We start from the raw sequence: 72089 nt of genomic DNA on the forward strand, positions 1-72089 counted from the left end.
AAATTACTTTTTAATCACTTGGCTGTGCGCACTGGACTAAATTGCACAAGTTTTTATTTGATGTAATTATGAAATAGCACCTTCAACCAATTTAGTGAATAAAAAGTTCTGGGAGAGACGTTTGTCTTCATTTAAATATTTATTAATATTACTTGTCCTGCTTGTGGAAGAAAAACATTCAGCTGCATTAATGTTTTTGTATTGAATGTGAGATAAAACTCCTGAAGACCAATTTTCCAGATTACTTATTTTATATTTAGTGCCATTAATTCCACACGTGTGAAAAACATATAATTATACCCACACTATTAGTACTGAATAAAATTCTGTATTATTCAAGTGCACTAATAGATGAATTGGCGCTAGACTCATGTACACAAATGAGGCTTTTGAACTTTAGTGTGATTTCAGTTACCTCGCTTTAGCATCGAAAGTGCTTAGCAAACCGCTTCGAGTCTGCACTTGCTAAATATTTCTCCACCTCTATCCTTATTCAATAGGGCACAATATGTCCCCGAATACACACGGCTCCTGAAAGGTGTGCGTCCTTCTCAGTAAAAACAGGGCAGTGAAAGAGCGGTTCCCAGACAGTGTTCCAGGAAACCCCAGCACTCAGAGGGAAAAGAACTGCACGTTCGAATGGGTTTGGGTGGTGCTACGTCTGACGCCCCCTCTGGAACCCTCGTGGGGCCCATCAGTATGTGAAAAGCAGCCGGGAATCCCACAGGCTGCTGTTCTGGGCAGCGTTTCTCAGGCTTTGGTGACCACGGCGCCCCTTTTTGCCTCGATGCCTACTAATATCTGTCAACAGCCTTTCGGAGATGTTCACCTAGCCCCTTAATATTAGCTGGACATTAGCTGCCCCCTTGGAGCTCAGAGACGCTGAGCTAGTCTTATCCTTTCTGGACTGATTTCTCAGGTGAACAAGAGCATGATTTTTTTTTTTTAACTGTTTAAGGAGAGAAAGAGGAATCGGTCCAGCCTGCTTCATGGAATAGTTTCTTGTTTGGTTTCTTTTTCTTCACGCAAATGAAGAAAGAACTATTTCTTGGTCACTCCCAAGGTGCCAGTGACCACATGGACTCATGTGTCAGCTGGGCCATCCCAGCCCCTCACCCCTTTAGGTCCACTGGTTTGAGCCCCCCACCCTGCGGCACCTGCAACCCGCACAGGTCCTCCCTGTCCTTGCCCTTGTGTCCCCATGCACGGCATCTGCTTTATTCTGATGCAAAACTCAACCTTTCCTCTGCTTTTCATTGAGAAGAAGGCCTACCCACCACTGGCAGCCCGCAAGGTGGTGACCTGAACACAGGTCGGGGCGTGGCATGGAACGCGTCCCACGGGACAAATCCTTCGTAAGTGTGACGAGCACTTACAAGCAGTACCCCCAAGCACGGTGACGGCAGGAGGGACCACAGGACACAGACTGGGGTGAAGTTTGGGGGAGGGTGGCCCAGTCCTGCCCATGTGGCAGCCAGACGGGCATTGCCCAGACCAGGGTGTTCTTTCAATCTGACTCTCAGTGGAAATGTAAGATTCTGTTCTTTCTTTAGGAAGGGGGTTCAGGGAACACGTCCAGAGGGAGGAAAAGGCTCAGGCCCACCAGAAACGGCTTGACCAGCTGCCTGGTAGCTTCCTCGTTTGTGAGGTCACCAGGTTGGTGAGAGAATCAGGTGGGTTCAAACCCATAAAATGCCTCACTCCACCCTTGTTGGAGGTAAGGCCTCAGCAAACGCCACTGCTAGTGACGTCATCCTCGCTCTTCATCGCTGCCGCTGGGATATGGTTTCATTTGGCCAGAATGTCAAGTTTCTGAAAGGGGAAGGTAAGGAAAACATCAAAAAAAGCAAATGTAGCTCAGAAAGAAGATACCGTGATAAATACTGAGGAATCGTAAATAAAGGGGGAGTCTCCTGCGATGGAAGTGTGACTTTTGTATCTCCTTGTTCCTGGTAGGCACTCAGCATCTCTGGAGTGAATGAATGGGCTTCGGTTGGCTGTGGGCAGTCAGGAAGCCGCGTCAGGGCACAGACCTTTGCATCAGGTGTCATTTACACACAGAGGAGGACACCTGCGGAGGAGAAGAGGCGAGGGAAAGTTGGGCAGGTGTTTCTTGCTGGACAGAGGGGACAGGAAGCCGTGTTACTCAGAGAAAGCTCTGCTTCTGGTTTGCATCAGCAGGGTAGAGGATCCTCTCCCACTGAGACTGAAAACGAAGCCCTCACGCCCTGAATTGTCCTCCAGAGAGAAACCCCACTGACATTCGTGCAGACATCCGTGAGTCAGCAAAATAACATCTTTTCCGGCTCAGAGGCTCTGACGGTACATCCCGTGCTTGCCCACTGGCCCCTTCTCCTCCGTCCTCTATCCACCCCCGGCCCTGCAGATGCGGCCTCGTGCTCAGCAGACCTCTCCTGGAGAAAATCCCCCCGAACCCTCTTCGGATGGAGCTTCTGTGCCAGCAACAGGATCAGCTGCCCCGCTCCATTCCCCCTCCCAGCTCCCAAACCTCCACACTGTCTGAGCTGCGTGGTTTGCCCGGAGCCATTTAATGGTGTCCTGGGATTAAAACAAAAAAACAAAAACAGGACTCATCTCAAACTAAGAACTGGAAACTTCAGGACACCGGAGGTCAAGATGTGGCCTTAAAGTCTGCACTTTGCGCTGACCCAGTCAAAAGCCTGAGCAATTAAACTGGCCTTTCCAGGTGTCACCGGTTACCAGTGGCATTGGTAACATACTGGCGTAGGGTTGGCTTCCGCTGAACAATAATGGAAAATAAAACATACTAGTATTCCTCCATCTTCCGTTTGCAGATAAATTTACATGCATAAAAGCTCAACTGAGATATAAAAGTTTATGAAGATCATTCAAAAGCTTTTCATGCATTCACTTACGACATAGCGATACATACGGGTCTTGCTGTGGGTCTCCGCAGTCCTGACAGTCACCTAAGCAGGTGGCTGGTGGCAGTCGGGAAGCTTAGGCTCTACTGTGGTGACAAATGACCCCTAAATCTCGGTGCCTTACTTAACAAAGGCTACTTTCTCACTCACGCTTGGGAGTGCCAGACTTACCCAATAGAAATATAAGGTGCCCAGTTAAATTTGAATTTCAGGAAAATAGCAAATGATTTTTGCTATCACCAAATATTTGTTCCAAACCTTGTAACTCCCTGAAATGATCTTGCTTGTCTTTGTGTCGCTCTGGGTAAAGGATGGGGGCCTGAGGGAGGACTCGGCTCATGGAGCAACCACGTCTGAGGATTCCCAATACCAAACATTACTTTCATTGCGCTGGCTTTTCTCTTGAAACAGCTCTATGGATAAAGGACTTGTCGCTCCTTAGTAACGCAGATCTCGACCTCCAGGACCACGGTAGTGAGTCAGGAGGCCCCAGATATCGAGTCCCCTGTTCTTCCTTTGGTGGCTTTATTCTAATCCATAACTACTACCCCCAGGGCCCCACAGTACACTGTCTGGCATTTTAGACAAAACACGTTACCTCAGTGCCTACTTCCACTGTCACATTCTCTTCTCGGACTCTGACCCTCCAGGTTCCCTCCTCAAGGCCCCCACAATCACACTGGGCCCCTTGGGTAGCCCCAGGTCACTGCCTCATCTCAAGGTCCTTAGCTTAATCACATCTGCAAAGAAACTTTTGTCATGTGAAGTAACATATTCACAGGTTAGGGGAACTGGAACAGAGACATGTAGGGGGTGGCATTTTTCTGTCGACCACAAAGAGCAAAATGAAAAAGGAAATAGCACTTCTATGGACTGAATGTTTAAACCACCCCTCTGCCCATTCATATATGTTGAAACCCTACCAGTTAGGTGAAGGTGTCAGGAAGCGGGCCTTTGGGATGAGATTAGCATTAGCTGAGGCCACGAGACCGGAGCCCCCATAATGAGGTTACTGCCTTTGTACAAGTCATCAGAGAGCTTGCTTCTCTGCTCTGCCTTCCACCCTGTGAGGACCCAATGAAGAGTTCGCAGTATGAAACCCGAAAGTTCTCGCCAGAACGCAGCCAGACTGGCACCCTGCTCTTGGATGTCCAGCCTTCAGAACTGTGAGAAGTAAATTTCCATTGTCGATAAGCCGCCCCCTCCGTGGTGCTTTGTGAGAGCAGCTAGAGTAGAAGAGACACCATCCGTGTGACTGAGGGCCCTCTTCCTCCTTCCTGCTGTCCACCAAATGACAGGACATCGCATTGCCTTGAGTGAGCTTCTGTACGCTTCCAGCACATTGCAGTGCTATAGTTCTTGACCCCTTGTCCTCAGGCACAGTCATGTGACTAGGTATGGCCAATGAGTTGTAAGCAAAATTATAGGCATCACCTCCTGGCTGGAGCACTGAGCTGCTAGTGCCAGACCTTCCAGCAGGCTCTTCTTCCTCTTACTTGGTACCCCAGTGAGCAGAGCTCCATATAAACCATGGTGAATATGCAGTGGGAATCGGCCTGCTCAGTAAAATACAGGACACCCAGTTAAATCTGAATTTTATATGAACACGCCTTTCTGAATATCGCCTGTAGCATACTCCTCCTAAAAAATCATTTGCTATTTTTCTGAAATTCAAATTTAACTGGGCACCTTGTATTTCTATTGGGTAAGTCTGGCACTCCCAAGCGTGAGTGAGAAAGCAGCCTTTGTTAAGTAAGGCACCGAGATTTAGGGGTCATTTGTCAACACAGTAGAGCCTAAGCTTCCCGACTGCCACCAGCCACCTGCTTAGGTGATCATCAGGACTGCAGAGACCCACAGCAAGCCCCGTCACCCACGTGTCCTCGCCGGCTGGCAAGGCCAAGAGGTCATCTTAGTCCTCAGCACCCATAGCAGCCTTGCTTAGCAACAGAATAGGCAGGTCTGGGTGCCAACCAAGCACTCAGCTACCTCTCTGTCCACCTGCAAAGGCCAAACAGGGATGCCCTTTCCTCACTTTGCAGAAAAAGGGGAGTTTCTCGGTGTTCGGTCTTCTCCCATGATTTTCACTTAAACCTTTGGTGTCCACTACTGCTTGGCAAGGCCAGGATCACTCAGCAGGTGGAAACATGATTTAGCACAACATGATACATTTTTTCAGTTGACACTCAACACATCTGCATCTCAGGATGTGTGCAGAGAAACCGCGGCGTGACGTCGGAAATAAGAAAGCCCTTTTCAGCCACTGTGAGATGAACCCTGCTGTTGACCTTGATGACGGCCACACTGCTGAGATGCTCTCTAACGCCGCTAGAATTGCATCTGACAGTCAACTGATATAAGTGGATTTGCAGTGATTGTGGTAAAAACAAAGGCAGCAGAGGCTTGGATTTACAAGTGAACCTTAAAGATGAGTCCCTAGCTTGTCCGGATATTCATCTACCTGGAACCTAGACAGACTGGCGGGAGGCTGGCAGATTGAGAAAGAGCAGATGAGGTGTTTTAAAAATAACCCGATCTAGGACCTGACATGTAACATCAATCCCGTAATTGTTAATCCCCTCCATTTCTCTGAAAATGTTCATCAGATTCCGGCACAAAGACAGTGCAGTGAGTCGTGGACCTTCAGAAGGACGTCGACTCACCAGTTTAAACATGACCTTCACCTCTTCCCTGGAGGACACATCCATCCACACAGAGCGAGTGCTATTCTTGCCAAAGTCACTTGCCCTGAAGGAGCTCACAGTCCATTGGAAGAGATGCAGCAAAAGACCAAAGACCAAAGACCACAGGAGAGCTGACAGCAGGACCATAACCGCCCCCACCCCCCGCAGAACACTGAGTGGTGGGCTGTGTGTGGCAAGTACAAGCCGCAGAAACCTAATGAACAAATAGCACGATTAGGCTGGTGCAGGCAGCAGTGACTTTGCAAGGAAGGAGGGGCTTTATTTGGCTCCTGGATGAGGCAGGGCTTGGGCGAGGAGAGAGAAGACACTGCCCCAGTGTGGAATCCGCAAAAGGCCAGGCAGGGAGGGTGCACCCCAGCAGTGGGACTGTGCCGTTGGTCCAGGAAGCCAAGGATCATAGCATCTCAGAGTTGGGAGGAGTCACGCCACTCACGTTTAACTAACTTATTTACAAAAAGAGCAGTGGTTATTAAATGGGGAGAACCCACTGTGTGCCAGGAACCCTACTAGGAGCCTTGCAGTTTCTCATCCAATGCCTTGCAAGGTAAGGAAGGCTCTCCAGACAGGGCCTTGTGGTCCCTGCCATAGTGGTCACGTGCACCGTATCCCTCATGGTGGGGGCCCTGCACCCAAAAGCAGGGGTCTCTCTGCACAAGCTCAGCAGCTCATTCTTTACAGGGTCACCGCTTTTGCTCCAGCTCACTCCAGTCCCACTTGAGAACGGACCGAGAGAGCAAGTGGATTCTGGATTCAGACATATCTGAGTCCGAATGTCAGGTCTCTGGCTGAGCAATGTCTGGAGGGGGGAAATGTCTGTATTTCTACCTCTAAGCCCCAGAGGCCCCATTCCTGCAACTGACTTCCTGCCACCTAAGCAAAGGGTGCTATGAGGTGACACACAGGAGCAGTCCCATGGAAGTTAGTGACTAATATCTAACTCCTAAAAAGCCCTCCCCCAGCAAATGCAGTCCCCCCCCCACCAGGGACAGTTCTTTGAGACATAAAATGCCGACAGCCTGCCAACGAGCTCCAGAACACTATCAGGAAATCCTATAACATATTATTGGTGTCCCTGAAATGATTCTTGGTGACCCCACCTTTCCTTTCCACGTGTCACCAACCATCTGCTAAATCATCCCTTCTTGAATTTTGCCAGGCACTTCAGTCAGGTTGACTTGTCTGAGTCCTTCTCTCTGAAAGTCCAGTGCCTGCCTCCAGTCGTCTGAGGGAGACATTATGGTTCCCATTCGGGCAAAGTCTCTGGGTTCCCCACGACATTTCCAATGTCATCAGGGTAAGTCCTGCCTGCAGTTTCCATCGGGGAGTTCTTGGGATGTAAAAGATCTGGACCAGAGCATTTTAATCCACTTTAAGTCAGGGCTGGGTCTCAAGGCAAACCCTTGGGGAGGTCCAGAATGGCTGGCCAGTGCCTTCCTCCCCACCGTGTGGTCCACCCACCTTAGCATCCCCCGGACCTTATCAGAAACACAAAGCATTTCTGGCTCCTCTGCTTTCTCTTCTCCTCCCACCTGCTCCCCACCCCAGACCCACTGACTCAGAATCTGTATTTTAACATGATTCCTGAGAGGGTTTCAAACACATCATAGATGGGGAAGCACTGAACCACAGCAGTGGTTTGGAGAGTCAGCTGCACCTTAGAATTAACGGGGCAATTTCCAAAAACGTCCCTGGCCTGGCCCCTCTCCCTAGACTATCTGATTTAGACAACCTGGAATGGTGCCCGAGAGCGGGGACTTCTTAAAAGTGCACGCAATGATTCTAATGCATAACCAAGCTGCAGGCTCGCTGGACCAGCTCTCCTCCATTCCGTCGGGCGGGCCTTGCACCCCAGACCCACACTGGGCCCGCAGCTGGGGGTCACAGAGCCGCAGCTGCGCAGAGAGGAGAGCCCCAGGAACCGGGGACCTGGAGCAGCTTGATAAATATACCCCCCGTACCCACGCGGAAGTTTATACAGTCTTATTAAAGTACAGTCACATGCTGTGTTTATAACGGCAGAGTTGCCAAAAAATGGGCGTCAGTAAAACAAATCGTATTGTCACAATGGTTATTATTATTGTAACAAAACTTTAACATTTCTTACCCCTCTGCCAATGCAATCACAATGCATAATGCATTTGAGATTACTTCCAGCTGTCTCCTACTCTGTGAATGGGGACATTTCTGTGCACACAGCACTCAGACACTGTGTACATTTGCATGATAAGCAGCCGTCTCCCCATTCATGAGCAGAGACTCCTCACTGGGGACGGCCCTTCAGCGGCCACCCGACGCGTTCACACTGGGACGGGGCCCCTCCCTCTTCCTGAGCCTGACGGCCCTCCGTCTGGGTGGCAGATAGAGCCCACGCTAAGGCAGGAGAAAGGGTCTTCGACCTGGAGACTGCTGCTCCAGTTCCGGTCTGCCACCCAGGGACCGGTAAGCACAGCAAACCGTGTGTCCTTACCTGGAAATGGCGGTGGGGGTGCCTTTCCTGGCTACTGTCACGCCGTTGTTGGGCTCCCACAAAATGGTGCTTAACAACGAGTTCTGTGACAGCAGAGACCATGACGACACAGGGAACGGTCACTGAGTGCTGAGTTGGTGGCAATGTGAGCAGTGTTACCACCACAAGGGGAGAATCTGTCTTCAAAAACCTTCCAGTTTCCTGGGAAGGGTGTGTTTTTGTTTGTCCATTGTTTGTTTTGTAAAGAGAATGAAAGTTGAATGAATGACAGATGAGCGGGTGGGGCGTGGGGGGTGATGAGTAGAGCCGTGGGCGGATGCAGTGAAACCCGGATATGCAGCCCACCTGCCGTGCGCAGCACCTGACCTCTCCTAGCTCCAGATCAGTCATCTGGATGCCTTCTGGGTCAAGTGCTACCACTGTGGTGTAGCCTTCAAAGACTTCGTGATGTGTCCAGAGATGTCCTTTCCCCGTCCTTGGTTCTGTTTCCCATGCTTTCCCACCACTGCAAGGCCTGGGCTTTCTCGTCTCCATCCCTTGGCCCTCGCTGTTCTTGACTCTGCATACCAACAAGGTGCCCGGTCCCACTCATGTGACTTCTGTGTGGAAGTCCTTCCCTAATGCAGCTGGTCCGAGGAAGGTCTCTCCTCTCCCATCACAATGATAACCTTGTTTCCTTCTATCCTAAAGACTGTATACTGTTCGACACACCTGCATTAGTTCTCCTAGTGAAAGGAAGGGGAAGGAGCTAGAAGTTGTTAATGATCAGCCTAGGTACCCCCACTCAGTTCTAACAACCGCCCTGCAAGGAACTTAGCACTGTCGTTCTACCAAAGCAGTAACACGGGCTGTGAGAGATTGGCAGACCCGTCTCAGATCCACCAGCGGTGAAACTGGCACTTGAACCCAGGTCTTTGACTCTGGATGTCTCCATTCTCTCCACTACAGCCATGGGAAGCTGCCTAAACTCCTGCTGGACGCTGTTCCTACCACAGCGGATTCATCTGTAAAATGAGGGGGTTAGAGCAGTGGGGCCCCAAACCCAGAGAAGAGCAACTGGTTGATAAACGTTGCTTATTGTATCAGCGTCACTGGTCTTTACCTGGGACTCCTCCCTGCACAGCACCCTCAAAGGACCCCGATCACTGTCGTTTCTGAAATTAAAGTCGAAGCCCTGTGATCTGATTCCATGGGGACCACTAGCAGGTCAGTGGGCTAGAGAAGTTCATTAAGGAAGAAGATCACATATGCCTGAAAACCGTCCCTTCAACTGTAGACACCTGATGCACTTGAATTTACCAAACACCTGCTCTAGGGCCCCTGACTTTCCTGCTAGCACGGGGTACCCACCAGACTTGGTGTCCACAGGCCATACCCACCCACGATGTAGCGCCTGAGACTTCCAGTTCGGGTTTCTTTCGCATGCAGCCAGACCGGGAACACGCACCTGGGAATCAGTGAGCAACATCCTTCCAAACTGTCATTTCCCCGGAAACCTTTAGCAGCATCTGACATCCCTTTCTGCAGTGACTTCCCTTTATAGCACCTTTTGAACGCTTTTATCTTAAGTTTCGTAGCTACAACAAGTCTCTTTTTGCATGATTTCATTGGCTTCCATGAAATAGGTAGCATTTCATTAAATGAACTCATTATAATCACAGGGACACCGGAGGCAAGGAAGACTGGGGACAAGCCAAGTGGCTCTCAGTAAGTAGCAGATGACCTGGTAGGACACACCTGGGCAGGTGTGGCGACAGCAGCCCCGGCAGGCCCCGCACAGCCGCTGGGGAGAGTGATGAGCTGAGAAGCTGCAGTTAATTCCAAAGACAGCATCTCCTGTCATTCCCTGGGATGCAGTGGGAAGCAGGAACCACAGATTTCTTGAATCCCCCCAAGCAAACTGCCAGTATAAAGAGCCAGGAGTAGAAGGAAGCTTGGCCTGGGTTTGTATCTCCACCTCATCCCTCATTAGCTGTGTGACCTTGAACATGCCACCCCCTCCCCCTTGATTAAAATGGCGATGTCATCAATCTCGCTGGGAATGGAGTGAGATGTTGCGGAGAAGACGCTGAGCACACAGTAGGTGCTCCAGAAACGGGAGCTGAGGCTACAAGTTCATCCTGGTGGTTTCTGGTATCTGGCCTCTCATTCAGTGGGTTGGAAGAGGTGGCTTAGCCCCCCTCCTCCCCGCCTCCAGCACAAAGAAGCCATTTCGAAATTAGCATTTACGAACCCCTCAGACGCTCACAAAGCTGAGACGCACCACTTACCCTGTTTGCACTTGCAGAGCTTCTTCCTTTGAATTGGAAACGAAACGCACCCAGACACGTAGACTGTGGACTATCAGAGCCGCTACCACACTCAAATGCAGGGTCAAAGCCCACAGCACCCTCCGGGCTTCAGGCAACACTCCTATTTTAACTGCAAATCTGTGGGCCTTTTTTGTGAATTGCATTTGGTTTTCAAGGGAAGGGGGCGCCTAAGTCACAGGGTCATTTACAGAAGCCACATCACAGACATGCGCCCTAATGCATATAACCGGACAATATGGTAACAGAGCCTGATTGGCAGCCAAACACTCTGAAATCTTAAGTAAGCCCTAAATCACAATCATTCTAACATTGGTAGTTGACAGACCTCCTTCGCCTAAGTCACCGTGAAACGCCTTCTCTTTGTTTTCCGCGTTGGCAGAAACAGGGAATGACTTGCGAGTAATCTTTTAAAAGACGTTCTATTGGAGCAAGTTGTAATAAAATATGCATAATACACACTTAATAAAATGCAACACCTCTGCTATAAATTGCTTCATTGAGGTACAGAAATATATTATAACCCATAAAGCGCAGGCGAGAAATGGAATGAAGCAGAAGTTGCCTTTATTGTCAGTTATTTCTGAAATGGTCTGAAATTGAAGATAATGATTATACGTGGAAAAAAAGTTTATCAAATGCAGTACGCACGGTGTGGGTGGCAACTTCTGACTCACGGGTGGATTGGTGCCCTGGAGGGGGGCCTAGACATTGTAATTCACAAGAATTATAATTAACGAGGAAAAATTACTCATTTATTTACATTCCCAGTGGAACAATAGATAGATTATTTGCTAAAAGTCCCTTAATGACCCCAAAGTCTATTATGACTGTAGAGTGCCATGGCCCCATGTTCAGAGGATAAAAACTAAAAAAAAAAAAGAAAACTTTTCCCCCCACAACACAGTTCCTTTAGAACTCCTGCTAGACATTTCTTTTATGGTTTTTTAAAAGTTATATTGGTTTTTTAAAATATCAAAATATTTTATGCAAAATATTTCATTTTTAAAAAATTCCCTCTCGCTCTCGGGAGAATGCATGTGCAATTGTTAAAGATATACTGCAGATTGCAATAAATTCTGAAATTAACACTGCATATATTTTCATATGATGTTTACATATGGGTAGGGTTTTTTTTAGACTCCCTATCTTTTTTAGATTTATGAGATTCTCTACAATGAGATTTTGTGTGAGTATATTTAAATTTCATATGTGTATATATTTATACACACACCAGAGCAAGATTACATACTCGCTTTAATTTCTCCCAATCTTAAAAACTCATAAAATATTTAAGCTGTTTCAGGACCAGAATAGAAATGCCTCAAACCGTTGTTTAAAATTACAGCCAGCCTTCACCTACCCATGCTAATGAATGGGGCCGTGTAACGGAGAGGAATAGCAATCACAGGACTCAGTGCACGGGGCCCAATGGCCAACCTCGTTCTCAGCCGCTCCTGCCCTCCTCCAGCCTCGCCCACAGATCTCCAAAAACAATTCTGTGGGCTCTTTCCTCCTTGCCTGTCACCCCACTGATGAAACTGCCAGTCGGGAATACAATGATCAGAGTGTGAGTGGAATGAATAATCGAGCAACTGTGGCAAACAGCTAGGGGTCAGTTGATGTAACGGTTCCCATGGCTTCATACATCCATTCAGCAAAAGTTTATTGGGAACTTAGTGTGAGCAAGGCAGCGGGTGGCGGTTGAGGCTCTGAGGACAAACGTGTGGGACATCTTTTCTGCTTTCATGCTGTCTGCAGAACAGGAGGGGAAGGTGGGCTCTCAGCGAACCGCACAGCGAATTGCAGCCGTGAAAAGCAGCACAAGAAGAACCGCAATACAGAGTGAAAGTACACGCCTGGGGCTCCTCGCTGGGTCTGCCATGGGGAATGGTCAGGGGCCATCATCCCACAGGAAGAGACCCTCATGCTGAGCAGAACCAGCAGAGGGAGTCCAGGCGATGAGGCGGCACAAGCAAAGGTCCCGGGGAAAGGAGAGGCTAGCGGGAAAGAGAGGTAGCCTGTGTGTGGCCGGACAAAGACAGCAAGGGGACAGCTAGGAAATGAGGTAGGCAGGATGCACAGGGACGCTGGAAAGGTGAGTTACATTTTGGATTGGATCCTGGTTGCCATTGAAGGCTGAAGTGGGTCTTGACCTTGGGACAGGACCACACCTTCCTGTGTCAGCGCTTGCTCTGCCGACTGTGTGGAGAGCCAGCCTGAGCAGCCAGGAGCTCACAAGGTTGAATTCACAAGATTATGTCGACGTTCCCTCTGAAATTCACACATTGGAGCCCTGCCCCTTAGTGACTGTGTTTGGGGCCTAGGTCCCTCCAAGTGACAATTCCGTTAAAATCGGGCCATTAGGGTGGGGGCTAGTTCAATCTGACAGTGTCCTTACAAGAAGAAGAGATGAGGACACGCAGAGAGAGCCAGGGATGCAAGCCCAGAGGGACGACCCCGAGAAGAGGGTGGCCGTGTGCAGGTCAAGGGGAGAGGCCTCAGCAGAAACCGAACTTGCCGGCACCTTGACCGTGGACTCCCCGCCACCAGAACCATGAGAAAGCACACTTCTGCGGTCTGAGCCCTTCATTCTGAGGGATTTGGTTAGGACAGTCCAAGCAAACTGGCGCAGCGTCCAAACAGAACATCGTGCCGGTGAGATTTGGCATCGGGGGTGAATAGCTGGACCAATGAAACGTGCTCAGCGCGATGCCATGCCACTCCAAGGTGAACTGGGACTTCTTCAGTGTCCAGTGACAAAGGTAGAGATGTGTCCCGGTGCGTGAGTTAGAGGAAAACTCCCCTAGCCTCGCTGCGGGTAACGCACAAATGCGAGGAGCCACAGGGCATGCCCGCCAGGGAAGGCTCCGGCGCCGGACGGAGCACCAGCGGAGGGCAGGAAATTGCTCTTTCCATCACAGGTTGGCTTCTCGGACTCCAGAACTCCCTGTGAAGGACCGACACTGTGTGCACTCGCGTTTCTGGGACTCAGCCACGTTATTTCGGTAGCTTGTCTCTTCGCATCACCGAGTGGCACCCCCCTACCTGCCACGGTCTGTCCGCTCATTTTTCCTGGTGAGTTGTCCTGAGTAAAGCTCCTGTGAGTGAGTCCTTTTGTCCTGGCCTTCCTGGGGACATGTGTTTTTATGTTTCTTGAGTAAATAGTTAAGGGTTTCGGGGGTCGGGTCACCCCGATGACGGAAGGGCAGTTTACTAGGAAACCATCAGACTTCTTTCCCCACAAGGATGGAGCCATTTTCACTCTCGCCCCAAAGAGGAGCATTTCCACTGCTCCTCAGCCTCAGTGACCCCTGGTCATCGTCAGTCTTCTTAACGGGGGCTCTCATCGGTGGGTGGGAGTCTTCTCGTGGTGGCTTTAATTGCATTTCCCTCGTGACCAGTAATGCCAAGCACCTTTGCACACCCTTTCTGGTCACTCAGATAGCCTCCTCTGGAGAGCTTTGGTCAAATCTTTGCCCAAACTGTTGTCACTTTTCATTTCCTGCGTGCCCTGGAAATTCAGAGATGATACACAGTCATGGGTTAAACAGAGATCCAGACACACACCTGGACTTTGGCTCAAGAAACCCCGTGAACTCAACAGAGATGGAGCAAGAAACTAGTGTGTCTGATGATTTTCAAACCAGTGACTTGTCATTCTGGGGGCGGACACAGCACACCTTTTTTTAGAAGCTTCTTCTGGAAATTTTTTAACTTACTTGAAAGTCTAAAGAAAAGTAACACAAACCCCCATGTAGCCATCGTCCTGACTGAGCAAGTGCCAACATTTTGCTGAACTTGTGTATCTCTGCTTTTTCACTTTTGCCGGAATATTTTAAACCAACCCCAGACATTGTCTAGCCTCACCCGCTCATGGCGTACCACCCTGACATACAGAACATCAGTTCTTCATCGGGTTATAACTGTGGGGACAGAAGCTCTCAGTGGAAGAAGATGCAGATCCAAGTTTGACCAGATTGAAGTATAAAACCATATGATCTGAAACAAAGTTTCACCCTTAATTTGAACCACAAAATCCATATCTTAGTAACGCTGTCCCATAAAGCCAATTGTTGCTCTTGGCCTCTCCAAAAGGGAAAGAAAATAACATATACATTATCTTTTAGAATACACCTAAAAACTAAGTTGAAAACTGAGACTCGCTCACTTTGTTTTAAGAATGATTATATATATCTCCTTATACCTTATACAGAATTAATAGTTATTTTTCAGTTTTATGAGTTTACATCTTAGAAAGGAACATAGGGTTCAATGTTTCTGTGTGCATTACATTAAAATTACATCTCTTAAGATATCCGAAAGTAGAAAGGATGATCGAATACAACATCTCCTTTCTTTTTTCTGTAGCTGAGTTTCTCCACTTCGGCACTACCCTCAGTTGCTCCTGTGAGTCCTTTTTGTGGAGACCGTTCTGTACATTGTAGTGTGTTTACCAGCAGCCCGGAGGCTCTGCCTACTGCATGCCAGTAACAATTTCCCAGTGGTGACAACCCAATATCCCCAGATACTGCCAGATGTCCCTTGGGTGGGAGGGGACACCTATCGGCCTTGTTCTATAGGAATGACCTCCTGGGCATCAGCAGATAGTCAGTTGAGCATCTGTCTCTCAAAGCCATGGTTCCCTTGCCTGATAAATAGACACGATTATACAGAAGAGGGTAAGAGTGTGTGAACCTAGCACGGGAGGTGTTAGGTACTGGCAGGTCGTGAATTGGCTATGATGGGGTACATCTCTGCTTTAGGCATGGGCTGGTGGAGAGATAGATGAGAAAACAGTGAGAGACCTGGGCCCTCCAGTTGCTTATGGTGAAGAGAAGAAGAAATAACTGGGGTTGAGTCTGAACCTCACCCTCATCTTAGGCCAGGAACTGCAGGGGCTCAAACGCATAAGATGAGGCCCCTGTCCTCCAAGAACCACAGAAGGCCAGTAACCAGGTCTACTAGGATACTTCACCCAGGGCCTGGCGCATAGTAGGTGTTCATCATATGGGATGGTGACAATGAGGATGAAGAAGAGCTAAGAGAAGTGGCAGAGATGATACGTGGCTTTAAAAAGACAATCCAGTGCCACGTGGCAGGAGGTAGGACAGTTGAATGGACAGTGTGGATGGATGTCAAGGCCAAACAAGGTTTGTGTTTACAGCCAGCCCACTCCTGCCACCGATGGCAAGTGTCTGAGCAACTTGCTAAGCCACTCTGAGCCTCAGCGCCATCATCTGTCAAACAGATAATCACCCCTCCTTATAGAATTATTGTGTATAAGGGTCTAGCCTAGTGCTTAGAACATAGACAGTCCAAAATGTTTTCTGTTGGTATTTACTATCATTATTATCATTTCAAACTAACTGCATCTGTGCTGAAGGAACTCATACTACAATGGGCAGTGATTAGCAACTGGACAGTACGAACTGGATAATTTTATGGCGATTTTGAAAAAGGAGATAGAGAGAGAGAACATAAAGAGAGGCAGGCCAGCTCCTTCATCCACCCTGGAAGAGAGATGACGTCTCATGTGAATCACCAGGGTGGGCGTGAGCGTCAACACCACATGGGACAGCAGGTGGGGCGTGCCCCGGAAACCAGGGCCAGCTGTTTAGACCCCATAGAGACTTCTGGATTTTTGAACAATAGGGATTCAAAGTGGTCAACATAAAGCTTGACTTTGGTGCAGATTTTAAACCCAAGTTTTGTGCAAAACCAAGAAGGCGCTGTAATCACATGAAACACAGCCTCACCGTGGGCGCCTCTGTCTCTCACATGGTCTGTCTGTTCCACTCGGTGCCTTTATGGGGTCCCCCACAAGCCTAGCTTTGCATTTTTATGCATCCATCTCAGTTTAGCCTCTTGGAACCTGCGGTTATGAGTACATTACCACGGAAACCCCTCTTCTAAAGTAGGAGCCACCTCTATAGGCTATAAATACAATGCAATTAGCCTATCAAGTGCCTTATTACAAGACATGAGAGGAACACCTACATGGACTCCAAGATCAGCGGATGGGATTTCTGTAGAGAGAAGGTCTTTTTAAAAAAGGTTTACTTCGTATGGAATGCAGGGGTGCAAAGGAACAAACCCACAAATAACCAAACCCATTTTAATCAGTGCATGTGGGCATGACTTTTATCCTCCGATTCCCTGGTCTCTGACTCCTTGCTTCACCACGTAGCCATCCTAAGTCCAGTGGTGGGTGCCCAAATGCGAGCAGAGAGGTCTTCGGTCATGAGACATTTGCAGAAACAAATCACTAGAGGAACTGTAAATGCCGCAGCCTTTGGGGAGAGTAATCTGGTGATATTTATTACTTTTTAAAATTTTATCACTTTTTAAAAAGATTTTATGTATTCATTTTTAGAGAGAGGGGAAGAGAAGGAGAGAAATATCAGTGTTTGGTTGCCTGTCACGTGCCCCATACTGGGGACCTGGCCCACAACCCAGGCATGTACCCTGACTGGGAATCGAACCATGGTTGTTTGGTTCGCAGGCCCGTGCTCAACCCACTGAGCTACACCAGCCAGGGCTGGTGATATTTATTACTTCTTAAAATGCATGTGCTTGATGATGCAGAAGATCTACCTTTGAAAACCCATCTTACGAAAATGAAAGAAGGAAACTGCAGGGGTAGATGCGTGTAAGTGAACGTTAATGCAGAACCAATGTTGTGGCAAACCCAGAAAGCCCAGTGCCTGCCAGAACTGCCACCAACAGTGACATGGGTGGACGGCCCGGGTGAGAACCCCAGTGTGGAACACGGCGCTGCAGTTTTCAATGGAATCACCGCTGTGTGGACTACAGTCACGTCTACTGACTCAAAGAACGATTATGAAAATAGCCAGGTGTGGAGGATTTTGTACACGTGGTTGCACCATCTTTGCAAAAGAAGAATCAAAAGAAAAGAAAGAAGAGGAAGCACAAGAAGAAAGGGAAGCAGGGAAGGAAGGTGAGCTGACCACGCCCCGTTCTCCCGAGACCCCCCTTCAGCCTCGCTCACCTTCCTACATTTCCATTAGTCAATGTCCCCTCAAGGTGACACCTCTCCCTGTATTGTCAGCTGAGGGAACAGACTGCAGTGAACTGACTGCACAAATGATGGAGGAATCCAAGAAACTAAACAGAGGAGGCCAAGTAACCAGAGGTGAGCCCGTGGCGGGGGGGGGGGGGGCAACCCTCCTTGAACCCCCAGGACCACAGAGACATGGGGAGGGGATGGAATTAAGTGGAGCAGCAAAGGCCCCGTGGGGAGCCAGAGCCGTGGAGGAAGGAAGGAGAGAATGCGCATTCCCTGGGTTTTCTGTGCACCTAATGATTCGCACTGACCTCAGCAGTAATAATGATAACAGACTTAGTCCCATTCCTTATTAGAGGGGTAGTTTCAATTTTGTTATTAATAGTTTCTATTTACTAAGCACCTACTCTGTGCCAAAGGCTACATCAACTTTTTATAAACACATCTCATTTAATCGTCACAACAAGGCTGGAACTGTTGTTTATTTTATAGACAGTGAAACCGAGACTCAAAGAGACAAAATACTTTGTCCGTTACCACACGCTGAATAAGTAGAAGTTCAGAGTGTGAAGGCCATTTTTACTCGCAGCTAAACTCTCCAGCATTTCAACTTGCCTGACTATAATAAATCTGGACTGGACCGAAGTGGTCCTGACACTTGCTGTGGTCATTTTAATAAATGTCACAAATTCTTAGACACTCCTTCCATTAATGGGAATCTACCACTGGAGTCTGGATGGTTTTGTGGCTGTTTCAACCAGTGGGGACCATGTGACTTCAGAGGCCCAGCCATAAAAAGGTCATTTGGCTCCTTCCCTGTTCCCTGGAACACTCACTTTTCAAGCCCCAGGTTGCTCTGTAGGAAGTGTGACTCCCCTGAGGCCACCATGCTGTGAGGAAGCCCAAATGTCCCTTGGGTGGGACAGGGCACCTCTCCACCCTGAAAGGCCAAGTGTCGGCAGCTCAGGCCAGCAATTGCAGCCCAGACACCAGACACGTACGCGGAAAACAGCCCAGCAATCTTACCTCCCTGCCTGCCATTCCCTTCTTCCCAGCTGAGGCCCCACACTGTGGAGAAGAGAAGACAGAGTCTTCTCCAGAGTCTAGAATTGCAGACTCTCGAGCAAAAGGAATGACAACCAGATTACCTGGTGGCTCCAGGCAAGGACCGCAATGCAGAGACTTTCAATAACTTTTCTATTGAGGAAATGAGTAAGAAAGACACGTTTTACTCCTTCCCATCCATAATGCATGCATGTGAAAACACCTGATAAATCTCACAGCACTTCTAAAATGTAAGATCAGCTCAAAGGAACTACCTGAGAGAAAGCATTTGCCTTGTGATTCATAACATTTTCAAGGGAGAAAGAGCTGGAATGGAGCCATTGAACCTTTGGGAGCTCAGCCAGTGGTGAGATAAGAAGGTGTCTCGGAAACTCACTTCTGCTGTCTAATCCGGACTCCTGAGTTGAGGTGAGCACCTGGAGCAGGATGACCTTTAAAGAGCACAGGAGACGTGGAGTTTCCCGGCCAAGTCTATGCCCCATTGTAGATGGTAATTTGGCATCTGGCAAAGAGAGGGCTCCTTGTACAGCAAATGTACAAATACATTTCACTGGGTAATTAGAATCGTAGCTGAAAGTTAATAAGCTCGCTTCCCGCTTTGCAAGCCCACACTCTGTGTATGACCCCAGCATAGGTCAGCGTGGCCAGGCCTAAGCTTGTCCACGAGCAGACAGAAGCCCAGGATAAGATCCGTGGGGGTCTCCATTAACCAGTCAGTGGCTTAGTGACCACTGCTGTTTTATTCTGGTTTGTTGTGCTGATAAAAAGAACTTACCATCTATGGAGGTCCACTGTGTGCCAGGGCCCTCAATGTTGTGTAATAAAGTGGGTGTGGTCATGCCATTTTGGAGGAAACTGAGACCCACAGGACATTTTCTGATAAGCAGCAGGGCCAGCACCTAAGTGCACCTGCCCCTGTGGTCCCTTCACCTGCAGCACTGTCCCTCTGCTCCCTCTGTCTTGGAGGACGGCTGGCCGTGTGCTTCTGTGGCAGGGACTGGCTGAGTCCGGGAAGGAAGCAGTGTCATTCTGGTACCAGCTCTGATCATAGGAATGCTGTTTGGGGACAACACAGGCACTCAGCCTGCCCCTCCTGTAGTTTCTCCCTCTGGACCTGGCTTCTAGAACGGGGTGGCTGTGCAGAAATAAGACCAGAGGAAGCCAGATTGCAATCGGATGGAGAGTAAATGAAAGAATGGGATGTGGACCGCTGTTCCTAGAGCCGTGGCCTTGAAGAGAAAAGGAGAACTCGGGCTGTAGCTGCAGGGACGTGGAGTCCAGGGCGGTTCTGTGGTTATTAACTAGAGAGAAGAGACCAGCTCTGACACAGGCCAGGGCAGCTCACTGACTGACCCCAGGCGCCAGTGCCGGGGAGACACGGTCATCTCCCTGCGACAGTAACATGGTCACAGAAAACCTCCAGTTAAGTCCAGCCCCAGTGCATCCTGATACTTGGGCAACCTCAGATCCATGTGCGTTCTTACATTAAAAATGTCCAGTTTGGAGGTTTAGGAGTATGAGGAGCACAGCTCCTTTTAACCTGTGAATGACTTCCTTTTTATTTCCTCAGAAAGTTGTTCTTAGGATCACATTACCTATCGGTGGTTTTTTTTAAAGCCTTTAGATTTATTTAGGCTAAAAACAAGAGGCTTGTTTTCATTATAAATAGGCTTTTTAGTTTTCATTTACATCACGTCCAGGTAGTACAGCTGGACAGAATGAGCTCGCCACACCAGGCTACCTTGTCCTGAAATTACACTGTGACAACTTATAAGGTAGATGGGCCCATTCCACCCACAGCGCAGAACCTGGGTAAATGGCGAACAGGATATGTTGTCACACCCACTGCTCGCTGCTGACAAAAGCTCCAGAAGGCTCCAGAACTCTTCCTAGTGCATTGGACCCCCATCTGCAGCTGGCTATAGCAGCAGGAAGAGCACAGGACGGGAGACCTGGGTTGCAGACCTGCCTTTGGCACCCAGAGCATTTCCTGGAGCTATCGTCTCATCCTCTGATCTTCCCGCTACGAGCTGTAAATTTGGGGGAAATCTAACAGCATTGCCCTCCTCGTCGACCGGCCTTGAAGATCAAACGAGAGAACGCAGTCAAAGCAGTCAGCCCCGTGGCAGGGTCAGAGGCAGCCCTCAGAAACAATGGCCGTGGCATCAGGTCACCTTTATCCAACGCCTGCTCTCCCTTAGGCACAAGTGTTTTATAAGGATCCTGTCACTTCATCTCACCGGATGAGTAAGTCAGCAAAGTGCCTGAGAGCTGCACTTCGACTTTCTGGTCCACCTGGCCACAGGGGGGAAGCAGACTTGGCAGAAGGCTCAGCCGCATGGTCACTGAGTCACAAAACTCTCCACATAGAACCTGGGGACCGGAGAAGGGTACAGGCACCTTCGTTAATGGAATTTTGCCTTCTCAACCCTTTTCTGTAATGTCAGAGAATTCGCTGTAGTGTTCCTCTCAACCCTCCACTTGCATAGTCTCAATGCTCTCCCAAAATGGGCATAGTCATTGCTAATTAGATTACCTGACAGGTTTTGTTTTTGTGAAAACTCAATGAAATAACAGCTACGAATACATGTTATAAACAAATGAAGAAGGTAAGGGTGAAAATCTGTTAAAATAAACAGGAGTTAGGGGTCAGTTAATGCACCTTTGTTACTTTTTTAATGTATTTTCTGTGTTTTATGCAATTACCATCAAGAGTATGTATCACTGTTATAATGAAAAGAGAAGATTCACTTAAAAGCACTTGCTAACCATGAAATTCTACAAACATGTAAAGCCCAATGATTACACAGGAAAAATGTGGTATTGGACTTGTAGCCTCAGAGATTCTAACCTGTGCATTTTATTTGGGAGCACCATGTATCATCCATCAGGTTGTAGAATGCAAAAGGCCGAGCAGGCAGGTGGGGACTGGAATCCAGCAGGTGCTCTGCTGGGCCCCAGCCTGTGGCCAAGTCTACCTGAAGGAGCACTTTCCCTAATTTGCATAGTCTCCCTAGATATTCCAGCTGCCCATTTTCATGCTCTCCTTGCCCTATTCTCTGTTCAGGGACACAGTGCCCAGCACTAAAGGATGGGTTAAGTGTACTGCCCCAAGGTCAAGAAAATAATATGAAAGGCATTGCCAGGAGAGACTCATGACCCCAGACGGATTCTTCCATGTCAGAAGCATTGTCACCAGATGGGGAAGCAGGTAACAGGATCCCAAGTGAATGTACAAATGAAGGCAGACCAGTGGCAGTGGGGACAGCAGTGACATTCCTGGGGAGCTACAGGTCAGCTGGCAAACCAGGGGACAGGCAGTGCAGGGGCTACAAAACAGGAAGCATGAGGCAGCCAAGCCGGGCATTTGGCTGTGGATTGAATAACATAGACTTGAGTTTTGGCGATTAGGGGGCTCTCCAAGACATGGGAAGAAGAGGAGGAGAGGGGTGCGCATACCTTTCCAATGGGAGAAAATTGAACGGGAAGAGGTTGACCAGCTGTCCAGCATCTCCCCTGCAGGCAGATAGAGCAAAAAAGTGTTTGACTACAGTTTAGGGGGTTAGAATACTGTTAAAAAACAATATCATAAATTATAACAGTAATAGAAACTGTAAGAAAGAGCAAAAGGATGGCATGGAATTGCCCCTATTTGACCAATTTCTTACTCTGTTTAGCGTCTGTGAGAGTTTAGCTGAAGGGGTGATGCTGCAGGGAAATTGCCACCCTGCTCCAGGTCTCATCTGAGAGCAGAGACGGTAATCAGACGAATGTCTCGCACCTGCGACTCTGAGCGGAGGACCGAGGTGGGGACTGACTATTTTCTCTGTCCCCTCCTCACCCATCCAAAGCCTCTGTCCCTGAAGTAGCTGTGCCCTATGTTTCACACTCACAGTGAGAAGACACACAGATTGTTCTGCACAGAGCTCCAGCTCAAGGGCAGGCAGGGTGGAGGGGATCACAGCAAAAGGTTCAGCGCAAGAACATGCCCCCTGACCTTCCACTTCTCAAACGGATCACAGAGAAACACGCCGGCGGCACCTCCTCTCTGGGAACGTCTTCAGTAACTGGCACGGAAGCAACACCAGATGTGTCCCCACACAGGAAGTGCCGGGGCACAGCATGGCTGTCACAACGGAAGAAACAGACTCAAAAATGAAAGGAACCAGGGCGAGCGTGAGGACCCAGCTACCAGGCATGACATGGCCCGGTCCTTTGGACAAATCCACTCCAGCCACTTTGTCCCTGTCTTGGCTCACCAAGAACAAGACTCAAAGTCTAGAGAGAGAGACAGAGAGAGAAGGGGAGTGGAGCTGAAAGCTGACCCCCTCGGCCTGGGTCACATACACACACAAAGAGAGAAGGGTCAGCGACAGCCGGGCAAGACCTCCCGCAGTGGGTGGGGGCAGCTCTCCCAAAGCAAAGGAGGGCTCTATTCCCAGAAGAAGCAGAGAGCAAGCCACGGCCCCAACCCGGACTGAGACATGCTTTGAGAGCACAGGTCCCAAGTGTGGCTTTGGAACCCGTGTCACCAAGGCCATTTCCCCAAAGTGACATTACCACGGAGGAGCAGTCCAATGTGTTTACTTCATGGTGCAACGAAGAATTCTACTCATCAGTCCTTCTACAAACAGTTCATGAAGCACCAACCCATCCCCAGCACAAAAACCTGAGCTCAGAGAAGGTGCTGGAAACATGTGCTCCCAAGACCCTCCGGTGAAGTAATGAAAATCAGGGAATCCCCCCAGGACGAGGAGGGAGAGGGCTCAGATGGAAGCTGGGCCCCAGTTTCTAAAACGCGCCTGTCAAAGTTTTCCAGGGCGCTCATTACCCTCAGGGCAAGAAATTAAACCCTGATTTCATCTCTCAGTTTTTGTGACTCTGTGCATGTCTACCTTAATGCTGCAAAATCTATATTTGGACGTTTTAAAAAAAACTAGGTTGGATGGGGGAAATAGGCAAGATATAAAATAGTTACTAATTTTAACACGTTTTTTATAATGAAGGCACTGCTTTGAAAATCTTCTGTTTTCACATATGTGGATGATTTAACTTGACTTATTAACTTCAGTAGAACTAAAAGATGTTTTTACTTCTGACAACTTCTGTGTTCTGAGCGTTCCACAGCTCGGCCGGCAGCTGTTACTGCGTGACCACGGAATGGGCCACCTTGAACCAATTTATTCCCGACATTCCAGGAGGTGTGCAAAGGGGCTTTGCAGCCACTGATCCCCAGAACTTCTCATGGGGGCCAGGTCGCCTGTCGGCCCCCCAGCAGCAGAATAAGATTCTTGAATACACAGCCTCTGGCACCAAATATGAAAGAAAGAGGGGAAAAAAAGCCCCTGGAAGCTCTATTTTGTGTCAAAATTTTCTGAAAGGATCAGTCGAGGCCTTGAAACCAACCTCACGAGGCCTGGCATCGTCTAAGGGGCTGCAACCAAGGGATGGTTGTGTTTCGTGGTGAGGGGGAGGAAGAAAAAAGGAATAAATTCCTAAAAATGACCTTGTTCACCATCATTTGGGCTTCTGTTCCCGAAAGCTCCTTGGGAAAGTGATCACAGAAAATGGTGCCTCTGCCCCTCTCACTGGAAGTCTACTGAAATCCCCCAACCCCGACTGTAAGGGTTCACAGCAGCGGTGAGAGTGGTGGGGGTTTGACTGGCACCCCTTTCCGCGGGAGCCGAGTCCTGGGAGCCCACGTGAGCCTGCAGGAACACCGACCCTGAGGAAGCCCACGCAGCCCCAAAGTCCAAGAATGTGCTGGACGGCTGCCCGCCCTGCCCCTCAGCTCGATGCCCCAGATCAGCACAAAGCACCCCTTTGAAATTTTCCTGCTTGCTGGGAGGCGAAGCCAGCCAGACCCGGGGGTGAGTGCAGCAGGCCTCTGCTCAGGGGTCTTCCTGCCCAAGACCCTCCACAGAGCCCTAGAATTTGGAGAGGGGAGACACACCCTGCTGGTGACTCGCTGACAGCCCAGGGTCCTCAACGCCAGGTGATGGCTCTACCTGATCGGAGGAGGCACCTTAGGGACTCAAGGGCAAGAACTCTCTCTCTCCAGCACCAGCGACTTGTCAGACCCAGTTGCTCAGAGTCTGGTAAAAGAACGAACAGATTAGTGAATGAATTCAAGAGTGAGGAAGTGCACAGATGAATGAGTGAGGGACGAGGCAGCCCATGCTCTCTCTCCGAAGGGTCGCTGTCTCTCGTGAGAAGATGGATTTCTCTGGTGCATATGTCAGCTACTTGCTCCCGGCCCCTGAGCCTGCAGCCCACGGCACACACGCTGCTCCCCCGTGATGCCTGCCCGCCCTCCGCACCCTCAGAAATCAAAGCGCTCTCCCGTTGTCAGGGGAGAATTTAGGATCTAAAGATCAAACACGAGAATCCAAAGATGTCTTTGAAATTGCACACACTTGTCTACGTCCCTAGTTACTGCGGCCATCTCCCGCCCCACCTCCCCAGATAAATATCCACCAAACCCAGGAAAAGGGAAGGGCTGTGTGCATCTGCCACCTCTGCAGCAGGGAAGACAGCGCAGGCGGGGATGCTACACAGGGAAGGAGAGGTGTTAGCTACGGACCAACCTGTGGTCAGTGAGTGAAGACTGGATGGAGAGCTCTGTCTTCAGCAAGTAATGAAAGGCAAAAAATAAAAGGCTGTTTATTTTTTGCCTCTTAAAAAATTTCCCATTTCAAATGGAAGCGGTTTCTCCTTAAACTGAGTTTCTGACACCCATTCATGACGCTGAGCCAGGTGCACTCCCCCAAATCTACAGTAGGGGGCCCCACAGCAGTTCACCTGCTCTACACTGGGTGGGTGTCCCTGCTCACCTCTCCGGGTACACATGTAAAAGAGCTTCTCGTCCCCAGTGGCACCCTTTTCTGTGGGTGAGGTGACATGACATCTGTCAGGAAGCACCGTTTTAAAGCAATACCACCCACTAGAGTAGTTACTTCAATTTAAATTAAATAAAGGTGAAAGACCTTTGAAGCCCACCTCCTCGGTTACCACGGCCACACCGTACATGCTCAGAAGCCACGTGGGTCTGGTGGCTACCACATTGGAGAGGTGGCTACAGAACATCTCCATCACCAGAGAACATTCTGTTGGACAGCTCCCTAGAGTACGAGAGTGGAAATGGGGGTGCCAGCCCGGGAGTAGCCAGAATGTTCAACCTCGCCAGGAGTACCAGGCTGCTGGCTCCGGTTTTCACCCCCGGCAGCCGGAGCCAGGTTCCTGCTGCACCACGAGAGGCATTTGCTATTCTATTCATCTCTATCTGGGCACAGCCATGTTATCCTCTGAGTTCTTGTGCTTTTTTATCTTTTGCTTTATGTTTTGTGTGTTGTTTAGGAAAACCCCCCAAGATCATGAAGACACTCTCCTATGAGGGTGGGGTTTTTTTCCCACTTCTATCCTAAATGCTGTTGGAACTGAAATTTTGTGTGTGGTATAAAGTAAAGGCCCAGATTTTCCCATATGGATCTCCAGTTATTCAAATTTCCAAATCCGGTCACTTCTCACTTGTTTCCCAAAGCTCCACTATATACATGCGAGTAAACTCCGAGCTCTCTATTCTAGTCCACCAGTGCAATTGTCTGTCTCTGTGTTAACATCTTGCTCATTTTTTATAACTCCAAGTTGTTTTGCCTGGAAGATCAAGCTTCCTCATTTTATTTTCTTTTTCCAGAATGTGTTGATGACTCCTTCCTCTTTCCTCTTCACCTTCCTGTGGGAATTAGTTTACTGTCTTAACGAAATGCCCCTCCCCCGGCATTCAAATTGGAGATCTCTCCATCACGGAATCTACTTCACTGAATCTCTGCACCAGTTTGGAGAATCACATCACTACAGTGCTCGGTCTTCTTCTCCAAAAATATATCTGTATTTAGGTGATTTCCATTCCTGTCAGTGAAGTTTTATCATTTCTTCAGGAAGGGGCTTATTCATATTTTATCAAATTGATTCCTGGAAACGTCGTAAATTCTTTGCCACACATAGATTTGTGCCTATATTTCCTCAGAGGTTTTGTTGATTTAAGGAAATGCAACCAACTTTTGTATATTGGGTTTGACTCTATCAATCTTACTAATTTCCAATTACTCCTCATGATTTATTTGTGGATTCTTTGGGGCTTTCTGTATCGACAGCCACGCCATCTTTAAGTAATGGGAATTTTACTTCTTTGTTTTCCATCTTCATGCCTCGTTTCTTTTCCTTCACATCGCTAACACCTTTGGCACGAGGTTGCCTATGCTGGTTACTGCAGGTGTCCTGCTGGTTTCCTTATTCTAGACTTTAAGAGATTGCTTTCAACATTTAACCATTACGTATGATTTTTGCTGTCGGATATTGTAGGCATTCTTTATCAGATTAAGAAAGTTATCTTTGGTTCAAATTGTTTAAAATATTTTCTATCTCATATGAAGAGAAGTACAATTGTATTTAACATGTTATCTATACCTATTAAGATCATCCTATGGGTTTTCTCTTTTATTTGGTTTGTGTGGTGGATTCTGGTGATCGATTTTTCCATTGAAAGGCCAATCTTGCATTTCTGGGTCAAGCCCGAGTACTTCGTGATGTGTTACACATTCTGTGTTTGTGAGCAAGGCTGAGCTGTACTGTAATGTTTCCTTCCTTGTGGTTCCTGACCTGGTTTTGGCGTCAAAGTGAGGAGTTTCAAAAAATGAGTCAGGGATCATTCCTTCCTTTTTTATTCCCTATCAAAGTTTGTATAAGATGAAATTATTGGTTCCTGGAATATCTGATAGCACTCCCCTCTCAAATCATCTGGTTCTCCTGCTTTCTTTGTGAAAAGATTTTTAACCACTGATTCAATTTCCTTAATGGTTATAGAACTATTTCCTCTCAAGTCAGTTATATTACATTCTTCCCAGTATTTTATTCATTTAATTGAGGACTTCAAATTTATTGGCATGCATGTTTTATTCATAACAGCCTCATCAATTTAATCTCTGCATCATTTTCTTATTCCTAAAACCATTTCTTTGTATGTTCTTTCTCCATTTTTCTTAATTAACTTTTAAAAAGTTTTGTCTATTTTATCAATCTCAGAGAACCAACTATTGGCTTTGTTTGTTCTCTCTTACTGTATCTTTATTTTGTATCCCATTAATTTTTTTCTGACTCGTAGTCTTCCTGCCAGATTCTTTGGTGTAATCTGCTCTTCTATTTCTCTGTCCTTAAATTGTCTCCTCATTCATCTTCAGTCTTTTTCTTTTCTAATCTAACTGGATGTCCCTCTTTTTCCTGCTTCAGGTCCTTCCACACCTTGATATACAAATTTGTTGTCAAACAGTTGTACATAGCGTATCATTTTCTTTTTATTCGGTTTTTGTCCCAGGAATTGTTTAGAGGTGTTATTTTAAATTTTCAGATATATGGCTTTCTCGGGTCATAGTTTTCATCTTGATTTCTCAAGTCATTGCGGTCTGCGCCACCCCCAAGCTGCCCTCCGGGATTGCTGGAGGATACTTGAGGCCAGACCAGCGGCTCCCAGTCTGGACTGTAGATTAGACTCATCGAGGGAGACCGAAAAGCCCTGGGACCCGGACATCCTCCACCCAGTGACACAGACCACCAGATAGGGACTGCTTTTCAAACGCCCCAGGTGACTCCGCCACGCCGCTGCACTTGAGAACCCGCGATGCGCAAGTGGCAGACGTGGAACTAGCCCACGTGCTTCAAAGCCGAGAGCTGGTCCACACAGGCACAAAGCGGTGACCGCCTGTAAATGCGTCCCTTCGATCCCACGGGCGACTTGTTTGCATGTTATATTTTCCTCTTCATCAGTAATTAACCATGGGGGCAGAGTATCTGAGGACTGGTCCATTTCTTCTTGTAGTGCTACAGTGTTTTCCTTTACATGTTCTATTTTATATCTAAAACTGTACCTAAAGTTATTAGATCCTTCTTGAAGCATTTCTTTGTAAGAAAGGACCATCTTCTAACTCTACAAAGTCTCTTTTGTGTGATGTTAATATAGCACATCTGCTTGGTTTGGAAACAAGTTCACGTTTTTTAAAATTTTTAATCTTCTGGGCCCTAAGGTCTGTTTTAAACATCTAAGCCTCACCAAACCTGTACTAAATCTGAATGTCAGCTTAGTATCTCTTTCTATCTGCTCACTAAACTGATACTAACCTGCCTTTTAAAAACATCCTAGAAGTCAGACCTTCCCTAATTTGAGCCAAATGGCTCCAAAAAGTAAAGATTATGAAGAGATTCGGTATAAGACTTTCAAAACACGAGGCCTCAATAAGCCACGTACCCCACCTGCAAATAACCCCCACATGATGAAACGCTACAAGCTTGACTGGCCACCTCAAATTTGTAAAATCTTTAAGGTCCTTACCCAGCTGCAAAGCCACTCAACAATTCAAACAGACAGATTTAGTAAATATTACAAAAATTAATGCTCCTATAATCCTCACGGCTGAAGAATCAAAGCACAATATTGACCCTTTTCCAAGGGCAGCCTGTCTGCATCAGTCAGGGTCACCAAACTTCCCGGGGTCCCGGTCCTTGCTGGCCCACCTCCCGAAGCCCGGGGTAGGAGGGGGCTTTGTGGGGTGTGCGTGAGCTTCTGTCAGCAGCTGGGAAAGTCACTGCTGGAATTACCCTCAAGGATACAATTAACGCAGGAGCAGGCACGGCTGCGTTTGAGAAGTCAGAGTTCAGACAATTCCAAACTTGAAAGTGCTTTCACGTGCTGTCACTCAAAGGCTTTATTTTTTTTTACCATTAATAAATTGTTTTTGAGGCACCTGTTGCCAACACCTAATTTCCATTGAGCAGTTCTGCAGAGAACGTGGCCAGTGCCGGCGTATAGTTCCTGCTTGATGTTGCGTATAATTTTTAGGATATTCTGAATGGCATGTGCTAATTATTTAGTACAATAGCTAATTTTATGGAGCTGAAAGACTGTACCAGAAGGGCTGTAATTACTTATAACAGGAATGTCTCGTTTTTTTGTTAAAACCCAAGTGTGGGAGGCAAGAAAGAAAATGAAGGATAATTTTACACGACTCTCAGAAAAGTGAAAGAGTTAATATTTTCAGGACTTTGTTACTAGTAACACTGGAAGACTAACCATATGTCCTAGACTTCTAAGGAAAACATTGTAGCTTAGCGGAATTTTCAGCAGTTTCTAAAATACGTGTTTAGATTTTATTTCCCAAAGCAGATGAAAATCCTTTCTAAACAGTGGCTTGTACCATGGTTTCCAGGATAGCATAGGTCTTCTTAAACAGGACAGAAAAGCTTCCCAGATTTTCCTGAGCTGGAGGACCTTCTTGGAGATGCCTGGATGTAACGATGATGCACCCCGCCGCTCTGAAGGTTGCCTGCCTCTGTGGTGTGCGCAACACAGAGAAGCCACACCAGCAGCATTGCATCCGATCCTGGTCGGAAGAGTAGAGCGGAAAGCTGAGGTTCAAACCCCTTCAGCAATCACACCAAGAGATTTAAACTGTGTGCACCATCTGACCCAGGAGTTCTGCCTGCCTCCAGGACTCTCCAACCAACAAGCAATCATAGAGGTGGCGGCCGAGTCACACATCACAACAGGTTGCCCTCGGCGTTTGTGTAACCACACAAAAATGGGAAGACATCTAAATACAGAGAGATCATTTATTAAACGATGCCACGCCCAACCCAAGGATCTCGTACTATCATTAAAATTGTATTTTATAACAAACGTGTACTGAGGAGGGGAAATGCCCAGGACCTACCACTAAATGCATAAAGCAGAACAGAGCGCCACATACACACATGTGAAAATCATACTATTGGTCATAAAACAACTCCATAGAAGGAACACATCAGGATATTAGTAGTTATCTCTGTGTGGTGACTTCACAGACAGTTCTAATATTCTCTATGTACTTTATTGTGTTTTCTATTCTATAGTGAACTTTTCCGGTTTATAGCAAGAAAAATAGATATGACTTTAAAGTTGAAGCATTACAGTCATCTTGTCGTCAAAGGCAGAGCTGAGCTGGGTGCCCAGGGCCTCCGCAGCCCCCATTTTCCCAGAATCACAAGGGTCCCACCAGCACCCTAGTGCAACACCCTCTCTGTTTCTCTTCATCCTCTTGCTCTTATCCCCTTCCTCACCTCCCAGCAGTTTCCCCTAATTTCAGCCTTTTCTTTTTGCACCTTCCACTCTGTTCCTCGTTCACTCTCTTCTCTCTACTCAGGTCTGTTCACGGGCCTCTCCCCCCTCCCTCCTCCAGCTGGACACTGCGGTCCAGGCCGGGCAGAGCTCTCTCGAGAAGGAGTCCCGGCGGCCGCGGGGGCAGACAGCATCACTGCACACGGGGGGGTCTGTGGACTCCTCCTCCCCGAACCAGTCATTAGTGATCTGATCATGCACATTGACAGCAGCGAAGGTCCACATGACTAGGTCTGACAGCAGGGCCACTTGTGACTGTGAAGGACTTCAGATGCCGTGAGTGAGCATGCGTGTAGAGTAGCCACAGGGCCCCAGATCAGCAACCGTTGCCAGACAGGCAACACTGAGAGGAGCAGATGGGTGGACACCAAGTGCTCCCAGTACCTGGAAACCAGAGTGACAGGGAGGAGGCTGGGCCCAGAGTGCTGGAGTCAGGCTCCGTCACCTCTTCGCTGTGGGTCCCCGAGTGAGCCACAAGCTTCCCAGACCTCGGTTACTTTAAACAAGGACTGGTACCTCCCTGTCTGCCCGATGGTGTATTCGGGTAACATTATTGAGCACCTGCTCGTTACCAGGTGCAGGGCATACAGACAGTCAGATCATGGACGGGAAAGCTGTGCACAAACCGCGAAGGACTAAACAGAGGTTTCGGCGCCGACTGAACAGCCTTGTAGACAGTGAACACTCGGTGAGGTCTCACCGAAGGACCAAGAGTGGCCAGAGTCACTAGCTGTCTGCCGTGAGGTGACACTGCCATGCTCGACCATGATGACAACGATGACAATCCCACTCGCATCACGCCACCGTTTTCCAGACACCTGCACCTGCTCCTCCCCCTTCATTTCCCAACAGCCTGACAGGCGGTCCCCCGGAGGCTGCCCCCGAGGTGGCATGGACCCAGGGGCCTCTCCACTTGGGACACAACGTGACGCAAAAGTGAGTGTTTGCGTCTGTTTCCTGCCACTGTTCAAAAAAGTCCTCGTACCGTGATGCTTCTCATTTGATTTGACGTTGTCCAGTCCTGGACTCACGCTCAGTTCACTGAAGGAGGAGCAAGGGGAACGACGGGCCCTGGGTTTTAGGCCTGAGCCACCTGTCCGTGCGTTTACAGAGAGGACACAGAGCTCCCACAGCCGCAGGCCAGGCTAGCACGGAGAGCCTTTCGCACCTTCTCCAAATGCAGGACGCGGGCCTACCATCACTCACGCGGTCTCCAGTGGGGGCCACGACGTGCCTAGGTCAGGGAAAGGTGCTGGTGCAGCAGGACAGGAAGCTGGGTTTTTAAAAATATTACAAACCACTGTCCTAAGGGAAGCTTCTCACTCCATTCCCCAAAGCCCCTCTCCTTCCTCCCTTGACGTCAGGGGACCTCGGCCCGTGGGGAAAGCCGCATCTGGGGGCACGGCCATCTCCATCCCACACCAGTGTCGTTCCCACAAATCACAGTCCATTTGCTTGCAAAAATTACTCTGAAAACTCTAATTTCCTCCCTCGTTTATTCCTCCCCACGTTCTGCAGTGGCATTACTTGTTGCTAATAAAATTGGTTCAACCATTTAGCTAACTGTTTTATTATCAGCTGCTATTTATTGTGAGCAAGCCTTCAGTTATTATGTTATTTAAAGAGCATTTGGTAACGTGCTCCTGAGAAACAGCGCTGCGGAATGGTATATTAGTGTATTAATTATATGACTTCTGAACCCCAAGACAAACGCGACGATAATACGAAATATGTCATCCCGCTCTGCCAAAGGCAGGGGACTGTGATGTTTCCTTGTCCGACGTGCCAATAATATAAATAACTTTGTTTTGTTAGGCAGGCGTCTAAACTGGCACATTCACTTCCAAATAGCCTTAATATTTATTGTAATGCCAAAGTAATGTCAACATTATTTACAGATTATGAAAAATAATTTAAGGCTTGAGCAAACTTGCTGTTGGACTATGACAAGTGTCCCGATCACAGAAATATTTAATGTGGTGCGTTCGGCGTGCACACTCCCGTTTCCGATAACGAGCAAATAGAATTAAGTTTTAACCGCTTCACGTCTTGTCAAAATATTTTTTCGGTAGGACTGGAAGCTTCCGATGTACTGAGCAACACTATTGATTATGTTGTGCAGTTGGTAGAACCTCACCCTTTGTATCCAAAGTTTTACGGTAAATTGTGAGCTTTCCGGAAGAGCAAATAAATCATTATACTAAATATAGGTTGTCAGGTTAGCTCGGTACTTAGCACAACCTTAAAGATTAGGCATCTTATCTGTGCTTTTTGTAGAACTATTACTGTATTTAGCATCACATTAAAACACAGCCTTTTTGATTGGCTCAGGAGGAAACAAAGACGGTGAAGCCGAGAGACAGGACGCATTACAGTGTTTTTACACAATTCTGTATCTTAACAATGAGCTCTGTTTACTTGTTTTGGTCTTTCAGGTACTAGGACAAGTGTGGAAAACATGTTCCCTAAACCATACCTGAGATAGCCTGTCAGAGAGAACCAGCTTCTTCCCAAGGTGGTTTGGAAAACAAACATGCCTGCCCGATGGCTAAACCACCAGGCGACGTCAAAGAGGGGGCAGGCGACTTCGTTGCCAGTTGGGCGAGTTTCACTCACTCGGTCCCTGGAGCCGGCCCATCTCCATCCCCCCTTTGACTTTCTCATCATCACAGGAAAGTGTTGCATGTTTGTTTGTATTGCTTCTCCCAACCTCCAGAGTCACATTCCTTAGCACACAGTTTTCATTCGGTTCAATTCTTCTTTAAGACACTCCAACCTGTTCAGTTTTAAAGATGTCTTAATAAGTCTAATCCTGATTGGGCCCTTTCCAAAGCTCCTGTTGGCAGAGTCAGATTTCAATTAACATTCCACTCCCGAGCTGCCAGGGCCCTTGCTCAGACTTTTTTTTTTTTTAATGTGTTATATTGGAGGCCACCTCTCTTCAGCTTTATTTTGCCTCAGAAATTATGCAGCTCCCAAAATGCTGCAAGGCCCCAGGCACACAAGAGAGTTCTGGCAATCCCTCATCTTTGAAAATTTCAAGACTCATAATTCTGTTAACCAGCCTTTTGTGCCCACGATGGTAAGCTGCCAGAGGACGAGAGGTATACGTTCTCTGGGTCCCCCAGCTCAGGAAGGAGACCTTTCCTTCCTGCGTGACAGAGAGGTTAAACCAAGGACATGGTGGCCCGGGTCTGGCTTAGATTTATCAGGCAGCTAGTGACCAGGTGTTAGAGGCTTTCAAACAGGCTAACGCGCCCGGTCCCTGCAGTCACCCCGGGAGGTAGGCAGTGTTGGTGCCCATTCCCTAGGTGGAAGTGCCTGGAATTCAGGACGCTTCATTGGCTTGCCCAGAACTACAGAGCCAGTCTTTAGCAGGTGCGATTAGATGAGCTTCCACGTGACCGTATCGCCGGGACAAAGTCAGCAAACGTAATTTAACATTTTTTAAAGGTAAAATGGAAATAGAGGGCGCTATGTTTATTCACCACCCACCGAAACACGAGACATTGAACCCAGGCATGTGTTTTAAATAGCTTCGGCTGTTTGAGGTAATGCCAAACTTCACTTCCATGAGCCTCTCTCTCTCTGTATTTTGGAGTCAGATGGCCTGAGTTCAGACCCTGGCACCGTGACCTTGGACAAGGCACTGAACTTCTCTAGACCACAGTTAACTCATCGCTAACCTGGAGATTGTGATAATGCTTATCGCATGGGCTTGCTGTGAGGATCCCGTGAGCTAACCCTTACATGTAGAGCTCTCCATGCACGCCTGGCGCAGAGGGACATCACGGCCCCTTGTTAGCTGCTGGCCCCTGTCCCTCAGCCTGGGCACTAAGACAATGCAGGCCACGTCCTTCTTTGCTTGGAGGGCTTTCCCATGCATGGCAAGACATTCTGCCACACCCCTGGCCTTTACCCACTAGCGGCCAGTAGCGCCCCCTTCAGGTGGGACAACCAAAATTTCTCCAGGGATTGACAAATATCCCCCTGGGGACACAGTGAACACCGCTATGACCTAAAGTCCCAAAGCTGCCTTGTCCGACACGGAAGCCACAGTCACATTAGGGCCACGGAGCACATGAAAGGCAGCTCGTGCCACACGGTGAAACCACAGTGTGGATACATTGCACTAAGCAAAGTGCATTACTAAAATAATGTGACCTATTTCTTTTAACTCATTTTTTAATGTGGCTACAGGAAATCTAAAAATTACACGTGCAGCTCACATCAAGCTCTGCCAGATGGCTTTGCCTCACCTCCGGGACGGTCTCTCCAAATGGCTACCTCGGGCGTGGGCCCCATCTCTGCACGGCCGTCCGGCAGCTCCAGGTGTCCGACAGCTCGCTGTCAAAGCGATCAGGCTCCCCCCAGCACTCACCGTCACCCCTGCACACCACCTCAGCCGCAGGAGCGCCGGCACCCTCCGGGGGGACGCACGCTGGACGCCTGACCGCACTCTCAACCCCTCCCTCCTGCTTGCCCTCTCCCCTGCCCGGGGGCCTCCCTGCCACTTCCCAGTCTGTGCGTGTTTCCAAACGTGGCCAAGGCACAGTCAGAGCGCTGTTTACAGGGAGGAACTGGACACCACCTAAACGCCAGTAACAGGGGACCCGTTCATGGGTCCCCTACACCACGAGGCTATCAGAGTTACAGGTCAGAATCTTTAATAGCATGAAACATGTTTATGGTACACGCAGGGAAGAAATAGATTAGGACGCAGTGCACAGAGCACGGTCTTATTTTCAAAACAAAAGTGTGTGTTATATATATGTGTGTACATATACATACATATGTACATGAAAAAGACTAGACATGTTAATAGCAGTTTCTGATGGCTGGTGAGAACACATGAGTTTCAGTGTGATTTTATAGTTTGCTTTTGCTCCCAAGTTTTCTACAATGAACACGTGTCACTTCTATAAGAAGAAAAGAAGTATATGTTGCTGTCTTTATGGTTTTAAGGTGTAATCCCTGTGCAGCTCATGGGGGGTTTTGTCGAGAGCACCACATCTGGGAGACTGCTTTGCAACTACAGATGCTGCCCGCTGTCACTCAGATATCAGCACCTGATGTCAGTTGTCACCCAGAGGGCACTGGGTGATGCCTGGAGACATTTTGCTTGTCCCGCCCAGAGGGTAAAGCCTCCGGGTGTGGCTATTAAACACCCTGCAGTTCTCAGGAGAGCCTCCCCCACCTCAAGCAAGGGACGATCCAGTCCCAGCTGTCCATCGTTGAGACCACAGTTGTCGGATGTCCCTGTTGAGAGACAGTGGTTTACAGCCAACATTCGCTCAAGAGGCCGTGCACGTGTGTGGTCAAACCAAAAACACTTCCTCTTGTGCTGCAAGTTCAGATCAAACTCTCCCAGCACCCCTGGGTGCATCTGCCTGACACCAAACACCCCAGTTACACAGCCGCCCCAACACGAACTCACACAGGGTAACACAATGTACCGGAAACAGCACGGTCAGCCGCGAGCGAGACGGCGAAGGGGAAGGAAGCAGAAATCACCTCTCCGGCTCCGAGGCAACGTCCGGGGCCGGGAGGCTGCGCCGTCTGCTGAGCCTGCCCTTCTGGACCTGTTCCGCCGCGTGTCTGCAGTTTTGAACACGGTTTGTCTGGCGCCCTTCACAAGCACTACATTAACTCGAGTTCATTTGAAATTCATCACTTCCAAGGAGATACAAGACACTGGGGGTTTCGCTTCCAGGATTTGAAATGTCAGGCATCCAAAATGGGCTGTGGAGACAGAGCATCTGGAAGGCCATGCTTTCGAAATTTATCGACAAACAGGAGCAGCTCCCCAAGCTGGGCTTTTTCGGAAAAACAACAAGCATCCTTCTCACTCACATGGCCAGAACCTCGGTGCCCCCACCCCTTCAGCAAATAGAAGGGTTCGTGTTACAAAACAAGCACTTGCTCTGGGACTCACCTCTCCAAACTGCAAGACAGGCAGCCTGGGGGGGACGTGCGCTCGTGCGCTCGGAGAGGGGGGTCCTGCCTCCGCACTCCAGGAAAAAGTCCCTGTCGGGCTCCAGCCACACCAGCCCCCTCACCGTTCCTCAAACACACCAGGCACACTGCTGACTCAGCGTCTGGGCTTCAGCTATTCCTTCTAGAATGCTCCTTGGCCCATAGCCCTCTGTGCTTTTCTCCCTTGTCAATGAGGCGTGCCCTTACTCTGACCTTGAACACTGCAGTTTGTCCCTCCCTGACCCCCGGTCCCTCAGCATTATCTACCCACTTACTTTGCTCTGAGCTTTCTTTTCTGAGCACACTACAAAATTCCATATTTCTTATGGTTGTCCAGTATTGTCTTTTCCTCCATGAAGAAGGTGAGTTCTAGGAAAGCAGGGCTTATTTTATTCCCTGACGAATCCCGAGTGTCTATCATGGTGCCAGTGAACTGGCCCAACACCTTCTCTGTGCTCAATGGGATACTCACAGCTGGAGGGAGGGGACAGCGCAAGTGCCTGCCACCACGTTTAAGGAGACAACAAGGCGAATGGATGATCCAAGGTGCCCAGCGCACTTAGGTGAGCTGGAGCTGCTTTCTGTTGCCTGTTCCCAAAACGCATCTAATCACGGAGACTGGGCTATGCTGCAGGGCTGGGGGAGGGGAGAACACTGGTGTGGGCTGCAGCCCCGGGAAGCACCCACAGCCACCGGTCAAAAGCCTGAATGCCTGTGTCCACTTCACCACCAGCCATAGATGGGCTCTTCCGACCTGTCGCTCTGAACCTGCTCAGGACTTCTCTGCCTCTGGAGACATCTGGCGCCCAGAATGAGAGTTCCAGGCAGAGTCCGGCATCACCTCCAGGGCAGCCCCACGGAGTACCCTCACTGACCCGGCCCTGCTGGCAGCCGCAGGTCTTGCTCACCAGCACTGAGAAGATCGTGCAGGAATGACTGGAAGGATTTACTCAACAGAGCCAACAGGTGAGACTGGTTCATTCCAGGAAAATACAGCAGAGGCACAGGAATGAGCTTGGAACCAGGGCGAGGCTCAGGCAAGCCACGTGGCTGGCCCTGCCCCAGCAGGAGAACCGAGACCACAGGCTTGGAGCCCAGTGCCCCGAGGCGGCCACCATGGTCTCAGGCAAGGGGCTGCAGGTTTCTGAGCACCAGCCCCCCCCCTCGTAACAGGGAGTTATGATGGCGGCAGCGCTGTGCCTTGACCGGGTTTAAATGAGATACTAGCTGCGGAGCAGGAGCTCCAAGGAAGCCTCCTCGGGACTGACTGCTACTGTTACTGCCACGGCAGGGTCCACAGTGGGAAGCGGAAGAGATAAAAGCTAAGTTTTAGGGAAAATACTCAGACAGGCAGAAAGAGGAATTGACGAGGAGATGCCAGATGGGAAGCTGTTGCAGCAAGTGAGGTGCGAGCTAATGGCGGTGGCCATGGACCAGCAAAGCAGTGACGCCAGAGGGACTGAGGGCATGACACATTAGACGTTGAAGACAAGGGGAAGGGGCAGAGTTCCACAGTCACACGACCGTGTCATGTCATCATCACTACAGTCTGCGCCCTTCACAAGAGGAGCCACGTCAAAGCAGGGAGCTCCCTTGTTTGTGCTCAGATGCCTCAACACCTCGAATAGGGCCCAGGAATCAGCGGGTGCTCGGTACACGCAGCTGAGTGGACTCATGAATGATGTGTGTGTGTACACATGCATGCATGCATGTGTGGACATGTGCATGTTTGTATGTATGTGTGCATAACATGCGTTACACACATCCATATATTATACATAGTTAACACTTGTATATAAAATGTCTATTTAACTTTCAAAATGATTTGACGTTGTTACTAAGAAAAACATACACATGGAACAGGACAAGAGTAATTAAGTGAGAGTGTATAAAGATTCTGCTGGTAGGAGAAAGTTCTGTGCTGGGAAATTCCCTTCTTTGGCGACAGCACGCATTTCTGAGCTTCCTACTGGCCAAGCCGATAAAGGAAATCCACCGAGTTACTAATTATCATGGCCCTGCCCCTCCCACCCAATAAACAAACCTGCGAGCTCATCTGGAAGCACAAACACTACCCTGAAAACGACTAGGGACTAGGGACATTCTGACACACCCTTCACAGGGCACCTGTCGGGCAAAATGCTGGGCGGTGTCATCAACAACAGTTTGAAAAACACACAAAGTATTTTGTAAATTGACTCGGTAATATCAAAACTTTCTATAAAACTCAAGAGTGTGACATGAAATGAAAGCTCAGCATGGACTTCTCCCCGATCATAATACTTTGGAGAATCATGAACCAGATGCGTTGTTTCCCTGCCACGGGCAGCTAGGACGGTGTCCGTGTGTCCGGACATTGAGTTCAACCAGCACTGACCTTCTTTTGCTGCGTGGATTCTCTCATTGGCTCATCTTGCCAGCTGCTGAGCCGCTGGTCCTTGGTGAGATGGTGCTGGGCCCTTGGGGAACCTGCCTGGCCTCAGTTCGCTCACCGTCTAGACCAGGGTGGGCAGAATGCGTGGGAGTGGGGGTCACAGGAGAGGGGCAGCCAAAGCCTTGTGAGTGCTCAGGAGAGCAGCCCAACGGCCTCCCCCAAGGAGCCACCTGACTTCCCGAGGGTGCAATCAAATATAAAGGTCATTGCCACCGGCAAACCCACCTCTTGGAGGATGAAACACCGCTTCGTGAAGTATAATGAAAAGAAATGACAAGACAGACCTGCCCCCTCCCCCGGAAAGCCAGCAGCCCAGAGAGCATAAGTAATGACAAGGAGTGTCTTTCAGCCGCCAATGACGAGTATGGGAGCTGTGCCCCCAACCAAGGCGGCGCACAATGGCAGGCTCCTGGATGAATAGGGACCGTGCCTGTCTAACTTGGCGCGACGTGCCTCCGACTGCCAAGTACCTGTGACAGTACCTGTGGGTGCTTAATAAGTGCCTTTGACAGATGATGAATACCGTCATTATTACACCTGCCAGTATAGTTTTTAGTGAATGAACCTTCCTTATCAATCTTTATATAACCTCGATTTCAACGGTATTAATTCAACCGTCTCCCGTACCGAGCGCTTTTTTAAATACCTGTCCTCAAATCTTGTCAGAAAACAATGCCTTTGATTTTTTGCAATGTCACATGCCAGTACCAAAGAACACTTACACTCACATGCCATCTTCTCCAGTGAGCGTGGCAGAACGTGACTCCTAGAGAAAATCAAAGAATTCTCTTCCAGGTTCTGGTCTACAGCAACACTTTAATTTTCACGTGATAATCGAAGACTGCTTTCAAAATGTGATTTGATATTAGCAATATATGATTTTTGAAAACAAAGACCCATTGTTTCTGAAGTGGCTGCTTAAAAGGTAAACACTTGGATTTGCCGCTGAACTGCAATCATTTCCATTTTTTTTAAACAATTGCTGCTTAAATCAGGGTGGGCACAAAACTGAGAAACACACAGATGTCTTTTCACAAAAACAAAACAGCAACTTGCCCAGTATTACTGGTCGTTTTTACCTGGCATTGCCTCTCTTTAGCGTCAAAGTCACGCTCAGGATCCTTCTCCATCCCGCCCAAATAGTCTCTTTCCTCTGAAACTGTAAAGCCTATTATTTTAACACTCACTTGACAAGAGAGAAAAACTTCTCCCTCTCCCTCCATCCCTCCCTCCCTCCGCTTCCCTTCCTCCTTCCCTTCTTTTCCAAACAAGGAGGCTACCCTCTGAGTGAACAGGCAGCGGCTGACCGGTCAGCCATGTGACCAGCAATAAGACAGCCAGAGTAGACAGATCAACAGCCACCAAGTGAAATCCCACATGGCGGGGTGTTGGGGGGCATCGGGGCACCACTGAGCAGGGTGCAAGGGAACGTGGAGCAGGTGGTCCTTAGTTTGTGGGGGGGAGTGGGAATACAGCTCCCACTACACGTCAAGGAAGCAGGAGTAGATGCAAACGCCACTCCCACTGCCCTTTGCAAGCCCAGGAGACAGGCAAGGCCTCAGTAACAGCATCATGCACTAGCTCGCCTCCTGCAAGCTGAAGTTGTTTGAGGAATGTCTCTCAGTTAACCCCGTCAATTCAAGGGTCAGGGCAATATTCTTACCCCATGACACGTGTGAGATCACGCAGCATAGGGAGTGTCAAAGGGGGAACCCTGGAAGTCTGGCTGCCAAGACCGTATTTATAAGCGCACACACCAGACAGCCAGTGTTGAACAGCAGCACAGAACTATGACGGCTGTAAGTGCTGATGAAGAGGAAGGAGAACGTTCTCGATAGAGGGAACTCAAGGGCGAGGAGAGCCGACACCCCCCCTGGCATGGGGGACATGCTGGCACGGGGCAGGAGGTGGGGGGAACCTCTTCACAGCAAATCCTCCAGACTCTAATTAATGGTCCCCGCAGGTCACTGTGGCAGGAGGAAGTGAGCAGGGCGGCGCTCGCGTTGAGTGTGATTCTTCAGGAGGCCCAGTGGAGCGAGCAAAAGAGAAATGAACCACAAGTCTGTGTCACAGCACTTTGACCCAAGTGTCGCCTCGGAATTTCAAATAAAATTAGAAGATTCTTCTAATAATTATATAGAATGGCAAACAAGGTCCAGGGGCAAGTGCGTGTGGCAAGAAGTGACTAATCGTGTTTTGCAGAAGGAGCAGCCGGGGCTGACTCTGCTCCGGATAATAGGGCAGCGAGTCAGACAGGAGGCGAGGTTACCAGGGGTTAATGTTAAATAGCGATCCATCCGCCAGGCAGCCCCACCCGCTCCTTCCTCCATATTCATAGGAAGCTACCATCCATCCATATTCATTACGTCCAAAGAGTTTTAAAGTAGCAAATGCATGCTTGGGAGATTTCAGTTCTAATAAAAGTGCTTCTGCTGACGAACGCCATAGACTTCCCCCGCCAACCTCGAAATTGAAGTTAAGTAATAGAGGAAAACAGCCGTGATGGGGCCGGGGCGGGCCAGGTCTTCCTTAAAACAGAAAATGTGCCTCCACCAACTGGCACCTGCTGGGGGCCAGGCGCTGTGCCCAACAAGTCCCCGGGGCGGGCTCCGGGCTCCCATGGCCTGGGTGGGGTCCCAGCTACATCGCTGTTCTCTGCCTCGGTTCCTCCTACTCCAGCTGGCACTGCCTCAAAGGGCCCAGGGCTCAGCTCCGTCAGCATTCCCTGTGATCCTGGGGTCTGATACTTCCAACACATGGTATAGGTGTCACCACCCCCCGGTTAGAGACAAAAGAGGAGCGGTCACCTGGGCAAGGAGGCTCAGCTGGCCAACAGCTGCAGGTGAGCCTGCCTGCCCCAGCCAACGCTCCTCCGCCCTCTGTTCAGGGAGCTGAGGTCTCAGGAAGGGCACCCTGCTCTGCTGCCGGGCTCAGCAAAGCTCCCGAGGCTTCAGCCTTCCTCTGCAAAAGTAGTTTCTGCAAAGAACTGAACAGAGTTCAAACTCTTCCAAGACCCGAGCTAACTGCAAAGGTCCCCTTGGCCAGGCACTGCTGGTTTCAGCTTTTCCTCTTTCATCTGTGTCAGACTAATCGGTGAGGTTCCTGCACTCTTCCGGGGACAGGGGGCACCTGCCTGCACAACAGAGGTACCCATCTAAATATATCACCTAAAACAAGGACATTTAGAGCTTTCGTGAGGTGCTTATGAATGCAGAACAGCCTCGCACCCCTGCCTCAAACAACCCCTTAGCCACCCCAAGTGTGCGTTGTTTCTGTTTTAATTTCACAGAAAAGGAAACTGAAACGAGAAAAGCTAAGGAATTTGCCTACAGTGTCACCTACAGTGTCACGGGGCAGGGAGAGACTATCAATCCACAATTTCTAGCCAGGGAGGGTCCCCTTCTAATCGTTGCATGGGTTGGGGGGACTGAGCAGTGGTTTGGAGAGGATCCTATCGAGAGATTAGCGGTGGAAGTAGTGTGAGCTGACCCCCAGGAAGGACCTTGAAAACTCTCTCAACCCTACATTCTGTAAGGAAACCAAGGGTCCATTGTCTGGGTGGCTATGATTCTTGGCCTTGTGCGCAAGTGGGCGGGGGTGGAGCCTGGGCAGGACCACTTCCTGGAGTCGCTGGCAGCTGCCGAAAAGGTGGCAGTAGGTAGAAGAGCTCTGTGCTGCCATAGGGCTGCAGGGCTAGGTACCCACATCGCTACATCTCAGACGTGTAGATGACAAAAGGAAACCACCAAACACAAGTCGAGGTGCGGGGAGGGGTGGGGACCACTGGGTCTCCTCTCCAAGGAGTGTTTGCCAGGGCGAAGGAGGCCCCCGGGGAGAACTCGCCCCCGTTCCCACCCACGTCCTTCAGATTTAGTTGAATGAAGACCTTAAGTCGCTTTACCCTGAGATGAAACCCACCGGCCTGCAGAGAAAAACAGGAAGCCGAGACAACCGATAGCCCCTGAGATGAGCAGAGGCAGTGGCTCTGGCAGATCTTGGAGTCCCGGCTCCCTTGTGGTCTGCGACCCTGCTGCGCCCAGACCTTCGCGTCTCCCTCCAACTGCGTCCCCAAACGGGAGCATTCGCCCGCGCCTGGCCGAGAGCCCGAGATCCGGGCGAGATTAGGGGCGCGCGAGGCGGAAGGGCAAATTCGGAAAGGAAACGCGAGAAGTGTGAAAAAAAAAAATAGATTGAATTCAGCTACACAAGCGGGAGCATAAAAGCTCCGCGCTCAGAAGCCAAAAATGAACTCGGAGACTTTGGAGCCCCGCTGCGCCCCCGCCAGGCGCTCACAAGCCGCTGTTTCCGGTCGGCCCGTGGCTGGGACCCCAGTGCAGACCCGTGTCTGCCCCCACCTCCCCACCCCACCTCCCGCAACCCTGGGTCTGCAGACGAAGGTCTGTCATGGCAAAGGGAACCGACTATTTTCAAAGCAGACTGCTCCTTAGGAAGAGGGAAAAATCGCAGTTGGAAAATTAGACAATTTGGGTGGATTTCGGAATGAGCCCAGCGGCACTTCCCCGGCACCTGCCCCCCTCCCCGGGCGCCGCCCCTCAGACGTCCCCTCCAACACACAGGGCTTCTTGGTGCACGTTCTCCGTGGCAACCCCGGGGAGGGGCGAGGGGGACTCCCGTGTGTCCAAGGTCTCTCTGGGGGTCAGGGGACAGAGCCTCATAAAGGGGCCCCAAAATCGAGACAGTGCAGGACCCAACACCAAGGCACTGCGCAGGGGAGGGCGCGCCAGCCCTGCCTAAAGGAGTTCCGGACACCGCCGGCTTGTCCCGCCTGGCCTGGCTTGTGTCTTTGTTTTAAATCATTGCTGTGGTTAAGTTCTGCACCGCCACGGAGTAAGACCAAAATTCTGAGCCAGACTTTTTGCCGGGGTCCTTGTCGCCGCACCAGCCTTTCCGCCTCCTCCTCGCTGGAGACCCGGAAGCTGTGGCAGCCCCCATTCCCACCCCCACTCCCATCCCCCCAGCCACGCTTTCCCCAGTCTTCCTTTTTTGGCCTGGGCTTTAGGGTTGCAAGGGCGCGGGCTTCCTCAGCCTACACAGCGACAGGTGGCAGGAGGCCCTGATTCCTAGAGCACGGTGCCACCGTCCCCTCCCCTGCAAGGTGCTGTGTGGCTTCCTGTGATTCTGGGCTCTGCAGGCCTGGGCACCCAGGGGCTTTCCAGCTGCCCCTAAGCATTTCGCTTTTCAGCAGGAGTGATACCAAAATGACATAAACTCCCCTTTGATTTACAGATAGAGTCACAACACGGTGAGTGTTTCACGCTTTTTGAGGGTCTCAGTACTTTTCTTTCTGAAACGAGGGAAAGTCGAACTGGTGAATCAAATAAGACAAAATGCAATGGGATAAAATTCCAGCTGACAAGGTCATTAAAAGATTTACACCAAGTCAGTGTGCGTGGTGTGTTTCAGGCAGATGGCTGCATGTTGAGGCCAAGACGCCTCGTGATCAGCAGCACCTTTTAACCTTGGCAGTGACAGTATATGGCTATTTGGTGGGATGACCACAAGTCTCAATAAAGACGTTCAGTGAACGTGAGGCCTGGACAGCTGGCTCTTCTGATCCCCCAGGTTGCCCTCCACTAACCCCGAGAAAAACATCAGAAGCTGGGTTTTTTTTTTCCCTCATTTATGAAGTGGGTAAACCGAGGCACAGAGCCTGAACAGTCTTGCCCAAGGCAGTTGAAGTATCAACTAACCCAGACTTGACCCACTTCTACAAACTGTTACGCTAATGGGCACAGCACCTAAGAGCACTTGTCCTGCAGGGATCTTATTCTCGGTTCCATTCTGCAGATGAGAAAACCGAGGCCAAGAGCCAGTGAGCACAGCCAGCGCTCCTACCAGAAAGTGGTGGGACTGGGGCGCTGTTCCCAGTGCTGCACCCCTTCAGCCCCTTGTTTTAGGTCCAAGAAACTCTCTCTTTTTCCCATTATTAGTCTTGGTTCCAGTTGACTGTGTCTCAGCCTATACAGCTGACCTCCACCTCCCCTGCTGTGGAATTTAAAAGTGAATTTTCTGAACTTTTAATTAAATGCAGGGGAATTTTTTTTTCTTATTGCTTCAGAGCAGAGCTCCAGCAAGAGGTATCTCAGACTGACAGGAGTTGAGCGGGCAGGTGTGTTGATCCTGACGCCCAGGGCAAAGCCCCAGTCCTGGATCCCCCTGAGTTTTATTGTTGTAAGAGGGACAAGTTCACAGCTTCCTGCATGGGAACCTCTTCATTTTCATGGAGCCAAGCTTAAATGCCTCTAGAAACTTGGCCTGCCATTATCCTGTAGCTGTTAATTAAGCTTCCCAACTTTACATCATGTTTACAGTGCACGGCGTGAATTGCAAAATCAATTAGAACCCGCGGCAGAGAAACTGCAGTTTTCAACAAACGGTACGAAAACCCGGGAGAGTCTCCTGTTAGGCACCAGCCACACTCGGATATTTCTGTCTAAGGGGGAAGCGTGGACTTTGGAAAGAAGCAGACTTTTACTTCTCGAGAACAAAACGTAATGCCCGAGGGTTCAGGGCTTTCCCCGTGCAGGGCGGTCTGGGCTGGATAACTCTGCAGACAGAAGGGAGCAAAGAGGAACAAGAAGAAAGTGGAACGTGTGAGGGTCGGAAACCGAAACACAAGGCAGGAGTGATTCGCACCGACAGTTAAAAACAGCAACAGAAAACAGAATTCGGGTATGACTTAATGCGAGTTCGAAAGCAGAGTCCAGGTAAATTTTATATTTGCTTTGGATGTTTTAGCAACCTGTACTAAATTCGGAAGACCAAAAATAGATTTCATAGAAGGGCGTTAAAAAAAAAAAAAACCCACACATGGAAAAACAGCTAAGGTGTTTCAAACCTCCAGCCTAGGAGGGATTCTTAAAATACATTTTTGAACACGCTCTCTCAATTTTGAAGTTTAAATATGTGTGCTTTCTTTCTCCCGTAAATGTCAGGTCTGAGAAGAAAGGCCGTTCGGAGGGCTGGAAGCCGGACTCTGAAACGAGCTGCTGCGAAATGCGGTAGATCTGTGGGTGCTTGTGAACAAGAGGAAGGAAACCTGGTGTTTAAATCAGATAAATCCGTGACAAGAAAAAATAATCCTGCTAAATTACTCTCAGCAACTCAATTCTTAAAAATTTTGAGAGACTAAACAGTACTCTTCAACTTACTGAATTATTTGATCATTTGTTTTAAAATTAGGGATTTGCCATTGGCCTCTCAAGCAGATGCAAAAAAAAAAAAATAACCTTTAATCATCCTGGCTATTTATACTACTTCTTAATGTTCTGCTCTAAAAAATATTGAGTAAAGAAAAAACAGAGAAGAAAGATAAAAGGAATGGAAGAGGATGTGCCTCCTCAAATGTATCTGGTTTAAATACAGCACATGTCCTAGAATATGCTCATCTAAATGGTTGTTAACTATGTCCATTACCTCATTCCTCCCCCCACCCCCAAAGAATCCTATTGCATTTCCTAATTTTAAAAAACCTGAACATCTCAAAACCTCTCCAAGATTTCTGAGCAGTCAGTCGAGTCAGGTGGAGGACTGTGGGAGGTGACCGGGTGGAGGCCACCTGTTCTGAAGACGTTCCCTGTCTGCCCCGCACCAAAGGCACAAAGGTCATAGAGAGGGAGACGCTAGAGGCCTGGGCCGCTGGGCTCAGCGGAGAGAAAATAAGGAAGTAACAGTGCTTGTTCTAGTCCTTCCTTTCAACATTTCTTCCTTCCTTTCTTTTTCTTTTTTTCTTTTTTCATTTTCTAAAAATTCCCATTATTTGAGAGCTGGGGACATGCAGACACGGCGAAGAGCAGGGTTTGGAGACAAAAGACTTGGAATCTCAGGCCCGCTCTCAGTTCCTAGTGGGGCGACCCTTGCCTGGTTGCTGAAGCTCACTGAGAACTTGATTTCCTCAAGTGGAGGTGGATGTGGAAAAAGATAAAACTATAGATAGATATAAACACAAGGAGAGATATAGGTACAGTATGGGTGTGAATAGTGATATTGGAAAAAGATACAGATATTGGTGTAAACAGAGATACGGAAAAGAGATCAATGTAGCTACAGAACAGATATAGGCATGGAAACTGATCAAGATTATTATGGGTAATGTGGTGTTGATAATAACGGTATTCACCTCGCCTACCTCACAGGCTCCACGGCAGAGGAGAAAACACACGCTGCTATCTTTTGTAAAGGGAAAGCGTAATAAACATCACCTTTACTAGAATGGTGCCTCCTGTGTTTTCAATAGAGTTAGCAATTCAAACACCACGGCAGAGGCAGGGGGCACCATAACCGGTGTTTGCCCTGCCTTCATCCCTGTACTCGGTCACACACTGCACAGCCGCTTGCTGCGTGCTTTGTAGGTAAGAAACAGACTCTGCTGTTCTCGACCTGCTTGTAAGTAAAATTCCTAAAGACCCAATCAGTTGCCAGTGTTTATGAAGTACCTTCCCTTAAGCAGATTCTGTAGATGACCAGCAACCTCACACCCATCAGTGGTTCATCATCTCCACGTTTGGCTGCTAAGGAAACTGAGGCACAGAGTCCAAAGCTCATCAGATCTGGACACAAGCCCAATCTTTGGCAGCCTTTGACCTTCGTGGCTTTTAGAAATCAGATACCAGGCACAAAGTTGGGGCACCTTGAACTGCAGACAGGTCAGCATTCCTACAGACAGGCATAAAACCCAGCCAACAGTTACTGGACTTTGCAAAGGTCTGATATTTCACCGACGGATGTGAGGAAGGAAGGTCTTTGGGACAGGAATATTCTAGCAACTGCCTAATTCCAGTTACTCACACCCGTGAGCACAGCCAAGGGGGAGATGGCCGCTCCCACTCAACTCACCCTGAGGCATCTGTGTGCCGATGACTCATTTGTTGTGCCAGGCAGGGTGGTCACGACAGCTGCCCTGCCCTTCTGTTTGACAGAAGAAGGAACTGAGACCCAGGGACCCTGAGTTGCCTGGGTCACGCCGCAGGCAGGTGTGGGAGCCCAGAGGTGGACCCATGGGCTCTGGCCTCAGGTTCTGAGTCAATGCCGGCACATTGTGTGAGCACAAGCAGAAGCTGGCAGGATGGAGGAGAGGGCACTGGTGCTTGGGTCAGAATCACGAGAGGCCTCGCAGGAAGAAATCCTGCCTCCCAAGCTTTCGTGACCTCCGATTTCACAGGGGTCTTTGTGCACGAGTGGAAAGAGACACAGAGGCTCTGATCTCTTTGCTAGTGAGTAGACAGGGAAGGATGCACAGCTCCCCACCCTGGGACACGCAGCAGCTCCCACACAAACCTGCCCGTCTGCTGGGGCTGCCCCCTGGGTCTGCTTGTTACCTGGGCACGGCAGCTCCAGTTCTTCCTGCCCCGCGGAGACGGTGCACTTTCTGCCGTCCTCTTGTATTCACGCATTGTTCGGTGGAGCTCAGTGTTACAGACCAACTCCCAGCAGCGGTCCTTTGTCTGGTGTCTGCCTCCCACGCTGGCCGCAAAAATATACATGACCTGGTGACTTGGGCCTTTTGATCTTTGACACACATGCAGCCTTGAACTTTTAGAGAGATCAAGAAATATCCCTAGTTCTCCGTGAGCAAGAAGAGTGAAACTGGAGTGCCAGGGCATGCTGTTATTATCCGCGGTTTTCCCATGACTTTCTTTCTGCACTCAAGACTATCCAGACCCACCCACCAATTTTGAAAGTCAATGTTTGTTTCAGTGAAAGAATAAGCTTTGGATTAGAAGGCAAGAACCTAGATCTAGCCCACCCTCTGACTCTCCCAGTCACGGAGAGCGAGACCCCTGCCCCCACTTTCCCCTCTCAGGAAGTGGGAACATAAAGATCTGCCTGCCCTACCGATATTCAGAGGCGGGATAATGATGAAGATGAAGACAGTGGCTAGCAGCCATTGGATGCGTCTTTTGTGTTAATTTAGACTTCATACATTTACAGCTACTTCTCACCATTCCCCAATGAGCTAGAACTTTTGTGAACCCACCAGCTCACAGAGGGGGAAACTAAGGCACAGAGGGCTCAGGTGACTGACCCACGTCACAGAGCTGGCAAAGGGCGGAGCCAAAGATTTGATGGCAGGTCAGTTTCACTCTGAGCCTTTGTGGGTTGAATTTGAAAGCACACTGAAAGTTTGGGGGGCTATATTAATTTACGGTGCTTTCGTGGGGGCTAGAGAGCTGACCCCAATTTGTCTCAAATTTCTGCCTTTGGACTTGTGAACTAGAAATCTGTGCATTTCCTCCCACTTCTGAAATTCTGAGCTTTCTTTATGGACTAAAATCCTGCTATTGGTCCCATCCCAAGAGTATGGCAAAGTGAAGTTTGGGGGGAAACTGAAATTCTCCTTCTAACCATAAATAAACCATTTAGGGAATTGATGTTCAAGTTCACTAAGAGACCTTGAGAACCACAGCTGCAGCTTCCCAAAATGCTCTGTGCGCTTTCAGGATGTCAAATGCCGCCTTGGAAACAGCACAGCTTCTCCCTGTACCGACTCTGACCTTGGGCATGGAGACGCCTTGACCCTAGCCCCCTTATCTGTAAGTTGGAAATCTCAAACTGCCGGTCCTGCCAGCTTCACCAGCTTGGCTTAAGGACCCAGTGAAATAGCGGGGGTGGGGACTCACTAGACCAGGGAGCACTGGGGACACTTGAGAGACTGCCTTTCTCTGGTTCTCTCTCCGGGTTTCTTCTCAAGTCCATACATTGGTAGCCTGTGGATGGTGATTTTAGCGTTTCCTTCATCCTTTCACTCTGCACACGAGTGTTTTTCTTTCATCCAGTCACTGTCTTTCACGGAAGTCCCCTCCTTCCGCTCACTGTCCCTATCCCCTCCCCACTTCCTCCAAGTCCCTGAATCTTTCAGAACAGACACAGAATTGGAAAAGTTCCTAAAGAGACGAGGACAAGCTTGCTTTCAGGGGCTAGTTTTGTATTCCTGATTACATTCCTACTGCGTTTCGGCGAAAAACGGCGCTACCACCATCTGCACACGAAGAAAAAAACACTTGAGTAGTCTATCACTTTGGGTTTTAGGATAATAGCAGCTTTTACCTTCTTACTTTGATTCATTACCTTTGCAAAAGTGTAAATCTGTCAGGTTGGCACTAACGTCTATCGTGTGCATATTAATAAGAATAATAATCACAACATCAGTGATCTGAGATTTTTATAACGCAGTTCTTTCCCTTAAGTGCCAGGGCAGAGTTGGCTAGAAAGTAGCACAAATAACATTGCAAAGGATTTTTCCTAGGCGGTGCATTCTAGAACTTCACAAACATTGCTTCTGGGTAGAAAGGGAGAGCGTACATCACGGAACCGGTCTTTTTGAAACCCACAATCTCCCTTGCTCACAACAGGAGGCTGCACCACCTTCCCCGGTGGACTTTACGAACCCAAGGACCAGCTGCTCAGGTTGGAGCCTCTCGCTCCCCCAGCGCCATCAGCCACATCCCACTACAAGTCACATTTCAGGAGACGGATCAAACATTTCCTTTCATTTAAAATCCCTACCAGGCGCCCATGGTGGGCCCGGCAAGGGGCGGGGAGTCAGGAATGCAGATCTTGTGTGTTACAGTAGGAACTCATCTCCAGAGTATTTCTCTCTTAAAATATGTTTTCTGATATGTGCAAGAGTCTTTTTCTCGGGGCAATAAAACAATGTTTCATTAATGATAGAGACAAATCAGCGTGTGTGATCCCCGTAATTTTCACTTTAAACACTAGGCCTCCTCTTGCCGAACATTTTCACAGCAAGTTGATCACAATTTGATATGCATACAATTTAGGAAGATTGATTCATTATACAATTTAAAAAATCCTTGAATTGCGATTGTCAAATAATGATTGTTCAGGTAAAGAGTTTTGATGTGCTGAGAGTAGCCTTATAAATCTACCCTACTGAATAAACTTGCAAGACTTTCAAAGCAAAATAAAGTGACGGAGAGTTAACATAAGCTCAGCATGAGAGAGTTACATTGAATACTGCGCTTACAGGCCATTAATACTAATAATACTAATTGACGTGTCTTTCTTGTATGAAGGAGTCGTGGAGGAGCAATGTCAGAGTGGAAAATGAACACCCGTTGAATGTCTGCTATGTGCCAAAGGCTGGCTGAGACGTTTTCACATGTAGGAGCCACCTAACGAGCAGATAATCACTCCTTCTATAGGGATACAGGGATATGAACTCAGAGAGGGTATGCTACTGTTTGAGGTCACACAGCCTCCAGTGGCTGAGTTCCTGCTCATGCTCGAGTCAGTCTGACCCCAGAGCCCATTGGAAAGCCCCCCTTCTCCACCTTGTGCTGCTTTTTCATCACGAATCATCATTATTCTATTTTCATCTTCTGTACAAACATAAATGCCTGAGCATCCCTACAAAAGGGAAAAAGGGATACCATCGAAACGCATCAGTTTATCTAGAACCAAATGCCTGTAAATAGTTACCACCTTTCTTTCCAGTCTTTTCTTCCATGTGTCCTTAGCATCATGACCCTGCTGTACTGGAGAAGGAGGGAGGAGTCCAGTCCCAAAGCCTCGAGACAACTATAAAGGTCCATTGTCTATAATTATTAAATAAAGAAATTCACATGTCAATTTTTAAATCCCCAGTCCAAAAGGACAGCAGAGCCCATCTGAAATCTTGAACCCGGTGGGCTCCGAGGGCGGCAGGCGCACCTTCCTGGCCCAGGCTGGGGGCCTGGCTCTCTCTCCTGCTCATCCTAGTCTATTTTTCACCGAGTACCACCCACACCCCTAACACTTGGCTGACAATCCTCTGCCTTTTCTCCCCCAAACACAATGGAACCTTAATTGAATGTTTTATGCCCTTGCAATATCAAAGAAATGAAAAGAACGTAGGTTTCAACCATATTTCAATAATAAGTGCATTAATTTTTACCTTTTAACTGACACTTGTACTAATTTCCTTAAATGCTCTCTCTGGTTCCTTTTTGATCTGTCTGGCTTTGTTGGGCTGATGATGAGGGCTTACTTCAAATGCAAAAAGATTAGCTCTCTTTTCCTTAATAGCACAATTACGGATTGTGTGATGTCTCCATCATGAAAGAGAGCAGGGACAGACTTTTAAAAAGTCATGCGAGTTTATTACAAAAGTGGCAGGAATAATTTTAATTACTTTACTCCACAAAAGACATCAGAATTGCCCTGATTGTTTGGTGGCATTTAGGAATTGTTGTGGATAAATTGGGAGAACAGCTTTTAGTAGGGTTCCCCCCCTTGAATTTGACTTGGGTCATTGTTATATGTTTTAACCTTGAACCCACTTTTCAGGGACCCCAGGTAGAAGATAGTCTTGAGGAATGCAGCATAAATTTCTCTACATAACATTCCAAATGAACTAGAAACAATAATTCTAAGTACTATTTGTGGCTTACTATTTAAAGCCCAGGAAAAACAAAGAATAAACTCCTTTAATTTTGTCAAATGCGTACAATGTTTCAATTCAGCAGTGAGTACAGTTCAAAAGACCAGATGTTCTTGGGTATTTATATAATTATTTTGCACAATAGTTTACCACTGGCAAAAAAAAAAAATACCAAAGCATATTGTCGTATTTGGCATTTCAATGCTTAACAAAAAAAAGTCTAGAGATTGCATTACATCGAATTAATTCTAATTTTACTAAAGTCAAGAAGAGAGAAAGAGGGAGGAATAAATGGAGAAGCAGTCGTATCGGTCTCCAGCTAAATGAAGTCCGAGAAGACGGAGCAACGTTGATCTGAGAATGAAGGGCCTCGGCTCTAATGTACCGAGGCCCACGGGTAGAAGCTGAAACAGTGTGACGCATTGTCAGTCTATTTTAAGATGAACATTTGTTAAATTCTAATGAAAAATGTTGCACTTAAACTCTGGCAAAGAGACAATTAGTACTTTCTCCAATCCTGCCAAGACTCAAAAGATTAAAAAAAAATAAAGAGAAAGAGAGAAAAAGAAAACAGGATTTTAAAAGTAAAAAAAAAACAAACAAGACTATGAGAAATAAACACTTTTAAAATAATCTGGACATGGGCCAGGTTGGGATAAAATCAAGGGTTTCTAACCAAAAGACCTGTCCCTAAAGGGGTCCTGACATATGTCATATATGGATGCTCAGGTAGGAAATGACCCAGGTTCCCGTAATGAAGGACTTTTCTGATAATAAATTTATTAATTTTAAAAAACAGGCCCTTGCCATAAAAGCCGCTCACATAAAAGGAACAGTTCTGGAATATAACAGAATGCACGTTCTACACCATAACGCAGTGAAAACACGGTTTCGGTTCTTAAATTGTGTCTTTCTCCCTCTTTGTTCACATTGATGATCAGTGTGAGAAAAATGGGTGGCGCGGGGACCTGGTGTAAGTGAATACTGCATCGTGAAAAGAGAAAACCTTTTCTCATTTAACATTATTCAGATTTAGTAACTATTTCTTTCCTGAAGAAGAAGGAGAAGGGGAATCTTTTACTTAAACGAGAACTAGAGGCTCAGAGAACTATTCGGCTGAGAGCACGGGAAAAGGATGCTTAGGACACACACCTGGGACCACACACCTGAAGGAACAGACAGGTGAGGTCGCTGGTTTGGACCGTGCAGGAAGTTCCCTTCTGACCAAGCTCACGTGTGGGCCCTCAGACTGCTGAATCCAACTAACCTCCTTCATCAGCTAAGCAACAGGCTCTCTCTCTCTCTCTCTCTCTGCTGTTTTGGCTCTCAGGTGCTGATTTTACTCACCATCAATAGCCCGTGGGGGTGGGTGATGTCACAGTGCTTTGCAGATGGTGGTGGGTGACAGAAATGTCACCAGGAACACGGGGATTTGGTTCTCCGGTCTTGTTTCCGTGCCTTGTATGCTGGGCACATAGGAGGCTCGGTAAATAATTAGCCATTAAATAAATATACACACTGCCGACGACGTAATGATGCCGACACCATCCTATGTGGGAGAATGATTCTCTAAATATGCAATCATAAAAGGGAAGGTACTGCAGTCCCCGGGCTCAGGGAGAGGAAGTTCCTGCCAAAGCCATTTTAACGTCTCAGTGCAATTAAGAAGAAACTGGCCTTCTTCCCCGGCCTCAGGGAGTCTCGCAGAGATGTCCCCGAGACTGTGGCACCGGGGAAGCATTTTGGTGGACCTGGACACGCCCAGGCTCCCCCTTCCCTGAACTGAGAACTGCTCCGGCGAGCAGCCTGCTCACACAGGCGCACGGCTCCGCCAGCAGTTCTCGGGGTGGGAGGCGGGGAGGCGGGCGACAGAGTCCTTGCCAAAATCTCCAGCGTGTGTGTCACTGCAAGAAAGACACCGTCAGGAGCAGTTGCTAATTTATTTTAAGGGCCCCCCGAGTTCTTCGTTTAACTGGAAAAATAAATAGATAAATCCGAGGCGCCACCCAGCCCAGCACTAGGTCTGCCCGTGCGGTGGCAACATGTGGGGGACAGTGACAGCCACCAGCGAGAGGGGTCAGGATGCTCGGCCCACGAGGTGGGGCCAGCACCGACTGTTCCTGGTCCGTGAGAACAGGGCGTGCCACAGCTGGCCTTTCCTCCTCCTAAGTTGGCCTGCCGACACACAAGCTAAATTTCTTTCTTTTTTTTTCCTTCTCCTTCTTCAGCTGGTCAGCAATTCCAAACACGACCGCAGGCTTCTCCAAGTCCGGACTCGGGGCAAGTGGAGAATGCGGTCCGCCTAGTAGAGAAATTCATCATCCGAAAGCGAGGAGCCCGGCAAACACTTGGGTTCATACACATGCAGATTTTGTTTATTTAAACATTTTTATTACACTTTGTGTTTTCCTAAACTGGGTCCTCATTTTCATATAATTGGAATCTGATGTGTGTCCTGTTTTCCTTAAAAGCCATCTGGTTCGTTCTCGACTTTCAGAAACCAAATTATCTGCGGTCGTATCGGGCCTTGCCCATTGCTCCTCTTTGAACCAACTCCCAACTTCAGGCCATGGGATCGACGGAGCCCAAAGCCATCTGGGGACGGCTCCCTGCACCCCAGCCCTGTAAATGGTTTTCAATCTGGACAGTGAAGACGGGACTCACCCTGCAGGGAAACTCGAGAAAACAGCGTTCGACTGACGAGAACTAACAAAACCCACTGGGCACCACCTTGGATGGAGGGCAGGAGACTGTGATTCAGAACAGAAGACACATCTCAGCAGATGGCAAGCTCCCCAGAGCAGCACTCGCACTCCGAGAGGTCCCCTGCTCCACCTTTCACGGGACGGAGCCCCTCAGCTGTGCTGATGATATGTGCTGGCGACTGGGGATTCTGGAAACCCCAAGTGTAATAGCGTAGCGCCGTGGATCAGTTATCGATGGCCACGTAACAAAGGACCCCAAGACGGTGACTGGACACAACACACGTTTGTTGCTCCAGGGCTTCTCTGAGGCCCGGACTCCAGACAGGGCTCTGCTGGCTTCCCCAGGTCTGGAGCCCTGCACAGGTGAAGTCGGGGCACCTGCCAGGGCTGCAGGCCTCTCGAGGCCCCACCTGGCTGGGACCCGCCACCACGCCCTCGGTTCCTTGCACACTGTTGGGCTGAGGGCCTCCCTCAGCTCCTGCCCACCTGGGCCTCCCCTTTGGGCAGGTCGTAATAGAGCAGTTGGCTTCATCCCAAGGAGCAAGAGGAGGCCCGGAGGCGGTGCCAGGCAGGTGGGAGTCATCATCATTTGTGACTAATCTCAGACCTGAGGTTCCATCCCCTCTGCTGTGCTCCACTGAGAAGAGTCCCCAGATCCAGGCCACACTGGGAGGGGAGGGGACGGCCCCGGCATGAGTCCTGGGGAGCCCTGCCGGAGACTGTCTGTCGCCCGCCCTCGGGGTGCTCACATCAGAGCAACAGGTCGGGTTTCTGCTGAGCCTGGGTTAGAGTGAGACGTTAGCACAAAACAGCCCGCCACGTCATCTAAAAGTCAGTGCACCCCACGCTGAATGCTCACTGGTCTCTTTCCCTGGCTCGTGTACACAGGGTTATGGTGAAGGACGGGCCAACACTTCTTCCCAAGCCCACCAGCAAGAAATTTTTTACAAGTCACAAATATAATTTGTGTATCGTCTCTTTGACCAACAAGCACATACCAAACTCACCCTAACCCAGGGCAGAAGTCGGAGCCCTGCCTCCTGCCCGGTCTCTCCGGGGACTTCACACACACCAGCCACTCATGCGTCTGTGGTCCAGGATCTCACTCCATCTCGCTCGGTTGTCATCTAGTCCACGAGCCAGACTTCCTAAAGATTAAACAAATACGCCCAGAAACCCAGCAGGCTGCAGATTTCATACGGAGGCGGACCTCCGCCCAGCAGCCTGTTGGGGGACATCCGAGAAACAGTGCCCCCTGTAGGTCTGTGGATCTCTCAAAACTAGGTGATTGTCTTCTTCTTTGTGTTTTTTAGAAATGCTTTTTCCTTAACATATGTGTCTTCAGAGGCGGTGCTTATATACATACATGTTCTTCACACTTTCTCCCTTATTCATTTTCTTAGTGTTTGAATACGACTGAACTTGAAGGATGTATTTTGACAATTCCAGGGAGAAGTGAAGTTCCGTTGGGCATCTCCGCTTCCTGTCAGGCTGCTCTCTGCCCGAGGACCGTGCCCAAGCAGATCCATGCACACGGACACGGGCACACAGAGGGCTCACGTGGGTGTGCCCCCGGCAGGCCTGGTCACGGAGCCTCTTGTTGGTCCCATCTTCGTCACTGTAAGCAATACAAAGGGCAGAGTCCTGTCATTTAACGCCCAGGAGAAAACAAAGTGTTTTCTCTGTGAACCAACTGGGACCCAGACTCTACCACGTGCCCGACAAGACCTCCTTTTATGAAGTTTTCAATCCAGCAAAGCGGTCCAGACCCACTGGCCATCGTGGACAGTGGCTCCTGAGCAGCACCTGACACTCCTGGGAGGTATGTTAGCAGATAGGACACTTGGGCAACAGCACCACATGTGACGAAGTGTCAAAGTCTGAATTTCTTGTTTATTGAGCCTCTATTATGCTAACAGGAAGTGCGAGGTCTCAGGCACTTCCCATCCATTGTCTTATTTAACCTCATTCACCCATCACGCGGGTGCCCGGACACCATTCTACGGGTGTGGGGACAAGGACTCGAGTCCAGAGCTCTGGACCAGTCATCATCTCAGCTCCCTCTGCACACAGAGAGGAGCTGGGCTTGTGGAGTCGGGCTGAGTTTGAATTCCGGCACCTGCACAGTTTAGCTCCATGAGCTTGGTGCGCTGCTTATCTCAGTTTATTCATCTGTAAAGCTCATGTAATAACAGTGTCTTCCCGTGGCAGGTACTACTGGCTACTTATCCAGGATCCGCCCTCCTCTCTGTCCTAACTAAATGAACCCTGGGACCACAGAAGGCAGCCATGCGCCTACTGCAAACAGAGATGGCCAAAGAGATTTAGGTGGATATCACTAGATCAGGCGTTCAGCAAAAACTTTAAAGAGGAGCCACCTGGTCTGAGAGACACTGCTTTCAGCCAATGCTGACACCAGATGGGGAGAGATGTCCCCAGAGACTGCCGCAACCCCTGTTGCTTGGATAAGGGACAGAATGGCTTGATAATATAAGGTCATATGGGAGTGGGGAGGAGATGGAGGGGAGGCAGATTTGGGTAGGGAATTATTGGCTAATTGTTTGAAGTAAGATGTCCCGCAGACCTCGGTAGGATGTGGAAGGATGGTCAAAGTGTTTCTATGCAGACAATAAGCCGATGAAGATAAGGCCTTCTCCCTGCACCCAGCCAGAGCTGGCCCACCGTTGCAGCCCAGTCTAGCACAGACCGCTGTGTTCCCTGAAGAGTAGCTGCGCTGTGATACACACGGTACTTCTTAACTGTGGGCTGTCTCTCTGTTGGGTGAGTTGGTACTGGGTCTATCACCATTGAGAAAGGAGAGGCGTCAGCCACGTTGGGATTCCAACTTTGTCTCTTCTAAATTCATGACCGTGAGCGCCTGCAAGGTTTCAGATGGAGACTGGGATTTACCTCATGGGATCGTTTTGGTCAAAAGTGAGAAAATAGTTCAGAAGTTTCTAACACAGCACCCAATACGGCACCCACATTTGGAAGTCCATTCTTTGGACCTCTCTCACTAGATGCTTGTGAGGACAGAATAAAATACAAACTCCTATTCCGAAGGGACTGACTATTGAAGGAGACCCTGAGAGATATTTATTGCAAACCCTCAGGATCTGACAAGTTATTTATAATTTAATCATTCATTTATTTATTCTTCAAAACAAACATGTTTTCCTTTAAAGAGGTTAGTAAAGCATCTTAAAATATGTATAACACTTGGTTTAGTAATATCATGCCTTGAACCCTCGACCACTGAAAATTTCTAGGTACAGAAACATCTTCAATAAAGTTTACTGAAGCACTATTTATGGTGACTGAAAATTGAAAACAAGCAAAATGGCAAAAAGGTTAAGTATACAATAAGTTGGTACAATGAGATATTAGCTTGTCTGTTAGAAACTTCACAGGGAGAAAGTTGTTAAATAATGGACACATATGATGCAATTATGCAGAGAAAAAAAGCAGAATGTGTATATAGCCTGAATATAGATACCCAGATACATACATTCATACACACATACACACATATATATACTCAGAAGGTCTGTGCAGAAGGAGTCCGGCCACTGTTACTATAATGAGAATGGTCTGTGCTACATCAATGTAACCTGGCAGCCAAGGAGAGTGGCTGCTTCATCCCAACGAGGTGCCCACTCATGCATCCCGTCTCCTCCAGTGCCAAGCATATTGCTGCCTGGGCATCGATAGCCATTGCCTTGACCGTAGAGCCTTCATACTCCATTGCTGATTGCGGAAGGATCGGAAAAGGTAGTCAACGCGACTGTCCATGTCACAGGTAAGAAACGAGGATCTGAACCAAGTCGCCTCGTGGCACATATCTGCCAAGCACTGGAGTCAGGATTTGAACTCAGGTCCGTCAGACCCTCTCCACGGACCCATGGACCTTCTCTTTGTTGTCACTGCTTTTTATTGGTTAATCGCGGGATGGCGAGGCTAATGGGCTAGACCCTCAAGTTCATATCTTCTGCAGGTAAAACCAGTTCGCCATGCAGTAGACAGCACATGAGTCTAGAAACATGGAATCCCTCTTTCCCGAAATTTTTAAAAAAAAATTGAGCTGTTTCCTTTTGTTACCATCCTTCCCCCTTTCCCAGACTCTCTGCCTCGGGGCGTTTCACGCGCCCCCCTTGGGCACCCGCGTTTTGCAGTTGGGGTGTTAGAAACAGAGTGGAACCGGGAGGGAAGGGGTTACACATTTTATTATTCTTGCTGCATTTGTAGTAAATTGTGTAACAGTTTTCATGTCTTAATTACTTAAATTTTATATTGAGCCATAGTGATATTATCTCTCTTTTTGTCTCTACACAATTGTGTTTTATAATAGCTTTTATTAGAACCCACATGAACGGAATTTAAAATGAACACATCATTTCTGTTACTTGTGTGATATAGAAAGGAGAGCGCTTCTCTGATATTTGGCATGGAAAGCACTTTCCTTTGTACTTTATGACACGTCACACATTACATGAGGTGGGGACATATTTTGAACAGAATGGTAACTAAGGGAGACTACAGAATCTCTGTCTCTCTACTTTCAGTAACTTCCTAGGAGAAGCAGGGTATGGGGTAGTCAGTCGATCAAGAAAAACTCCCCCACAAAGGAGTTACCTAATTATAGTAAAATGCAAATGATATATATATATTTTTAATTTAAACTGAGGTTTCTTTTGGAACAACTGGACCTGGTCTATGTATTAGAGAATTGTTGGGAAACTGGGTGTTAAATTACAATATCGTATTTCATGTGTTAACGCAACAGCTGCATTTATTATTTTTTTAATCCAATAGTGAATAGCACGTGCGGTGCATTGCACAAACGCATCTCACTCCGGCTCCTTTTAAAAGGCTGTGATCTCTCCAACATGGAGTTTTCAAAACGAGCCAGTCATGTGCACTCAAAGAAATGTAGCACAGGCTTTAGTACAAAGCCAAAAAAGGGTTTTGTTTGTTTTTGCCTATCTCTCCTGGTATTTTTTTTAACCAAGTATAGAGGAATTCGTAAATCAAAAAGTCTCTTGCACAGAGAAGCTGAAATATAAAAGGGGAAAAAAATTCCAACAAAGGATCTGTTGAATAGTTGAGAATGATGGCTATAGAAGTAAATGGGAAGAAATATTATAGATGCATATTTAATACTGTTGTGTTTATTGCTTCATTTATAAAAGTCAACCATCTAGAAGCTGTGAATGAATAAACTCCTCACAGGTTATAAGTTAGCTACAGTGTAAGGTGTATCTTGGCTGTTACCATTCCCAAAGCAATTGATTTAGAAAATCATTGCTTCATTATAATGAATGCAGTTCTCCGGCTACAGAGGAAAAAATGCAAAGCAATAGGCACTTACTCCTGACCAGTGTCTGTTCCTGCCTTTCTGATCACTGCACTCCCCAAAATAAATTTTCCAGGCGCAACTCTGGTCACCTCCTCTGTGAAGCCTCTCGGGCTTTTTGGGAAAAAATCGCTCTCTCCTTGTTTTGGCCCCCTCTGGCCCCTGATCCCAGACAGGCTCTAGAGAGAGCACTCTAGGCAGCCCCGCCCACCCACTTAGTGGGAGTCGTCTTCAGGGAAGGACCTTGTCACATCGTGTTTGTACTTACTCTCACCCTGGAGGCTTAGAAACAATGATGCTGGTCGCATGCAGTTGAATTACCCAGTGCAATGTCCCCGACTGGGTGCCGGGCTGGGTTTTGCAGGCACCCCCCAAAGATACAGACACACTGTCCACCCTGGAGAACGTTCAAACTCTGTTGATCAAATCGATCATAAAACAGAGCCACGTAAGATGATGAAGCACAAATCTGGAGTGATGGGCTAGCTTCCATCATCGTCAGAGGAGGGGCTCAAAGGGTTGGACTCGGAAAGGGCAGTGCTCCAAGATGAGGCTGCTGCCGCACCCACCGCGCCTGGCCCAACGTGCCTCTCCGAAGAAGGCTGCACTTTCTCGTACACAGGTCAGCTGGTCACCAGGTTCCACACAAAACAATGCCTCCCATGCAAGGAAGGAGGGAAGGGAAGGAGGGAGGGAGGGAGGGAGGGAGGACAGAAGGAGGAAGAAACACACAGAAATGCCAGACTACTGCCTTCTTTACAAGTATCTTTCTTTCCACAATTTTCTAATTACCAGCAGAGGTCCATTCCCAGAGTCTGTTTCTTTTTCATCTTCAAGGCAACGTCCCTCCCTTCTCTGGGATCGCCCCTCCTTCCGAATCACTGTGAGCCCAGGCTGGTGCTCGCAGGCCTGCCCTCACCTGCTCTGCCCGGTTCCCGCACCACGCTCCCTGAATCACCCCGGTCCGAGAGCTTTTCTCCTCCGAGATTTGATTTCTCTGGCTCACACCCCACCCACCCCAGAAGCTCACTTTTATTCCTCTCTTCTTTTTATAAACATGTCCACACCGTTACTAGACAGGAAGGACTTCCTGGGCAACTAATCTCAGCACATTTGTTCGGGTGTTCTGTGGATGTTCGGGATGGAGATCGAGAAGCACAAAAATAGACGTGGTGGATTTATGAGCCCTCGCTGTTTCCAATTCCCCGTCCGTGCGGGCAGCAGCGAGATGCAGCCCAGGACCAAAGCAGCTGCTTCCCCCACGTTCCCTTTGTGAACTTTAGCACCAGATGTAAATCATTCATAAAATCCCCACGTGTGGGAAGGTGCTCATCCCTTGTGTCCACCACGTATACTCCACATACTGTTCTCTGTGTTTTTTCTCATGTGTTACAAATGGCAGGAGCAGAATTTGAATGACTGGCAGAAATAAATTTTCAGCACCAGGAAAATAAAGGAACAGGTACTTCTGGAGAACCCGCCACGCCTCACCGCTCATCAGCGGTCTTCTGGAAGCAAGAAGGGATCACATTAGGTTATCATAATCCAACGTCTCCACCACAAAGGACTTCAGGGGATACAGAGACATTGGCTTGTCGCTGTTTTTCAAATTCATGTGGATGTGTCAGATCTGTGCTAATAAAGAATCTCTAAGCCAAAGGCATTGGTCTCTGGCTGAGCAGCAGCCCCATCTGTCTCCTTGGTCATACCCTTCACATGGCCATGACTCCATCCAGACCTCAAATCCATGCATGGAGCATCTGAATAACACATGGTTTTCCCTTCGGGGTGTTCAGAGTCTTGCCAGGGAAGAGGGATGGGGAGAGACCAACACGCATGCCCATAACCACACAGGGGAGGAGCCATGGACTCCTGTTTTCTGGCCCTTGTCTTTTGGAAAGAGAAAGTCTGGTTTTTTTGGGGGGTGGGGTTGGATGAGAGGGACAGCTGAGGAGCTCTGCCATCTTCTGGTTCAGGAAAGGGAAGGAGACCCAGGAAGGTGGAATAAGCAGTGAGTAGAGCAACACTAGAAAGGAAGTGGTCCCAACCAATGCATCCCAACAGTGGCAGTTGCTGCTACGGAGTCCCCTGATGTGGCCTCGACTCCTCTGACATTGGTCTATGTCATGCCCTTCCAATCAGCCATTTCCTACATAATTATCTAGAGTCAGTGTTGGTTGTTTCTCACTAAGGCACTCTTCTAGATCCATCGGGAAAAATGCACTTATTAAGTAAGGTACAGGGTTCAGGGAGTACACAGGGTAGGCAGTGACTGATGTGGCTAGACAAGGGGAGAGGAGGGTATCAGAGAACGCTTCATGGAGAAGGAGATATTCTTGAGATTATTAAAGAAAGAACAGGAGTGCAAAAGATGGACTTCAAACTCCTTTCACAAAGTACGACCAGAACAGCGAGGCCAAGGGCTCAAGCTCTGCTGGTTCAAGAGGACGAAAACCCAACAGTCGGCTTCTACTGAGCATGCTCTTAGCATGAGCTCTTGCACAAAGCACGGATTTTCTTGATCTTCTCTCTGCCTCAGCTCACGTAAGGAGAAACTCCCCAGTTCTAGCTCTTAGGAATATACCTGCTGTCTCCCTTGCTTTCTCTTTAGAAAAGGACTCCCTTTGACTCCTTCAAAAGAAATTCTATTATTTCTCCTATAATAAGTATAGGGGGTAGGGAGAGTTCCTCGGTGGCTCATCCTTGAAATTCTCTCTCTTACAGGGACTAGAATAATTATCAAACATATGTGGAGAATGTGAATAGCATTTGGAATTTTTACAATAACATTTTGGGTTGCTTTTAGGTCAGCTGGAAGGAGAGGACCCAAGAGATCCTGCTGCCAATCACTGAGCTAAAATTTTAATGAGAAATACTTATTTTTATCTCTGCAAGAACTTACCCATTCATTCATTTATGTATCCATTTACTCATTGATCAATCAACTCATCCATTCTTGATTATACTGTTTATAGAGTTAGTAATTTACGGAGGAATAATGTTCTATAAACATAATGAAAAGCATACAGAATACTCTCTCTGAAATCCCAGAGGCACCGCTCCAAGCAGAAAGCACGCTGGTCTGGAGGTCTTGGGCCCTGAATATAAGTCCCAGCACTGCACTGAGTAGCTATGAGAACCCGTTCACGCACGGACGGCAGTTTCCTCTTCTTTAAATAGGAATTACGGTCTCTGCTCCAGCTGCCCCAGAAGGGAATCAGAAGGACTAAGCAAACCCATGGAGCTGCTAGTCCTCCGCCTGGTGACCCAAAATCCCAGTCGATTTCACGGTACTCCAGCCTCGGGTCTGGCCCTTGTCACTAGGAAGACGGACGAGGTTAGGAAAGCCACTTCCCGTGTCTGCACCGCCACTTCCTCCTCTGGGACACTGGAGGTCGACCACCCAACTTCACATATTCTTCACGGCTCAAAACATTTATCATTCTCTAAAGTGACTTTTCACTGTATATTTCTAGTGAAAATTCACAACATTGGTCCACCTGATTGGGTTATTTTAGCTTCATCATGCTGGGGTTCCCCTTGCTGCAGCTCTGTACCCCCCAAAACTTCTGATGGGCCATGTAAGGCAAACAGTAGATCTACAATGTTCTAATGGGCCTTTGTCCTTGTACGTGCCCAGATCAGGCCAAAGGGGTGATGGCCCCTGACTGGGCGGGGGGGGGGAGACACATGATGCCCAGACAGTGAACCTTGTGTATAGCTTTCCTAAAGTGCTCGTGTCTCTCTTGTCTTGGTCTTCTTGTCTAAGACAGCCGGGACCATTCGCATGCAGCCTCTGCACCTCACTTATTCTCATTTGTTGAGTTGAGTAACAGTGGCCAACCCCTTTGGAGTACTTACTCTTCCAGGAGCTTTGTGTCCCTAGTCTCAGTGAATTCTCACAGGAAGAGTATGACGAGGGTCCTAGTACTATTTGTCTCTAATGTATGTGTGAGAAACCTGGGTCTCAGAGAAGGGAGGCAGCCTGCTGGAGATGACCACGCTGGTCGGTGGGGGGCCCTGCAGGACCGAGCCAGGCCTGGAGTCTCACTCTCAACTGTGAGGCCTGCTCTCCACCTTAAGAATATTTTCTCCCTCTAATTTCTCTTCTGTTTCCATCCTCTCATTCTCTTGACACACCCACACGCACTGGTGCACACACACACACACATGTGTGGACAAGCACAGGGGCAGATAAGAGAATGGAAGAGGGTGCTGCCCAACCTGTCTTGCAACCTGGACCAAGTCACTTGCCCTCTCTTGCTCCTGACTTTCAATGTCAACATCTTCAACATGAGGCCACCGAATCTTCTTTAGACCTGAACACTTAGCTCAAATTTCAGTTTAAGAAAATTTTCCCCAAGCACCTTTATTGCAGCTTCTGTTTCTACTATTCTGCTTTCTCCCTTAAAATGTGCAGTTGATCATCCTCCCCATGATCCGTACTTTTGCATTCCCATGCACCATTGCATCATTCTACTTTTGTATCTCCTTCTTCATTCTAAAAGGATTCTCACGCTGGTCCCCCACATCCCTGATTCGGATGTCTTGAATGGCTGTTTTTGGTTTCCTACCCTAAAAGCAATGCGGGTGTTATTGTCCTCACTCTGCATTTGTTCTTCCACTTGGGTACCTTCCTTCTCCACCTTCGCCTCTGGGTCATCGTGTCCACCCGCTTGGTCTTTTACTCAAGTCTTCTGCTCTTTTTCTACAGACTTTGTCCCCCTGATGTGAGTAAGGATTTCAAACATCGTTTTTAAATTGGAAAACAAAAGAGAACGTTGTCCTGGATGCCCCAGGACCCCATAGGGAAGTGTCTATTTTCTCTTTTGCAAAGGTGCAGAATCGCTGGGAGAGGTGTGTCTGTGTGTCTCTCGGTACACCTGGGTGTCTGTCTGTATGTGTGTCTGTTGTGTGACTCTGTGTCTGCATGTCTGTGTGTCTTTGCATGTATGTCTTCATGTGTCTCTGTGTGTATGTGTCACAGATGGGGGCGATGTGAAGAAGCCATGAGTTTCCAAAGCAGAGGAAGCCACTGACTCCCTCATCCTTTCTGGCTGCATTGGGCTCCCGGGGGGCTGCTTTCACCTCCACCCCCTCCCACTCCTCTCGGCACCAGCACCCCTCTTTCCTCCAGGACCATCTCCTCTGCTCCCAGTGACTCACTCTGTGGGAGGAACATGGAGGACACTCAGCCACAGGCGAGCGCATGGGAAGCTTGGTGGGCTGCTACCCAAGCCACAGCTCGGGGAGTTTGGAACTCAAGGTTTGGGAACTAAAATTACCAGGTGAAAGTGCAGTGGGCAGCTGTGTCCAGTGACCCACCAGCACCTGCCCAAGGAAGCAGGCGACCCCCAGGCCGGTCCCCCATTAAGGTCCAGAGGCCGAGCGGAAGCTCAACAAAGGCAAGTCCTCGCTGAGCTTCCTGTGGACGGCTGGAAAGAGGGCGATGAATTCTCCTTTGGAACCTTCAGCCCACTTGACGAAGGGCCTTGAGGGTCCCCTCACTCCAGGGTCCACGCGTAACGCGCGACAGCGGCCCCTGCCACCGGCTCTGGCGATGGCTAGGGAGCATTTCCCCTTCCAGCTGACACCGCGCGTCACGTAATGTGACCGACGTTTCTCCTTGTACAGGACCGCGCAGCCAAACACAGGACACCGGGCCTTTGGGAAAACATGTTTTTAAAAAAAGGTTGTCTCTGTGTGGCTTGGGGGTGGGAACAGGGGGACATGGGGGTGGGGGTGGGGATGGTGGGGGTGGTGGAGGTGGAGTGGGTGGTGATAGGGAGGGCTGAGGGGTGGAGGGGCGGCGTGGTGGTACTGGGGGGGTGCGGGATGGGGATGGGAGAGCGTGGGGAGGAAGAGCGAGACTGGGGCGAGTGGGGGAAGGGCAGTGGTGAAGGGGTGGGGGGGTGATAGAGGTGGAAGGTGGGGCTGGGTGTAAGGAGCTTGGGGTGGGGGTGGTATTGTTCCCTTCAGCACTATTTTAACTATGCTTTCTCAGTGCCCTCCACAGAGGTCTGTGTCCCAATCCCCCAACCCAGGGACTGTGTCATCTTACACAGACAAAGGGACTTTGCAGATGTATGTGGTTGAAGTAAAGACCTTGAGAGGGACCATCCAGGGGGACCTGATGGAATTCTAATTGTCCTTGTAAGAGGGAGGCATGAGGGTCAAGATGGGAGCCCCTGGAAGCAGGGGTTGGAGCGGTGACGAGCGGCCGTAAGCCAGGGAACACGGCAGCCTCTGGAAGCAGCGCACTCTCTCGCCTGGAGTCTCTGGGACAGACGGAGCACAGCCCTGCCCACTCCCCCTGGGACTCCTGACCCCCGACAGAGCGAGACAATAAATTCCTGTTGCTTGAAGACACTGAGTGTGTGGCCGTTTGCTGCAACGGCCACAGGAAACTCTCTCTTCCCCATCCGTCTCCTCCAGGAGGTTGGGAGCATCGTTGAGAGTGAGGCCCGTGCCTCATCCACGTTGGTGCCCCCACCCCGCGCAGAGCACTTGACACAGAGTAGGCCTTCAGTTAACAGGCTTGAGACCACACAGAGCCCTCGGGCAAAGGCAAAGCTGCACCCAGCACCCTGGTCTCCCCACAGCATCCTTCCTCCTGCCCCACCCCAGCTGACAGCAGGCACCCTGCTCCCCCAGGACCAAAGCCCGGCCTCTGCAGCACCTCTGGAGCCCTCTGCACTGAGGGGAAGAGGAGCCAGAGCACAGCGCTTGCACCCGCCCCCATCCTGACCCTGGGTCCTGATTCTGGCTGCAAAGAGCTGAACCTCTCCGTAGGGCAGGGGCAGAGCCATGCTATTTATCAGACCAAATTTCATCTTTACAGCCCCCACGCGCAGTAGGTCTACTTCAAGCCCAGTTCTTCAGTGTGGGGACTCAGGCCGGGAAAGGAGGGGAGGGGAGGGGAGGGGAGGGGAGGGGAGGGAGGGGAGGGGAGGGGAGGGGAGGGGAGGGGAGGGGAGGGGAGGGGGGGGAGGGGGGGGGGGGACACTCCCCCCTCTGTTGGACTCATCCTTGCTTTGAACCCAGCGCACCCTCTTTGAAACTGTCTTTCTTGCCTGGTGACACAGGACTGACGCCCCCGTCCCAGAGCGCAGAGAACACAGCCACTCCCTCCCTCCCTCACTCATCCGGGAACTTTTGTCGGGTGTCAGCTCGGTCCCAAACACTGTTCTAGGCACCAGGGCATATAGTGCTGAACAAAACAAGAGAGCAGACGAACATATCACATCAGATAACACCAGGTAAAGGCCACGAAGGGCGTTTTAATTAAATTCCGTTAAAGAAATTAGCACGGGGACCGGCCCAGAGTAAGTGCTTGAAAAATGTTAGCTGAGTTGCCAAATGGACGTGGCACCAACTTGATTCCCTCCCTCGGAATAACCCGCTGCCCCCGAGGGGGGCTGGACCGGGCAGGCTGGTGATGGGGAAGGGGGCACCCAGTGTGGCCCTGGCCTGGACAAGTGGAGGCTGAGGTGGGCTTTTTGGTCTCATAAAGATCCTGTCTGGATGGCGACTAATCTGTGGCCAGTGCCAACAGCAAAGGACACTAGTAAAACAATGCCGTGTGTTGTGACATGGCCCGGCCTCTTCTCCCAACCCCAGGCTCTCGTCCTTCCCTCGGTCCCAGGAGTGACTGTGGACCCACAAACTAGGCCAAGTCCACTGTCTCCACTGCCCAGAGGGAACCACAAACGCGTGTGTCTACTCCGAGCCCAGGTATTTTTAAAGTTGGTCGTTGAAAATACCATCAACTGTGACAACCACTTGCCCCGTACAAAGGGACGCTCAGGAGGGCCAAACCGCACCCCGAGCTTGCCTCAGGGACTCCCAACACGCAGCGTGGCAGTAATGAAGATGGTGACAGTGATCCAGGGCCCTGAGTATCTGACAGCGGTGTGTGAGCGTGTCACAAGGAGTCACACGTTCTGTCCCCCAACAGGCACAAGTATCCTCATTTGCAAGGTGAGGGGACAAGGGCTTAGAGCAATGAGCTAGCCCTCTCAAGGCACCCGCAGGTGGCAGAGTTAGATCAAACTGGGGGGGGGGGGCTCCCAGGCTGGAGAGTCTAACCGGCTGACTCCTTCCGCTCAGAGGGAGGCTGCGCACAGGTGCACTGACAGCCGCACGAGACATCGAGGCACCCTGAGGATGCTCTGGCCAGTGCTGGAGGCTAGGACCGAGGCCGAAGGTGGGAAGAGTTGTCCCAGGACTGAGGGTCCCTGGATTGGTCAGGGCCGAGAGCCCCCCGGCCTGTCTCCAAGGCGGTAAGGACTGACCAGGTCCCCGTGGACTTTGCTCAATGCTCCGCCCATTAGTTTTATTCAGAGCTCTGTATGTGTCTGAAAATATTCCTCTTCATTATTCATATTGTGCCACAACAATGATATATTTGAAGAAATCATCATGAATAAAGTGGCCAATTTAGCAAGGAGATTTACTAGGAAAACGCTCAGTAAAAAATAGTCAGCCACCACATTTTCTGGGAGAAGGAAAACAAAAAGTACTGTTTGCGCCTTAACAGTGACAGAACAATGCTCAGAGCTGCGGGATTCTATTCAGCAACGCTTCCCATCACGCTTCTCGGACAAAGGAAGAAAAATGTATCTTTAATAATGATGAAAGAGGAAACAAAACAGCTTCGATTCTAATTGAACCTAGTTGCAGAAAAAGAAGCCATTCTCTCTTTCTCAACATTCTAAAATTAAAAATAGAATTGCTAATAATCTTGCAAGCGAATGCTCCGGGTTTGGGAGGCCAGATGGCAGGGCGGCGGGAGTTTCTTGGCGAGTCTCACTTGCTGGCTGTGCAGTCAGGGAGAAGTTAGCTGGGAGAAACGACCTCCATTTCCTCATCCTTATAATGGGGTCGTTATTATACCTAGCAGAGATGACCAGTTGCCCTCCAAAATTCAGGTTGTCCCTTCCATCTGGACCCTTGTCACTGGGGGAGGTCCTGGCAAACCCGCCCACCGAAAATCAGCCAAAGCACTTGCCCACCACTGTGGTGCAGGGCACATGCTTGGATGCGGCCCATTTCAAGCCACCTCCTTGCCATCACTCTCTGAACTTGGAGTTGGGAAGGGAGCGCAGGGCCGGTTCTTGATGGCAGCAGTGGGCCCACACGTCCCCACTGAGCCCCTTCATCCTGCAGCTCGGTGGGGACATGTGGCCCTTTCTCAGTACTCTGTGTCCCTGCCAGTGCGAGCCCCTCCCCCAGCACTGGAAGAGGCCCACGGGGCAAAGGCGGAGTCACAAGGTGCTGGGAGCCTGGGTCCTGGAGCTCTTTCCTGGACAGAGACACCCCCCTCGCACCGTTGGGAAATGAAAAGGAAGAAATAAGAGGGTCCCTTTGGTCCAGCAGCTGGTAATATTCCAACCAAGGAACCGGCATGTGGGGGATGGTCATGACGGTGCCTGTTAGCTCGTGGAATTATGCAGAAATCACTGGGTCCAGTGCCAGGCACCCAGGGTCCCAGAGGGTCCTTCCTGTTGCCAGAAGGGCACCAGAGATGGGCTAATTAGAGAGAAACATCCTGATACAGAGAGAAACCATCACGTAGCTCAGACACAAACATGCTGCTCTTAGCAAACACCTGTTTATTAATTAAGCACATTTAATGAGCATCTACTACTCGTCAAAATGAATAAGTTATCTTTTCCTCCGACAAGACCCCTAAACTACAGTGGAAAGAGAGCCCATGATCATCTGTGACCGTTAGGGACAAGGTGGCCAAGCGCTCAGTGACGGCACTTGTTCATAGTGACCACTCAGGTGCCTCCAGCGTGGAGAAGGCACTGGTACCAAGGCCAGGTTTTATTGTCATCTCCGTTTTACAAATCAGGAAACTGACTCTCTGTACAGGTCAGAACCGGGAATTGAACCCAGGCACTGGCGTCCACAGCCCACACCAGGAGGCACAGGGCGGTACGACTCCCTGGACAAGGGTGCTCTAGGGACGGGCCCTGAGGGAGCCGTGGGCCAGGCCGCACCAACCTGAGGGGGGACAAGGTCAAGGCCACGGGAATTTGGAAAGGAAGTGGGTTCCTGAATGTGGACGGTCCAGAGGTCTGGTTAGAAAGTTTGGACCTGATGCTCCAAATCAAAGAACTTGAAAATAAATTAAAAAAAAAAAAAAAAAAAAAACAGACAGCACTTGGATGATTCCACTTCTTCTCTGCAGACGACAGTACGGCTGTGACTCCAAGTCTCAGCGATCTCTCTGATCAGCTCAGATTCCAGAGACTCCGCAGTTCCTCTCCAGGACTCGGATTTATTTAAGTTCGCCATTAACATGCAAGCTGGATGGTGCTCTAGCATCTCCATAGCGATGAATGTCCTCAGAGCAGCGCCAATTTTAATGGTTACTTGTCTCTTTTATTTTTGGTTCTCATAGCTCAACATTTCCCTCACACTTTATGATACTTTGATTAATTCGATTGTACTTTGTGCCAGCACCACTGAGGTGCCGCCCCCCTCCCCAAAAAGATCTGTTCCAGAGACAAAATATACCCGGTTAGGACATCTCAAAATACTGTCATTTTAGCAGGGTCATGGAGCGTCTTATCATAATAGTTTGGAATCACAATTTATAGTCCTGACTTATATAGAGAAAATTCTTTGGCCCAAGGAATTTCTATGCTAATAATGGGATTGCAGGGAGTGGTGGAAAATGCCATGTCAAAGAAACCCTTTTCCTTTTTTCCAGTGCTTCACAAAATGTTTAAGAGAAATGAATGCTGTTGTGATGGCGACTGAGAGGGGGAGACAACTCAGGGACAACCAATCATCGTGCGCCTAGTGTTACAATTAGCATAATATGGTTTTAAGATCACAGCCCCAGGTGGGCCTGGGTGCCAGCGGACAGAGGCCCCACACACACGCAGAGTGTCTGGCCCACTAGACGAGTTCAGAAGCTCGCCTTATGGAATCTCACTGGGAAGGTCACGTGTAGGAAGCTGAGACACACTTGGAACACTTGTTAGAAGTTACTTTATTCACTGGCTCAAAACTTTTTGACCTGACCATGCCAACCCCCCTTTGCTCTTTTAGGGAGCAGTGTAAATACCACCTCCGCCAGGAAGCCCTCCATGAAGCCGCCCGCCAGGCCAGACCTGCCTGTTCTGCATCCCCAGTGTTCTTCCTGAACGTGGCATGCTCATCGGGAGCAGGGCAGAGTGCACACCTTCAGGGAGGTTGTGGGCATCTGCTGAGCAGTCCGTCCCTCTCACCACTGGACCAGGGCCTCTTTGGGGGAGAGTCTGACACCCAGCTTGGGTAGATCTCCCTCAGGCCCCTGGCTCCTGCGGATCCCAGGTCCAGTGGAACCTCAGCCCAGACCACTGGGTGGGACGGCGTGGGGGGAGCTCACCAGCGCCTCTTGCTGCAAACACCCCAGGTCGTTTCCATGCCCTGCTCGTCCTACCTGAGGTCCTAGAGGGAAACTCTGATTTTGCCCTCCTGGGGCCGAGCTTCACCGCAAATCGCTAGTGTGAGGGTCATTTCTCTCGTAACTGGCTCTTT

The 72089-nt window shown here is 49.1% G+C and overlaps 1 long non-coding RNA gene across 2 annotated transcripts; it reads right to left on the reverse strand.

Annotated features, from left to right (window-relative positions):
• Positions 1-10957: 10957 nt before the first annotated feature.
• LOC119037851 (uncharacterized) lies at positions 10958-22560 on the reverse strand. Of its 2 annotated transcripts, none has more exons than XR_008391779.1 (3): positions 22477-22560; positions 21939-21995; positions 10958-13901 (listed from the first exon to the last, which is right to left on the reverse strand). It is a non-coding gene; the product is annotated as an uncharacterized LOC119037851 (long non-coding RNA). The 2 variants fall into 2 exon arrangements; XR_005080304.2 differs by having other exon boundaries at positions 22373-22527.
• Positions 22561-72089: the final 49529 nt, after the last annotated feature.

Source organism: Artibeus jamaicensis, unplaced genomic scaffold (genome assembly GCF_021234435.1).
Source record: "Artibeus jamaicensis isolate MK-2021 breed Jamaican fruit bat unplaced genomic scaffold, CSHL_Jam_final contig_444, whole genome shotgun sequence".
Taxonomy (NCBI): Eukaryota; Metazoa; Chordata; class Mammalia; order Chiroptera; family Phyllostomidae; genus Artibeus; species Artibeus jamaicensis.